The 72089-nt window shown below is 38.0% G+C and overlaps 1 non-coding gene across 1 annotated transcript; it reads left to right on the top strand.

Annotated features, from left to right (window-relative positions):
- The first annotated feature begins 45480 nt into the window (after window positions 1-45480).
- Window positions 45481-45587, top strand: LOC141616583 (small nucleolar RNA R71). The gene has a single exon (XR_012530920.1). It is a non-coding gene; the product is annotated as a small nucleolar RNA R71 (small nucleolar RNA).
- The last annotated feature ends 26502 nt before the right edge of the window (window positions 45588-72089 follow it).

Here is a 72089-nt window from a genome sequence, read left to right as displayed (position 1 = left end):
CCTGAGCAGCGGTAAAGCGCCATTAGGCAACATAGACCTACTAAGAATCTCTTCAAAAGTAAGTTTTTCTCGTTGACGGACCCCTCGTCTTCGTCTTCTTTTTTGGACGTGATTCTTTATCTCCATTTTTACCCATATTGTGGACCTGAATCAAATTAAAAAAATATTAGTATGAATTAATGGCAGTAGCATTGGAGATTCAAATAACAGCCTCATACATAAATGGCAGTAGCATTGGAGATTCAAATAACAGCCTAATAAAAAAATTAAGAAAAAGAACATAAAGATAAACGGGTCATCAATTAGTAAAAGACGATGAATAACAAAAAGAAATGCAGTCTACTTGTATGCTTGTATTTTCCAAGTGGTAGTCTTTTGAATTAGTCGATTCATTAATATGAATAATGACATTTTATCACACACAAAAAAAAAAATTGCGAGCCGAAATGTGTGAAATATTAGCGGATAGCATTACTTCATATAAAAAATCTCAGTTCAAATGACTATATAACATCAGCAGCGCAAATGACATAATGACATAATCGTCTACAAACTAGTTCAAAAATTAGCGAAGGATGTTATCTATTATTTGGAGTTATCAAACCATAATCCTTCGTCATGGTCATCTCGCACAAAGACTTCATCACGTAGTACTTGCACAGGTTTTCAAAGCCTGCCTATAGGGATGAAAAATGGAATGAATAATGAAATACACTACCTTGAAAGTAGTATTATGAATGAGCATCTCGCAAAGTAGTACAAGGAGCAGATTTTAGATTTTCAGAAAAGTAAAGGGAAAACAAGCAAGTAAAATAGTATTTTACCTTTTCTCATGGAATTCTTTGATCCAATAAGTGCAGCAATCTAGAATATTCACGTAACAAAGAAGGAAATCAGAAGAATTAATCACCCATTATGTGCTAACTATCAAATGCTTATTGTCGATTTTCATTTACTGTTAGTGAAAGATTCAACAGCCACCAAATTCCTATGAAACCATATAAAACTAAAAAAAAAAAAAACAAGGTGTAATGACTCCATTGGATGAAGAAATTTGTTTAATTAAGCTTGTCAAACTTTACTAATGAATGAAAGAACAAACCAGCAACATAAATTTATTTGCTTAAGAGTAACATGATAAGATATTGAACATTATTGATGAAAATAGAATTTTTTCCTTTAAGCCTGACTTGAGTGGTACATAAATTTCCAATAACATTAAACAAAATACATTAATATGATCAAAGGGTGAGAAAATTACCACTTCATGAACTTTTACATTTGTTAAAGTGACAACGTGGTAAAATCAAAATAGAGTAGCAAATTACTTAGATTACAACCAATAGGATGTACACTAATCTAATTTCTAGGCATGAAGCTGTAACAAACAACAAGTAAAAACAAAATTAAGAATAAGATTCAAAGTTGAAGAATAGAGTAAACGCACTTCTTACAGATAAAACCAAAAAAATTACATGAATTGGTAACACAATAGCTTGGGATTATTAGCAAATTAAAAGGGTTGATAATAAAGGGGGTTCAATCGCTGATTACCTTTTAAATAAAATGACAGTTGTTTCCAAAAGGCTCTAAAGTCATGAACAGCGGAAAAGGAGGAAGGCGATATACTAAACCAACTCTTAACTTGACAAAGCTCCAAAGTTAAAAGGAAGAAAAAAGATGATAACTTAGGCATAGATTTGTTGCTAGGGAAAAGGCAATAAACAATATCACGTCAAACACTCGGGAATTGTAAATAATCTGCTCACCCATAGCTCATCGCATGCCCAGTAATATTGCAAGTACTTTCCACACGGACCACTAAATGCTTCTTCCCCGAAATCCAGCAGCATCGGAATGTCCTCCCGCACATGCAAATCTCCCTGCAAACCAATTGATTTAAGATACCAGTCTATTTAATATAAAAAAAATATGTATGCTTAACTACTGTCTTAGAATGACAGGAGAAAAAGGCATGCCGAAAAAAGCGACAAACTCTCAAGTAACAGATGCCAACTTTGTTCTTGAGATATTAATAACGTCGACAAAGCTTAGCAAGCAACTGTTGAAAGAGGGAAAATTGATAAACAAACACCGGTGAATTATACACGGATCCGTAAGTTTTAGTGTATCAACGAAACCTTAATTAATCTTCAAGAACAATACTTTAATTAATCATCACTCTGTCACTCACAACACTTGAAATCTTTAATTAATCAACAAATTCACTATAATTTCGTAAATTATCAAAAACTTGAAATTAGAGGAATCAAAACACACAAACCCTAAATTGAGAAATTAGGGAAAAGTGGAAAACTCAAAAATGAGAAAGGAACCCTAAATTGAGAAATTTCGTTTGACATTGCGAGTGAGGCCTTTTTTGTGCTCGAGATATTATTTATGAACTAAAGTGATACGGAGCAGAAAATATTTAGAACGCCTAAAATACTACAAGAATTTCGTTTCAGTAAATTTTTGCGTTTTATATTCTGAAGTATGAAATCAAGGTAAGAATTTCGTTTCAGTAATTTTTTCTTCTCAAGGCACATTGATACCCGTCGTTGTGAGTACCAAAGATAAAATTTATAGTCCAACTACAACTATAGACAGTGGTAGCAGGGTCGAACCACAGGGAGGCGAATATAATTAATAATTGTCTAATTTTAGTCCTAAGGTAACAGTGTGTGGGGGTTTGCTTTGATTTGGTCTATAGCTAAGGCAATAAAAGTAAAAGTAAACTAAAGAAATGTATTAAATGAAATATAAATAAGGGTACTAGGATGGTCGGTTTACTATAGTTTCGGCGGCAGCATACTAAGTAGGTCTAAATCAAACACATGAGGCGGAAAAACAAGAGGTCTTCTCGGTCCACTCTTAACAAGTAGCATCTTTCGATCTCGCTACGGGTCCCTAATATCACTAATACTGACTCTCGTCCTGAAAAGCGACTAAAAATCTAAACGATACCTATCTTTCGATCTCAGCATAGTTTAGTCATTTTAATTGGTAGTCTAATAACCTTCCCTATCTTTCGATCTAATGGGTCAGTCAATTACTAAGCATTCAACTAGTCGCATGCATTCGATTTGTCGAATTTAGCAGTAAAAACAATTAAAACGAAACAAAACCTCACGAGGCCAGTAGATCGACCAAGTTGGACGGTCGATCGACCATGGCGCGATTCAGAGTTACCTAATTCTAATGCCGCCTACACTATAATTCCCCTACATCCTAGCACGATGAAATTAGCTACTCATACTAGGAATGATAACAACAATAAAATTGACTAATAAATCTACTGAATTCATGCTCGAAACGATTAAACAAATAAATAACATAAAACGATAATATTGGCTTTGGAAACTAACTAGCAATTTCTATACTATGAACGAAATACCGAATGAAATTGTAGAGAAAGGATCCAGAACCGAATGCATAAAAAAAGTAAATTGTATTGGAGATCAGATAAACATAAAACCCTAAATTACTGATGATAGAACTAATAAAATCTGAATGTCTTCCGCCTAATATCAAGTTACGTTATATAGGAATATAACGCAACTCTTTATTCCAAAACCTAATGTACAATGGGCTTCCTTTTCCACGATCTTTTAATTCACGTCTGAATTACGGCTTAGTCGATCGACCATGCAAGGCAGTCGATCGACTGGACTCCAGTGTACAGTAGCTCCTGTAAGTCGTGGGCTGGTCGATCGACTAAGGGTAGCGGTCGATCGACTGAAGTAGCTGATACTTGACTTCTAAGTTCTCGGGCATTTGTCTTTCGGGCCTCGGAATGCGCACCAAGCTCGTTCCTTGAGTAAATACTTCACGTCAAATGCAATGCAAGATACTCGGGGACGGATTTGGCTTAAAAATCTACTCATTTCCGCATAAATCTTCAAAATTACATGAAAATACGAACGTAGACGAAATGGGGCAAATAGTAGCATAAAACTACACAATTGAGCTCTGAAATGCGTGTAAAATGGGGTATTAAACATCATATTTAGGACACGCATCAAACTTCTTCAAACCAAAGCCTTGCTTGTCCCAAAGCAAGAACTAGACTCGATCCTAAAAACCTAATGGAACGAGTTCAATCTCAGAGCGAAATGCAAACTGAAGAGCCTAAACCTATTTAATGCAACTAACAATCAATTAGCAATATGAATCATGCAAACGAGTTATGTAGTCATCAAAAACTGCTGAATTGTCAACTGTAGAGACTTATCAAATTGGACTCTCACTGGTCGCTCAAATCACTCAAATAAGCACAGGGTGAATATATGTGAAAGATAGAAAGAATTTATTTAGTTAGTGACACTCACCTAACTACGACCTATAAGAACATGCCTGCAATATATTATGAAAATAATCTCTACAACCGTACATATGCATTCCAACCGAACAGATGACCATGACACATGCCGAGGTATATATGGGATATGTGAGGTAATGGGCAGGAAAGGCAAAACATTTATGGGAATGTGGGGGTACAGGTGATCAAGCTAGTACCGTAACAAAACCATATGACAATATCCACTTCTTGCTCAAACTTCAATCTACACGGTGCTATAGCAAGCACAAAACTCACAATCTCCGAAATAATCAACTCCCCATAAGATACAAATGAAACATGGGAGCAAAAATCGCCATTTAATAAAGACTTTGAATCATGCAAATTGATTTCTTTTCTTCTTCTCGGGTAGCGGCCGATCGAACAGAATTGGCATGCGATCGACTGCTTGAACAGTACAACACTCTCTTTTCTTTTTCGGATCATTTTTCTTTTCTCTTTTTTTTTTCTTTTCTTCGTTCTTTTCTTTCTTTCCTTTCTTTCAACTTCCCAACTTCATCTCAAAATGAGCATATGCCACCAAAAACGAAGTAACAACCCCAAGAACGTAAACTACTAGCTTGACAAAGGCAGGCTAAGTGTAGGATGTAGTAGTGGGACAAAAAGGCTATTTTTGGCAGTGTGGAGCTTATGGGTAAAATAAGAAAATGGGACCTCTACCACATGTGTCAACTAACCACAGACCGAATGCACACAGGTATTAAGCAGATTAAGTTCATATTTATGCAAATTTATGAAACATATCTCATAAGGAGTAACTACTCACAATCCTAGATAATCTGGTCATGAATGACACCAGTTATAAGCTCTAATAACTCAGAAAATATAAGTAGTTTGCCAAAAATCTAAGTCAAGTCTCAAGTTCAGCAAAATAATTTAACGAAAACTCGTAGACTATGCACATGATTCTACTAATAACATGTCAATCAGCAAGGCTTAGGCAAAAACAGATGCAAATGCAATGTCATCATTGAAATACTACCGTTCCGACTCAACCTATATGCTAAAATAAACGTGCATTCTTTTGAATTTTGTTGAAATTTTTAATTTTTTTTTGAAATTTTGTATATATAAGGGAAATAAAACGATGCAAGACAAAATGTAAACGTGAATGCAAGCAAATGAAATGCAACGCAAAACCCTTCCCCAAACCAAATTGCACAATGTCCCCATTGTGAAAAATCATGTAATGAAGAAAAGGAAAACTGGAATTTGCGAAAAAATTAAGTAAACAAGACATGAAGTGAAGACAAGGAGAGTCACAAGACTTTAAGCGCAACAAAAGGAAACCTCCCCAAACCAGCGCGAGCTAGGAGGTTTCGGTAGCTAGCAGTGCTACCAATAAGTACCTGAAAAGACAACATATACCACGCATAAAACCAAGAAAGCAATGTGGAAACGGTAATTGTGTGCAAAAGATAAAGAAATGGAAGAAAGCAGGATTATGTCGGAAAATAAAGAGGAGGAAAGACACCCTCAATTCCGCAAAACGACCAAACTTAGCAGAGGAAAGGTCGTGAACAGGTACAGCAGCAACAATGGTCGATCGACCATAGCAAGCAGTCGATCGACTGGAATGAACAGGAACAGAAGCTCCTGGAAGTCGCACCTCAGTCGATCGACCAGGGTAGACGGTCGATCGACTGGAAACATTGCTGTAATTTTCTGATTTCCTCGAATTAGCTCGAGAACCTGAGCTAATATGGTCTTCAAACCTGCAAATGCACATAATACCGCGCCCAAAATTGCGCAAAACCCAAAGCAATAGTCTAAAGTGTTTAAAAATCCCAAACAAACTTAAAAGAGCGAAGTCTCGCGCACACGAAAAACGGTAAAAAGTCTTAAAAAGCAATAAAATGTTTAGTTCTTGAAAAAGTCTTAATCAACTAATAGTTGATCAAGAACAGCCACGGAATGGCCCACTTTGCTGGCTTCTGGCTACAAGAGGTAGCCTCAAAAGTGCTCATCTTCTCAGCGGCACTCTTCTCAATTCCAACATCCGTCAAGCTCAACGGATCAACATGTCGGATATCTTCCCACTCAATGACCTCCTCTGACTCGTCGGAATCCAAATATAACTCCGTTGCTTTGACTGGCTCATCCTCGGGCTCCTCATCAGTGCCATAGCTAAGGCATCCTAGATCACCTCTTTGAACGATCGGCTCCTTCACAGCTGGAGCAACATGTGGCTCTTCCTTCCCCAAACCAGCTCCTGCAATATCTAAAACAGAAGAGTCCTCCTCCACTTTGCTCCCAATCTCTGGCGGAGGTGTCACAACAGGAGTAGGAATAGAGACAGGCATATCAGGAAGTATAAAATAAGATTTCCTTTCAGAAACCGTATTACAAGTTACGGGCCACATGGGGTCTTTCTTCCTAGCCGTCTGGGCAAAGACAATGGAATGCTTGCCTACCTTAAAGGTCAAAGTACCCGAACCAACATCAATAACTGCACCAGCAGTGTGCAGGAATGGTCTACCTAGTATGATAGGTATGTGGGCATCTTCGGGCATATCGAGCACAACGAAGTCAACAGGGAAGAAAAACTTCCCTATTTGCACGGGAATGTCCTCTAAGACTCCTATTGGCTGGACCGCAGAGCGATCAGCCATCTGTACTGTCATGTTGGTCACTGCAAACCTAGTCAATTTGAGCTTCCTAGCAAGACTCAAGGGCATTACACTAATACTGGCTCCTAGGTCACATAAGGCTTTCTCAATAGGAAAGGTGCCAATATTACATGGGACTGAAAAACTACCCGGGTCTTCTAGTTTAAGGGGTGCAGTATGGGTCAAATAAGAGCATGACTCCTCAGTGAGTGCGACAGTGTGCACAGTTTCAAGTGACTTCTTTTTAGATAAAAGTTGTTTCATGAATTTCATATAAGCAGGCACTTGATTTACTAACTCGAGAAAAGGAACTTGTACATTTAAGCTACGGATAACATTTTCAAATTTATTAAATGATACATAATCCTTCGTCGGCACTAATCTCTCCGGATAGGGGGCTGAAAGTAGCAACTTAGCCCTCTCCTCTAAATCTCTCATGCCGGCATCGGTGGATTTGGGCTGAAAATCCACCACCTTCTCTTTGTTGTAGCTTGACCCTTCGTCAGACCGTCTCAAATGTGAACCATTAATCGACAAAGGGTCGTATTTCGGAACCGGAACGGACCCATCAGCAGTCGGGTCTGTCCTCAATATTTTCGGGGCGGTCGTACCCCGAAATAAGTGGTCCCTCAAGTTATTAGGCATTGGAGGACGAAAAGAATCACTATCAGCAGCACTGTTAGTCGATCGACCAGGTTGGTCAGTCGATCGACTAACCTCAACAGGAATAGTAGCTTCTGGTTGTCGCGGACCAGTCGATCGACTGGGTATATCAGTCGATCGACTTACATACCTGCTGATCGTCTTTTTCTTGTTCTTGTTCGTCATAGCCTTCTCTTTGCTTGGTTCCGCCTCATCCTTTTCAGTGACGTCCTCAACCATAATGGGCCCATCAAGGGTAGACCCACTCCTCAAGGTAATGGCATTAAGGGTCTCCTTTTGATCAGTTTGAGTCGGCAAATGTCCCGGAGCTCGAGTTGTATTCTTGCTAGCCAATTGGGCAATTTGGTTCTCCAACATTTTCATCCCGGCCTCTCAAGCCTGGGATTCCTTCAGCAACAAATTCTTCAACTTATTGAAATCAGAACCTTGGGCTTGTTGCTGCTGCTGTGGGACATACGGAGGCTTTTGGAGCTGTTGTTGCTTATGAGGGGGCACATAGTTCTGCTGCTGCTTCTGCTGCTGTGGAGGTTGAGTCGGATTCAAGACATTTTGGCTACTCCACCTCAAGTTTGGGTGGACATTCGGCTCATAGTATGTGTTTGTCTGCCTATAATGTTGAAAGGCTGCACAAGACTCAAAGGGACTAGGACAATTGTCTGAAACATGTCTCTCAGCTCCACATCTTTTACAGACGAAAGGACCGTCTGAAACAGCATTTACATGGTAAATCCCCCCTTTTGAAACTCCTCCCAACTCGTACTTGTCAAATCTCGCCGTGAGAGCTTCTAATGCAGCTACCGAAGGAGATTAAGCAGCTCTCCTTTGATTTCCTCTGGAATTCCCATACTCGGCTTTGTGGGTGGCCAAGTCATCAATAATCTTCCACCCCTTAGTCTCCCCCGTGTTCTCCTGGAATCTGCCATTTGTTGTTGCGTCCAGGATAGCCCTTTGATCGTCATAGAGCCCGTTATAGAACTGATTGCATAGGCTCCACTTCTCAAACCCATGATGTGGAATGGTCCGCACCAGCTTCTTGAAACGGACCCATGCCTCATGAAATTTCTAATCAGGACCCTGTTTAAAGTTCGTGATTTGAGCTCTAATAGCATTCATCTTCGAGGCAGAAAAGTACTTCTTGTAGAATGCCAAGGCCAAAGAATTCCAGTCGATGATCCCATTAGTAGCTCGGTCCAGGTCTCTGTACCACTCCCTTGCAGCATCGCGGAGTGAGAATATAAACATAGTCTCCATTATCTGCTCCTGGGTCACACCGGTCGGCGGGGGTATAGAGCAGCAATAATCGATAAATATCTCCATATGCTTGGCTGCATCTTCATTTGCAGCACCCCCGAATTGGTTTCTCTCAACCAAGTTGATATAAGAAGGCTTCGGTTCGAATTTCCTATCAGCTCCCGGTAATTCGAACCCCTTATATAGATTTGCAACTGTCGGCTCTGAGTGGCTGGCTATACTCGCTTCTTCGGCCATGACTGGAAATTCTGGAGATGTGACTGTCTCAGCTGAAGAAGTGGAAATGGATGATGAAGGTGGATCATCCTCGTATAGCTCGTTCTCGTAGTAACTAGACAGAGTACTCAGCTCTTCCTCTGTCGGCAATATCCTAGATGATCGTCTCAACTCACGCAAGGTCTTCTCAATCTCAGGATTAAAAGGTACTAATTCACCACCCTGTGACCTGCGCATAAGAAGAAACTACAAAAAGAATATGAGAATCATTTAAGGAACGAATGTCCCTTAAACTAAAAAAAACCAGACTAAAATAAAACAACTAAAAATTAGAACAATTGGCTCCCCGGCAACGGCGCCAAAATTTGATACCCGTCGTTGTGAGTACCAAAGATAAAATTTATAGTCCAACTACAACTATAGACAGTGGTAGCAAGGTCGAACCACAGGGAGGCGAATGTAATTATTAATTGTCTAATTTTAGTCCTAAGGTAACAGTGTGTGGGGGTTTCTTTGATTTGGTTTATAGGTAAGGCAATAAAAGTAAAAGTAAACTAAAGAAATGTATTAAATCAAATATAAAGAAGGGTACTAGGATGGTCGGTTTACTATAGTTTCGGCGACAGCATACTAAGTAGGTCTAAATCAAACACATGAGGCGGGAAAACAAGAGGTCTTCTCGGTCCACTCTTAACAAGTAGCATCTTTCGATCTCGCTACGGGTCCCTAATATCACTAATACTGACTCTCGTCCTGAAAAGCGACTAAAAATTTAAACGATACCTATCTTTCGATCTCAGCATAGTTTAATCATTTTAATTGGTAGTCTAATAACCTTCCCTATCTTTCGATCTAATGGGTCAGTCAATTACTAAGCATTCAACTAGTCGCATGCATTCGATTTGTCGAATTTAGCAGTAAAGACAATTCAAACGAAACAAAACCTCACGAGGCCAGTCGATCGACCAGGTTGGACGGTCGATCGACCATGGCGCGATTCAGAGTTACCTAATTCTAATGCCGCCTACACTATAATTCCCCTACATCCTAGCACGATGAAATTAGCTACTCATACTAGGAATGATAACAACAATAAAATTGACTAATAAATCTACTGAATTCATGCTCGAAACGATGAAACAAATAAATAACATAAAACGATAATATTGGCTTTGGAAACTAACTAGCAATTTCTATACTATGAACGAAATATATAAGCAATAAAACTGAATAAGAACAGAAGGAATACCGAATGAAATTGCAGAGAAAGGATCCAGAACCGAATGCAAAAAAAAAGTAAATTGTATTGGAGATCAGATAAACGTAAAACCCTAAATTACTGATGATAGAACTAATAAAATCTGAATGTCATCCGCCTAATATCAAGTTACGTTATATAGGAATATAACGCAACTCTTTATTCCAAAACCTAATGTACAAATGGCTTCCTTTTCCTCGATCTTTTAATTCACGTCTGAATTACGGCTTAGTCGATCGACCATGCAAGGCAATCGATCGACTGGACTGCAGTGTACAGTAGCTCCTGTAAGTCGTGGGCTGGTCGATCGACTAAGGGTAGCGGTCGATCGACTGAAGTAGCTGATACTTGACTTCTAAGTTCTCGTGGATTTGTCTTTCGGGCCTCGGAATGCGCACCAAGCTCGTTCGTTGAGTAAATACTTCACGTCAAATGCAATGCAAGATACTGGGGGACGGATTTGTCTTAAATCTACTCATTTCCGCATAAATCTGCAAAATTACATGAAAATACGAAAGTAGACGAAATGGGGCAAATAGTAGCATAAAACTACACAATTGAGCTCTGAAATGAGTGTAAAATGGGGTATAAAACATCATATTTAGGACACGCATCACACATTAAAAAAAATAATAATAATCTCAACACAACACAATCAAATTATTGATCACAAATTCACAATAACAATTATCTCGTCATATTCTGAAGCATATGTCAATTGCTGAAACTACTCCAACCAACCAAACAATGTCAAGCTAGCATAAGACTGTCTCACAGTTTAAAAATCACATAAATAAACGAAATTCAAATCTGAAAAAACCTATACACGCCACCACGTAACGAATTTTGTACTAAGTGATCAGTCTAACAGCCTGATGATGTCAATTAAGGATCCAATTCCAATTTATTTAAGCATGTAGATAATAATAGCTAGTTTTTACCACATAAAGAAGACAATCAATTATAGCTAAACTCAATGAACAACAAAATAAAAAGACGTAAGACGGACAATAGCGAGCATACCCGACGGCGATACAAACGATCGAACAATTATCAAAGATGATAAAAACATGAAATAGGGCAGCATGATGTTGGTATTAAGGGGCAGCGAAGAAGGGTGGCGATAGCAGAACGACGGCGGCTTATTGATTCCCGATGGCAGCAACGTATGAAACACGGCACCGCAAAAGCGCGTTGGTGGCTGGTGCTAGGGTGCGACGACAGCAACACGGCCGTGGTGGTGGTGCGATGACTGCGCAACACGATGGTGGTGGGGTTTGGAAATGTGAGGAAGATTAAGAGTTTTGATGTAATTTGGGAATGAGGGTTTTGAGCATTGGAAATTATCTATGAAGCGTAATAGTGCGAAGTATCGAGAGTTTTTGTTTTGTTTTGTTTTTTTTTTAATTATCATTTATATTGGTTCACATTAAAACTGATGTAAAAACTTATTGTCAAATAAGTCAGTTATATAAAGCAATTGATGTATTTGATGAAATACGTCAGTTTTTAGTAAAACCGACGTATTATATACGTCAGCTGTGTCTACAAACCGACGCAAAAAGCTTCACTATAGGGCGAAAGTGGGTTCTCGCCAAAACTAAGTACTTTTTGTGTTAGTTTTTGTAGAACCGACGTAAATTGATTGACGCAATAGGTGTTTTTTCTACTAGTGGATTGTAAGATATACACTAACTCGATCCCATCACAACAATAAGTGCATGCATCTAATTGAGAACATGTTTGTATGATCTACTCCCATGAATCCCCTATGAACCCATGATATCCTAGCACTTTTAGTCATTTGTTTACATCCTTCCTTTTGTTGCTTGTTTACTTTCCATTGCTTTTATTAGATTAGAATCATCATCCCATCTAAATTTTGATAACCCCAAGCACAACTACAATTAGATTGAACAATTTGAGTACCCCCATCCCGTGGATCGACCTCGACTTTATTGCTATGCTAGTAGTTGGGTATAAATGTGTTTGATGGCGGACAACGACCCGCTCCATCAAAATGGCGTCGTTGCCGGGGACGGTGTTATGTATTTGAATCGTTATTTTGTCTAGTTTTAGTTGTGCTTTTTCTTGAGGAGCCTTGGTTCCTTGGGAATTTCTTTTCTTGTCCTTTAACCTTAACAAACTTGTTCCTCAAGGTTCGTTCTTACCGTTTTTGCGTAGTTTCCTTGGTTGTAGTTGTCTCCTTGTCTTGGCTATGATGATGGCTCAAGACTTGACATATGGAGTATGTGGTGGATCTTTTGAGTATGACTATGGGTATGGGTAGTTTGAGGAGCAAGTCAACACAAACCTCCCTTACAAATCATACAATGAAAATCCTAACTACTACTCCAAAATTTCCCACCAAAACCTCCACATCCAATATCCACAACAACTACCCTACCAATACGTAGTTTACAATGAATTCCAAATACCACAATAAAACCACTCTTACACCCACCTACAACAAGAAGATGAACATGAATTTGACATTCAAAGAATGGTTCTCCAAATGATGGAAAATCAACAAAATTTCTTCAAACAAGTGCTAGAGGAGAGCCAAAAGAGGGACAATGTTCTTCAAAGCATTGTTACCCATGGTGAGAAGTTGGCAATTCAAATTGCCCAAATGAAGGAAGCCCAAGTAACTACTCCTCACCATTCCTTAGACATTGATCATGAATGCAAGTTTGAAGGAGTTACTTTTGATGAGAAGTGGGAGGAGCCAATCTCCTTGAGCTCTTGTGAGTATTAAAGTGTGGTATTTGATGAAGAAGATATGAGGTTGAGTAAGCCAAATACTCTTAGCCTTGGTGAGTATGAGGGTGTGTCATTTGATGTGGACATTAAGGTGTTGGAGAAACAGTTAATGAAGAGGAGTGAAGCCCCTATCTATGATTCATATGAAGATAGCGATGATAACAAGCCTATGGAAGAAGCTTATGCGGAATATGTGTCTTGCAAGGACTTATGGAATGAAGAAGAGGAATCGAGTTGTGAGATTGCCTCACTTGAGGAGCCCATCCTTGAGAAGTTTGAGGTATGCTTCCATGAAGAAGATGAATGCCTCTTTCCTATTGACCATGAAGACCTTTTCGCACCCACTATGGAACCTATGATTGTTGGAGATGATATGGTAGACCTTCTCCAAAATGTCAAATTGTTATAAAATAGGTACTTGGTGGAGAAGCACAAGAAAAAAAATCTATGAACGAGCTCACTTGTTGAGACATGGCACCCACAATCTCAATTCCTAAACTACCCCGTCATCAATGCTATGAGAACTCTCCTTCTATTCTTGAAGGATTGATAAATCCTAATGCTATCATCATCACCATACTTGAGGGGGACGGGAGAGAATGGAAGCCTCCCGATGATAATTCTAAGTTTGCTAGTTACAAGAGTCGAGAAGGCCATCATGACAAAGCAAAGGAGAAAGGAAAAATTTTTTGGCCATACTCTATCTTGAAATGGTTCAAAACCTACTCATGCTTACTTGAGGACCATTGACAAGCTTTTGATCAACTATTGAGAGCATTGAGCTCCATGGATAAAGGAATTTGCCATTTGACTTAGTTTGGTGGAGTCCTATCTCAAACCACCATTTGTAATATACTTTCATTTAGTGAAATATTGCATGCATTCATCGCATGAGAGATAAAAAGGAGGGGTCTCATATTTTGATTAAGCTTTTTGAAGGAAATTGATGAAAATGGAAAGGTAACAAATGTAAAGAAATGAAGAAGATGGAGAATTTGGGCTTGTGAACATTTTTCTTATCATTAAAAAGGGTGTTGGGTTAATTCTTGCATCAATCCGTGGGGTCCGAGCTCAACTCGCGCGTGTGGAAGACCAAAGAAAGAAAAAAAATCTTCCTGCCTGATAATCCGAGCAGATTCTGGAGAAAACGCGCGTCCCAAAGCTTCAACCCGAGCGGGTCAGAATCAACTCGAGCGGGTTGAGGCTAAACCCGAGCGGGTTATTTTCAACTCGAGCGGGTTGACCCTGAAATTCATCTTTTTCTCTCATTTGGCTCTTGTCATTGTTATGTATGCCTCCTATCTACCATTTTCATCCCTTACAATGATTGTAAGAACCCTTTCTTTCCCCATCTCTCATGTATAGTTACATTTATGTTGTTGTCTCATGATTAAACCCCTTTCTTTCTACATTGGCAATAGTGTTTAAAATCGGTTTGGGGAGGTTAAACCATGAAGCGACATATATATATCATATAGTATAGGCTTGCACTTGTATTATATTTCATATTGCATTTACATTAGTTAGTTCATATAGTATAATTTGCATTGTAATATATCTCACATGATTCATATAGTTAGTTACATATAGACTAGAATTCATGCATAGTCACTAATGACCATACCTATACTTTTCTACACTAGAAATAGTGCTTAAATCGGTTTGAGGAGGTTTGATCATAGGTGACCATAGTTTACTAGAAAACATGCATCATCTAGTGTAGTATAGATTGCATTCATTTGTTATATATGCCATATAGAAATGCATTTAGTTAGAGCATGCATTCATTCATATCATATCATTGCATTTGTACTTCAATTTCCATAAAACTTTAAAAAAACCAAAACATGTATTTATTTTTCATTCCTACTCCTACATGTACATCTGAGGACAATGTCCAAAATAAAGTGGGGGATGGGAATTTATATTCCAAAACACATAAAAATTGAAAATTTTCGAAAAATCCCAAAAATATGTTATTTAATTTCATAAAAACAAAATCCATAAAAATCTGAAAATTCAAAAAACAAAAATATATTCCTTAATTTAGTAGTGTAGAATTATATATACTTGTATTTTTGTCCTCTTCTCACATAGATACAACACTACATTTGAGGCATTGTCTGGGGAAAATGAAGACCGTTAGGTATGATCGCTCTAATCCCTATTTCCCTTCCATTTCTTTTCATTATTCATATGAGAAGGATGGGCTTACATGTCAAGGAGGATATGGTGTATTTTGTTGTTGCGGTTTGTGTATCTATGTGTTGTTAAGAGTTGCATTTAGTTTATTGATCGGTCCGTTTCGTGTTCACAATTAAATAGATGTGGTCGTTGGGTCACGTCCGAATCAAAACACAATTTATAGCTTCATAAACAACTCTACAATTAGTAAAGAGGCAAGTAAAGGTCGGATCCCAAGGGATGGGTATTGAAATGAGATTTCTATTGCAACTAGTGGTGTCTTAGGGGTGTCACAAATTGGGTTGATGTAGCAGGTCACTAAACTAAAATAGCAATGGAAATAAACAAGCAAGATGAATTAAAAGGGTTGTAAACAATTGATAAAAAGCACTAGGGTGTCATGGGGTCATAGGGGATTCATGGGAATCGATCATACAAAAATGTTCTCAAATTATAAGCAAGCAATTATTGTTGTGATGGATTGAGTTTGGTTATATCTTACAACCCAAGGAAAGTTTGGGTCCCGGAGCCGAATCGATTAGATTGTACAACACCTACAAGTCGACTTAGTCTTCCCTACTCAACAACATGCATGGTCTAATGAGACTCGAGTTGGGTTATGTCTTACAAGTCTCATTGAAAAGATAGGAGATGGTGGTAAATGCAAGGATTCATAAGCTTAGCATTTCATCAAACATAACATGTGCATGAGTTGAGATCAAAACAAGCAAGCAAATAAACCATGAAATCATATTAAATTAAGCATGAATCATTCCCCATGTTGGTTTCCCCTAATCACCCATTAACCCTAGCTAGGTCACTACTCACTCATTATCATGTTGATCATGCTAGCAAGGTTGTCAATCATACCAACAAAAGGAAACATGATGAATAAATGAAAGTAATTAACAATAATTAAAGAGGGATTAAGAGAATTATACCTACTAATGATTCCAATAATAAAGCAAAGATAAAAGAAGTACTTGATGCTTGATTGAGAGGTTGTCAATCTCCCAATAATAACCCAAATAATCTTCAATTACCCAAAATAAAGGATGAACAAAAGAGAGATTAAGGAAATAAAACTTGTATTAGAACTTAATTAATTGTTGATTACAATACTAAAGAGAGATTTGATTGATATTAACTACTCTAATTATTGATAAGAAGAACATGCTCTTCTAATTAGACTAATGGGGTATTTATAGTGGAAATTAGAGGGATGCATTAGGGGTAACTAAGGGCTAAACTAGTAATTACACTTTTTAGATTGAGCAGGGAGGAGCCGGTATTTTTCGAAGGAAGGGCTTCTTTCTTTGTAGCTTGGAGAAGACGAAATTGCGCTGTACAGGAATCCGTTCGTTTTGGAGTCGGGACGGGCGGATTCTGGCGGTGGAACACGGGCGGTTTTGGAGGAATCCGGACAGATTCTGGTGATGGCAAACCCGAGCGTCTTGGGATGAAACAGCACGGATTGTGCATGTGGAGGACGGCCGGATTGTAGACAATCCGCACGGATTGTTCCTCAGCAACATTTCTTCTTCTTTTTTTCCCTTTTCTTCATAAATTAGTTGGGGATTTCCTTGGGGAGTCAAGGATCCTTTCTCAACATTGCTCATCTACTATAATATGTACAAAGGCCTTCTAATCTTGTCTCTCCTTGATGCTTGGTCATTGAATTCGATCAATTTAGTCTCGTTTTGCCATGAAAATGCAAGATTTGCACTCCTTTCCTACCAAGGGATCAAAATCTCAAAGAATATGCAAAACAAAGAACTAAAGACAATAAATGACCCAAATATGCACTAAAAAGCATGGGAACAAGGCTAATTCGGGGACTAAATATGCGCTAATTATGGTCACATCAAATATCCCCAAACCGAACCTTTTCTCGTCCCGAGTAAAGAGGTGACAAAGACTAGGACCATTATTTAAACTAACCTAATAACATATCCGATATGAGACAATTAGCGGGTTTCACTCCGCCTCTTCAACTCACAACAAGACAACCATGAGGTAGGATGCCTTCTTGCAAGGCAAGGTGGGTCTTGCCAAAATGGTGACACACCAAACATTAAGCACACAAAATCAAATAATGGATGCATCTACAAAAGGAATAGCCACTTCCTTATCAAGTGGCGGAGGCAACTAAGAGAGAACAAATTTAAGAGCATGTAATCCTTCACAAATACTAGTTCAACAAATTACTAAGGCTAAGAGGATGGCACTAAATCACCTCCAAATGGTGTTAAACTAGACTACTTTCGTCCTCAATTTCCAAATGCTTTCGTCAAGAGCGATCGGATGGTGGTGGAATGATGATCCCTATGATGCTAGTAGCATATGACATGACAAGTCTCGAATTCTCTACAAAAGTAAAGGTCATGGATCGTCCCAAGCTCGACAACGTGGTTTGACAAAAGGCTTTTTGGGAATGAAATGCTCAAATCTTTATACACAACGGTGGATGTGACTAGTATTCAAAATTGTCCTCATTTCACTTTCACATTTCAAAAATTTAAGATGGGGTTTGTCCCTTCCGGGCTAGTGTCCTTTGCTTTCGCCAATCGCTTATTAGGCAACCGGTTAACCTCTAGACAATAGCTTTTCGGGGTGATAGTCACTCTGTCTCTGGGCGGCCGAATTCACAACCGTGTGGGGGCCCAATTCAATGGATCCCGCTCCAAAGCACATCGAAGTGGTACGCCTCCATCAAAATAATTAAATTTCTCAACATTCAACAATTCATAACTTTTGAGGTTTCTTTGGCATTAAATTACTTCCACATGACAAAATTCTTTGAAATGAGCACTTCAAGCTTATTGATAGAAAATATTTTTGGGTTGCCTTACCACAAGGTCAATCAAGGTCACCTAGACAAGTTAACCAAGTCCACATCGCATCACGGGGTTGGAATAGGTGACTCACATGCAAACCCTTGACTAGGCTTTGGGTCATGGGTCAAAAAACACTAGTATGACACTATCTAGGGTGTTTTACAACCATTCTAGTAGGCAAAGTCTTAAGTTGAAAAAGTATTTGTAATGGCTTAGTTGCTCTTGTCAAAGTTCTCAATTAGGCACTTTTCAAAACTTTTTTCTAAATGCAACTACATGCAATGATGCAACTAATATAAACATCCTAATGCAAGTGATTCTATCAACTAATATGACATATAAACTAAATGCAAGTCCTAAATTCACATTGTTATACCGCATCAATCAAAATAAAGCCACATAGTCATTAACATTAAGAGGAAAAACGAGATTGGAAAGATCATACCATGCGGTCTTCATGATCCTCATGTCTCGGATGTGGCGTAGTCAATCAATGTGAACAAGGATAGAACAAACACAATGTACAATATATACAATATAACTACACTACAAAAGGAATAAACATGTTTTTGGGTTTTTCAATTTTTCAAATTTTTATGTATTTTTGAAATTTTTCAATATTTTTTGAATAAGAGTTAAGTTAGAATTCCCCATCCCCACACTAATATGGGCATTGTCCTCAATGGCCAAAATGGTGGGAAATTATGCAAACATGATGCATGATTTCTACACTAGATGCAATCTACACTAATCTACACTACATGATGCATGGTTTTTGTTTATGACGGAGAGGATAATTTAGATTACCTCCCGTTGTGTATGCATTAACTTCCCCAAACCGAGTTAGACACTATTGCTAATGTCCAGGGATGGGTGTAGTTCATGCACACACTATGCAATGCATGAAACTAATTTGTCATTTTGGATTTTAAAAGTGGGAACAATAAAATGAGAACACCTCAAAAAGTACCGAGGTGTGAGTCCTCAATGGTGCTAGGACTACTCCAACAATGATCAAGAAAAATAAAGTACAAGTTAACAAGAGACAAACTTCTTTTCATGAAACTTTGAAAAATAAAGAGGAGAGATGAGAAAACTTCACTTAAACTTAGGTGGGTGCCTCTTGCCCGCTCCACCTAGTTATGAAGTAGTCTTCTAGATATCAGCATCATCTCCCTCTACATCGCTATCCCATATCTCCTTTGAAGCATCACTCAAACTTGGGTCCATGAATTCGTCTTCTTCACTTTCAAGCTCCACCGTGTCTCCTCCACAAGAATTGTTGCTTCCCTCCTCTTGTCTCCCATTTTCTCCTTCATTAGCTCTCTCCGAATTGGGGAAGAGCAAATCTAATTGAGCTCATGAGGGAAATGCTCCTTCCTCACTAATCCGTCCTCTTCGAACCATCTCGTGATATTGAGGGTAGAGAGCATAGTAAGTGTCCACGGAGGTTTCGTATTGACGGTAGTGTAAATCTTGTAAGATTCCCGTGACAAAGTCGTCACGGGGGAGGATGAAGGGATTTGGATGGTTGTATGGTTGGTAAGGAAATGGGTAGGGAGGCACTTTGATATTCTCATCTTGAGTTTGTTGTTCTTGTTGTTGTGGTGGTGGATTTTGAGGTGGTGGTGCTTGCCTTGGTTGGGTTGGATTTGGAGGGTTGAGGTAGCATGGGATTGGAGACAAATGTCCTCTTCTCGGAGAAATTCGTGGTAAGCCATTCATTGGAAGAAAAATCGGATCACATCCTTTCGTTATCCACTTGATGCGCTTGTCAACCCCCTCAAGGGTTATCCAATGATGTTGAATGAGAAGAAGATCTTCATTTATCTTCGTGTTTCCCAAAAGAGGAGTATACTAATTATTCTCATTAAATCTTGGGTTGAAATGCTTCGCAAGCCTAGTAATGAGTCCTCTATTCACAATGTGTTTCATTCCATCATCGTCACCATTCCTAAACTTTGCCCATTTCTCGACTAGCACTAGAGGTGGTACACACTTCTTCCTTGAATATTGAGGTAGGATTCCATAAACACAAGGTCTAATTGGTTCACGATCGCCGGATCTCGGCGAGCAAAGAGAGTGCCCAAGAGGAATCGATAAGTAAGTCTCAAGATCGGATTTTGAATATGAAAAGCGAGACATTTCTTGTTGTGTACGAAATCCTGGCCGGTCATGGCCCTCCACAAAGGCTCAACACTGTATTTCTTTGGCTTCGATGTTCGGGTAGGCGAAACATCGAGTCCGAACACATTTGCGAATTCTACAAGGGTCATCATCCTTGAAACATTTTCTAGCCTAAACTCTATGTAAATTGTTTTGTTCAAGGTTGTAATCTTCAAAAAGCTCAGAAACTCAAGCACAAGAGATCGATAAGTTGGTTCATGCATGTGAAAAAGGGTAGAGAGACCAAATACTTCAAAGAGAGCTTCTACTTGGTGATAAATTCCAAGTTTCCTCAAGGTATCATGACATAAAAACTTAGTGGGAAGAATGTTCTTACTTAGAAGCCGGTGGAAGACTAATCTTTGCACATCATTGACAAATTCCACATTTGAGAAGTCATCAAGCCTTGTGAGATCTACAATCTCTTCATGCTCCCTTCTTAATGTGTTGACATGGGAGGTGGAAGAACTTCCCCTCATCCTTGGTCTTCTCCCATTCCTAAAAGAGGATCTCCTTGGTGCCATTCCTTGATTATAGAGTTGAATTCTTTGGATTTATGAAGGAATAAAGATGCTCCTTGTTGATTGAGTGTTGCCTTTGGAAACCCTAGAAAATTGGGGCTTTTTGATTTTGTGGGTTAAGAGAGTGATTTGGATATGTATGGGAGTCATAAGGAGGTGGGTTTTATAATGCAAGTGGAAGGAGTAGTGATGTGTCACCAAATGTGTGGTGGGGTGTAATTTAATTAGGAAAAGTCGGGTCAAAACACCGTGGGAGGATGAGCGGATTCGAGCAGAAGACGCTCGGATTCGTGCTTTTCGGGATGGGCGGATTCGGGGTAATACGCCCGGATTCTGTCACAGCTGAATTTCAAAAAGTTGACGCCTAAAAGACGGGCGTCCCGAGCATGAGACGCTCGGATTCTTTTTCGTCGGGACGGGCGTTTTTTTTGGAAGACGGACGGATTCCTTTACAGCAATTTTCCTTGAAATGCACAGGTAGAAAGACGGGCGTCTTTCTGCTAAGCAGGCCGCTTTCTTCAGGACGGGCGTTTTACCTTCTGGGACGCTCGGATTCCCCTTTAGTCCAAAAATCTTCAAATTCTCAGCGTAACAGGACGGACGGATTCTCTTTAGAACGCCCGGATTCCAGCAAGACGACCGGATTCCAGGGAACACGCACGTGTTCAGGCTGTGAATTCATCCTTTGACTTTCTCTCCTCGGTTAGATGCGTCCCCACACTTGAAAATTGGTTCCTTCCTTCATTCAAAATTCATTAGTAACCCTCCCTCACTTACGCTCATGAAAAGAGTTCATGCTAATTATTAAAAGAAATGCAATAAAACAATAAATACAAGTTAGAGGGTTAGTATATTTACAAGTGGTGGTTTAGGGAGGACTCCACCAAACTCTCCCTTTTATAGTTCTTTCAAGGATTAGAAGGCCCGAGGTAGGTGACCTCGACCTCTCCAATAAACGCTCCTTCATAGTATGGCTTCAATCTTTGACCATTAACCTTAAACTTGCTTCCATCTTCCGCCTTGAGTTCGAAATCTCCATATTTTCCAACTTCGGTTATCACATAGGGACCCATCCATCTAGAGTTCAATTTTCCCGGAAAAAGTCGGTAGCGGGAATTGAATAGAAGGACTTTGTCTCCTTTGTGCAAGGCCTTTTGTCTAATTCTCTTATCATGAAGCAATTTCGTCCTTTCTTTGTAAATCTTTGCATTCTCATAGGATTGTAGTCGGAATTTCTCCAACTCTTGAATTTGAATCATCCTCTTTTGACCGCTCAATTTGAGATCAAGATTAAGTGCTCGGATTGCCCAATAAGCTTTGTACTCCAATTCGATTGGCAAATGACATGCTTTTCCATAGACAAGCTTATAAGGGGAGGCTCCTATGGGAGTCTTATAGGCCGTCCTATAAGCCCAAAGAGCATCATCAAGCTTTGTGCTCCAATCTTTCCGAGTCTTGTTCACAACTATCTTAAGGATTTGCTTGATCTCTATATTTGAAATCTTAACTTGACCGCTTGTTTGAGGATGATATCCCAAGCCGGTTCTATGTTGAACACCATATTTGGTCAAAAGAGATGCAAGTTTCTTCTCATGGAATTGCGTTCCTCCATCACTAATGATTGCTCTAGGAACTCCAAATCTTGGGAAGATTATCTTTTTGAAGAGCTTGGTGACCGTTTTTGCATCATCATTTGGAGTGGCAATTGCCTCCACCCACTTTGAGACGTAGTCTACGGCCACAAGGATGTACTTATTCCCATTTGATGTCACAAAGGGCCCTTGGTAGTCGATTCCCCAAACATCGAAGATCTCCACCTCTAGAATGCCCCTTTGTGGCATTTCGTACCTCCAAGAGATATTCCCCGTTCTTTGACAAGCATCGCAATGAATGATGAATTCTCTTGTGTCTTGAAACATTGTAGGCCAATAGAAGCCCGATTGAAGAATTTTTGCAACGGTCCTCCTTGCTCCATGGTGCCCACCGTAGGGTGATGAATGACAACCTTCCAAAATTCCTTGGATTTCCCATTGAGGGATGCATCTCCGGTAGAGCCCATCACTACACTCCTTGTAGAGGTTTGGGTCATCTCAAAAGTACCTCTTCACTTCGAATAGGAATCTCTTCCTTTGGTTGTGGTTCAAATTTGGAGGGAGTACCTTTCCAACAATATAATTGGCATAATCGGCAAACCATGGGGTGATGTGCCTTTCAAGTTGTGTTTAAATAGCCATCAAAATATCGTCGGGAAATGAGTTATTGATCGGGGTTTCTCCATTTTCATCATGAAACCGGATCCTTGACAAATGATCCGCCACTACATTCTCGGCTCCTTTCTTGTCTCTTATTTCCAAGTCAAATTCTTGAAGAAGCAAAATCCTTCTCAACAATCTTGGTTTTGCCTCCTTCTTTATCAAGAGATGTCGGAGAGCACGGTTATCCGAAAATACAAACACCTTGGATCCAAGCAAGTAGGAACGGAATTTATCCAAAGCATAGACAATGGCAAGAAGCTCCTTCTCGGTTCTATCATAATTCACTTGGGAAGGGTCGAGAGTCTTGCTTATGTAGTAGATGGTGTGAAGAGCTCTCCCTACCCGTTGGCCAAGAACCGCTCCAACGGCGTAGTTGCTAGCATCACACATAATCTCGAAAGGTAATTCCCAATTTGGAGGTTGGATGATCGGTGCCGAGATTAGTGCTTCCTTGATTCTATTAAAGGCTTCAACACACTCATCAGTGAATTGGAATTGGGCATCCTTAAGAAAAAGTTGAGTGAGGGGTTTCGCTATTTTTGAAAAATCCTTTATGAAACGGCGATAAAAACCCGCGTGACCGTGAAAACTTCTCACCCCTCTAACATTCACGGGAGGTGGGAGTTTCTCTATCACCTCAACTTTAGCTTTATCGACCTCGATGCCCTTTTCCGAAATCAAATGACCCAAAACAATTCCTTCATTGACCATGAAGTGACACTTTTCCCAATTTAAAACAAGACTAACATCTTCACATTTTTGCAATACAAGAGAAAGATTATGCAAACATGAGTCAAAGTCCATTCCATAAACACTAAAATCATCCATAAAAACTTCCATTATGATCTCTAAGTAATCGGAGAAGACACTCATCATGCATCTTTGGAAAGTGGCGGGGGCATTACATAAACCAAAAGGCATCCTCCTATATGCCAAAGTACCATAAGGGCATGTGAAGGTGGTCTTATGTTAGTCATCCGGGTGTATGGGGATTTGGAAGAATCCCGAATACCCGTCAAGGTAACAAAAGAATTTGTTGGAGGCTAACCTCTCAAGCATTTGGTCAATGAATGGGAGGGGGAAATGATCCTTTCTTGTTGCGGAGTTTAATTTTCGATAGTCAATGCACATACGCCAACCGGTGATCATTCTTGTGGGTATTAGTTCATTCTTTTCATTTGTCACTACCGTGGTACCTCCTTTCTTAGGTACCACTTGGACGGGGCTAACCCACAAAGAATCTGATATGGGATATATGATTCCCGCATCAAGTAATTTCATGACTTCTCCTTTGACAACTTCTTGCATGTGGGGGTTCAATCTCCTTTGGGGTTGAATGGTAGGTCTATGGTCTTCCTCTAGATGAATTCTATGCATGCAAAAGTTGGGACTTATCCCCTTAAGGTCATCTAGACTATAACCTATAGCCTTTTCATGTTGTTTCAACACATCAAGCAATTTTCCCAATTGGTCATCATCAAGTCTATTATTAACAATCAGGGTTTGGTCTTTAATTTGATTCATCAAGGTAAGCATATTTCAAATTTGGGGGAAGGGGTTTTAAAGTAGGAGTTTGTACCTCACTTTCCTCCTTTGGAGTTTCATTGAGAATTTGCTCCATCTCCATTAGACATTCCATTCTCATAGCATACTCAACTTCATTTTCATCAACCTCATCATATTCAAATTCCATGATGGGTTCCTCTTGCTCTTGAGCTTGTAAAATATCTTCTAGGATGGATTGCTCATCTTCTATGGGTTGACATGCTTCCACAAGGATGTTATGTACTAGTACGGATTGTGCATGAGTAAGTTCTTTGTTAGCTAGAGCGGCCTCAAAAAGATCCACCTCCAATTCCCAATACATATTTTTAGCCTCACTTGCTTCCAAGGCTTCCAATGCTTGCATGGGATCTTTGAAGAAAGGTATACTTAAGTGGTCCTCTACAAAACAATCTATAAAGTCCATCCTGCAAAATATCGAACAACTTGAAAACAATTAGAACAAACCTTGAGGAGTTTTACTTCCCCAAGGCGAAGAAAGACACAACTAATAAAAGAAAATCTAAATCAAGTAAACACCGTCCCCGGCAACGGAGCCATTTTTTGATCGGTCCGTTTCGTGTTCACAATTAAATAGATGTGGTCGTTGGGTCACGTCCGAATCAAAACACAATTTATAGCTTCACAAACAACTCTACAATTAGTAAAGAGGCAAGTAAAGGTCGGATCCCAAGGGACGGGTATTGAAATGAGATTTCTATTGCAACTAGTGGTGTCTTAGGGGTGTCACAAATTGGGTTGATGTAGAAGGTCACTAAACTAAAATAGCAATGGAAATAAACAAGCAAGATGAATTAAAAGGGTTGTAAACAATTGATAAAAAGCACTAGGGTGTCATGGGGTCATAGAGGATTCATGGGAATTGATCATACAAACATGTTCTCAAATTATAAGCAAGCAATTATTGTTGTGATGGATTGAGTTGGGTTATATCTTACAACCCTAGGAAAGTTTGGGTCCCGGAGCCGAATCGATTACATTGTACAACACCTACAAGTCGACTTAGTCTTCCCTACTCAACAACATGCATGGTCTAATGAGACTCGAGTTGGGCTATGTCTTACAAGTCTCATTGAAAAGATAGGAGATGGTGGTAAATGCAAGGATTCATAGGCTTAGCATTTCATCAAACATAACATGTGCATGAGTTGAGATCAAAACAAGCAAGCAAATAAACCATGAAAGCATATTAAATTAAGCATGAATCATTCCCCATGTTGGTTTCCCCTAATCACCCATTAACCCTAGCTAGGTCACTACTCACTCATTATCATGTTGATCATGCTAGCAAGGTTGTCAATCATACCAACAAAAGGAAACATGATGAATAAATGAAAGTAATTAACAATAATTAAAGAGGGATTAAGAGAATTATACCTACAAATGATTCCAATAATAAAGGAAAGATAAAAGAAGTACTTGATGCTTGATTGAGAGGTTGTCAACCTCCCAATAATAACCCAAATAATCTTCAATTACCCAAAATAAAGGATGAACAAAAGAGAGATTAAGGAAATAAAACTTGTATTAGAACTTGATTAATTGTTGATTACAATACTAAAGAGAGATTTGATTGATATTAACTACTCTAATTATTGATAAGAAGAACATGCTCTTCTAATTAGACTAATGGGGTATTTATAGTAGAAATTAGGGGGATGCATTAGGGTTAGCTAAGGGCTAAACTAGTGATTACACTTTTTAGACTGAGCAGGGAGGAGCCGGTATTTTTCGAAGGAAGGGCTTCTTTCTTTGTAGCTTGGAGAAGACGAAATTGCGCTGTACAGGAATCCATGCGTTTTGGAGTCGGGACGGGCGGATTCTGGCGGTGGAACACGGGCGGTTTTGGAGGAATCCGGACGGATTCTGGTGATGGCAAACCCGAGCGTCTTGGGATGAAACCGCACGGATTGTGCATGTGGAGGACTGCCGGATTGTAGACAATCCGCACGGATTGTTCCTCAGCAACATTTCTTCTTCTTTTCTTCCCTTTTCTTCATAAATTCCATGGGGATTTCCTTGGGGACTCAAGGATCCTTTCTCAACATTGCTCATCTACTATAATATATACAAAGACCTTCTAATCTTGTCTCTCCTTGATGCTTGGTCATTGAATTCGATCAATTTAGTCTCGTTTTGCCATGAAAATGCAAGATTTGCACTCCTTTCCTACCAAGGGATCAAAATCTCAAAGAATATGCAAAACAAAGAACTAAAGACAATAAATGACCCAAATATGCACTAAAAAGCATGGGAACAAGGCTAATTCGGGGGCTAAATATGCGCTAATTATGGTCACATCATTTATATGGCATAATAGTTGATAGAAGCATATGCATTAGAGTTGTATATATGTTAGTTGCATCATGGCATGTAGTTGCATGGTTAGAAAATTTTGTGAAAATGCCTATTTGGGAATCTTGACAAGTGTGTATAAGGCCCTTGTAGATAATTTTTCTCCTTCAGACTTTGTTTGCTAGAATACCCTCAACACACCCTAAGATGTGTCATACTATTATCTTTTGACCCCATGGACTAAGGCCTAGTCAAGTGTACCTTGTGGTGTGATAACTCCTTGGCTACCGTTTATTCCAAGGTGAACTTTGAAGCCATGCAACCGTTATTATACTTCTATCATCATATTTTGTCAACAAAAAGGGAATGGGCACAAAATAATCAAATTGAGTTCAAGTACCAAAATCAAAAGCAAAAAGTTTGCAAATTGCATCAAAGAAAAGGGGAGTACAAAAATAAACTCCTATGTTTCAATAAAAGTACCCTTGCTACAAAATGGGGTTACTTTGAAAATGTTCAAAAAGAATGCAAAATTGAAATGAATGGCTAAGTATCAAAATGCCAAACATAAAAAAATGGCAAGAATTATCCTTCAAATGACAAATGCCACAAGAAATTGGGGGGAAAAACAAATCAAAAAGCAAACTAAAAATGTGAAACTCAAAGCATATTGATCCCTTTCATCCATTGATCTTATTTTGTTGCATGGTGGAAAGGGGACGATCCTTCTTCTTGTCTGGGCAAGAAGGGGAATTCTGCGATCCTACAGTGTTTCTAACACCATAGGGAGTCTACTCTTGACAAAAGCATTTAGCGATTGAGGACAAAAGTACCCTAGTTTTACACAACTTGGAGGTGATTTGTTTGTATCCTTTTAGACTTAGTAGCTTGGAGAAATGATATCGATGATGGAGTGTGTAACCTTAAATTACTTCCCCTATAGATGATTTCTGCCACTTAGATGAGGAAATTGGCTATTCTTTTGCAGATGCATCCATTACTTGTTTTGTGTGGTTAATGATTGGATGTATCGCCATTTTGGCAAGCCCCACCATGCCTTGCAAGAAGGCATCTTACCTCATAGATGTTTTGTTGTGAGTTGAAGGGACGGAGTGAGACCCGCTAATTATCTCACGTCGGTTATATTATTAGGATAGTTTAAATAAAGGTCTAGTTCTAGTCACCTCTTTACTCGGGACGAGTAAAGGTTCGGGTTGGGGATGTTTGATGTGACTCTTAATTGCGCACATTTAGTCCCTTAATTGAACCTATTTTGCATACTATTATAACATTTCATGGCCATTTTATCCGTCAAAACCTTTCTATTTTACTTTCCTAGTGCATTTTATATGTCTTATAGGAAAGGAGATAATGAGGCGGAATTCCTATCTCTCGCGCATATTCGGAAGCTTGTTGACGATCTTGGATGGACTAAGTATGAAGAGGAGGCAAGAATGATGACCAAGGAAGTAGGAATAAAGAGTATATAGAAGCATCAAGGCTTAAAAACAAGAAAAAGGGAAACAACAGCTCAACCCGCGCGGGTCAAGCTCAAGTAGAGCGAGATACAGCTTAACCCGCTCGAGACAATATCAACCCGCTCGGGTTGAGGCTCAGGTTGCTCTTTTTTCATTCGGGACGAGCGGATTGTTTGACAGAATGCTTTTCTTTGCTACGTGATCCGCGCATGTCCCTCGGGAGTTGTAATTCCCTAATCAACACTTAGCATTGTTATTTACTAATCTACCCTTGCTTAACCTAATGATGTACCACTATATATACTCCATTTGTAATAATCAAGGGATTAAGTTCTCTTATTAGATTAGATTAAGCTTTTTTAGATTAGATAAAACTTTCATTAGGAGTAGATTAGAATAGATTAATCTCAACCATTCCACAAACACACTACGCCAAATCGGACGATCAATAAGGAGCGTATCACAACGGTTTAATGCATTTAATAACGACACTTCGATTACCGTTTTCAAAATATTGGCGGTGTTGGGGCTGGTGTCCTTTACAGTTAGTGCAAGGACTTATAAATATCTAAAAGGATCAAAGGGTATACTTTTGTATCATAATCAGTTGGTCCACGTTTATCAATAACGGTTGGCTTGCTAGATAAGTTTGACGTTATTGTCATACAGATGGCGGTGATCAACTGGTCCCTAAAAGTCACACCTATAGGATACGTTTGAGAGATGTGACGGTATGAAAATACAGTCATGTAGATGCCAAATTTGACTAACTTGGTTAGTCCGAGTTATTTGACTAGTAATTAGTCAAAAATGTGATGTTGAGATATTTTATTTAATACGGATTAAATAATAACGGCTAAGGCGAATTAAGCAATTAATTCGTAAAATTGAATATAAACGATTTATATTTGATTAACGTATATTGAATAAATTAATTATACAATATTGTCTTTGTCGGACATGTATTAACATTTCAACTAATCCGCGTTATTAGTTAATGTTTTATTACCGATAACCGATGACAATTTATAATTAGAAAACCCGTCAGCTACGTTTTAGCAATTTGCGAACCGGACCATGAGCTAAAACTAAAAGGAAGTGGAAGCCCACTTCCCAAGGGGCTCACGGTTTGGCCGGTTGAGAGAGAACAAAAGAGAGGTTCTCCTCTCTTTTGTAACCTAATTGATTTCACACAAAATTTAGGGTCACTACTACAAATTAGCACTTGGGCCACGGCTAAATTCGTGGCGCAAGTGCTAAATTTCCGTGGCTATATCATTTTGCCACGGGAATACCTTCCGTGGCGCAAGTGGCCGTGGCAAAGACATAGCCACGGGAAAAACAAGAACGTGGCTATTATTGAATTTTTGGCCACGGATTCTCTCGTGGCTAATAACTCCCGTGGCCAAAGAAATTTCCCGTGGCGAAAAAATAATTCCCGTGGCAAACAATATATATGAAAATTAAATAAATAAAACGTAAAATAATTTATTTATTTTTCACAATTCGTATTTTTTCATATACGGAACCATGACAATCAAGGTAATTGTTTCGCTAGTTAACTTGATTTATTTGAACGTTATTTGGTTTCGCCGGTCATGCATTTGTGAGCATCGGAGAGGCTTCCCAGGAGGTCACCCATCCCAACACTAATCTCACCTGAGCACGCTTAACTGTGGAGTTCTTTTGATGTGCCACCGAAATTAAATGTTAACTTTGTTGATATAATTAGCACTTTGAATCCTTTTAACTTTATTTTTTTTTCAAATCTTACCTTTAGTACTATTTAATTACATAAATGTTACATGATTTACAAATTTTTTGCGGGAAAAACATTATTTTGGCCGAAAGAATTAAATTTTCGATAGTAACCTCCTGACTAATGATTTTAACGTCATTTTTTTGCGAAGTCGCAAACCATTTTCTCCAAAAAGTAAACGTAATTGTGTTTTCCTAACATTTTTTTATTTCTTTTGTTTATCGACATTCTTATTTTCATTTCTCATGTACTCATTTTTTCATATATTTTTCTATGCAAATTATATTGTATAACCGTCGTACCTGATGTGACCATTTTTTGGTAAAGTAATGACCGCTTTTTATAACTAAAGGTCTTTTTTCCCCAAAGTGATCAGTATTAACAAAAAAGTAGTCACTTTTTTACCCAAAAAACAAGAAAAAGACTATTGTACAAAAGAATCGCTTATTTTCCTAAACCGATTTCTCTTTTTTATCGTTTACCCTTTCTTTTCTCAAAATTTCACATTATTTGGAAATGTGAGTGTAAATTATTATAATTTCTATATTTCTCTCTATAATGCGCTTATTTTCAATGAAAAAAATTTGGAAATTTTGTTTCTCAAATGAGTTAAATTTTACGTAAATTGTTCATGGTACCCTCGAATTTTGACAGATTACATAAGGTGTCCTTTTTTTAAGTTTTTACATATGGTACCCCTATATTTAGCTTTTTCAGTCCCAGAATACTCGTTGACAAACTTCCGTCATAACGCCGGTACCCATATGCATTGTGACGCCTTTTTTTGTTATCTAATGCACTATCAATTCATCATCAAATACCTAAATCCTTATTTTGTCTAATAAAATAACATTTAGTACCTAAATAATATAACAATAACAATAACAACATAACATACTTAATTATTCATCAAATTACTTATAAGAGTAGCGGCGTTATGACGAATTTTCGCCAAAGGGTATTCTAGTAATGAAAAAGGTAAACACAAGGACACCATATGTAGAAACATAAAATAAGGGGTGTCATGTCTAATCAGCAAAGTTCAAGGGTACCACGGGAAATTTAAAGTAAATTTTATATCAAATTCAAAATTTTCTAAAAATATCCTACAAATAATTGGAAATCAAATTTTGAATGAAATAGTTTAACAATATATTCATTTTACATTTCTCTAACATAGATGGAAATAAGGTTTTTATTCAATTTGATATGTTATATCTTTAAATGTGATACGATCATTTAAGATTGTTATTCAAGATTATAAAGTTTAATTTTAAAAAAGAAAAAGAAATTCACGACTTTAATAAACAAAATTATATATTAAAACAATTTTTTTAAATTATTATTGTTTTAAAAAACCTACCAAACATAAATGTGATTTGTAAAAAAATCAAAAAATTTAGGCGATCAAATTCTTTGCTTGCATATAAGTTTATAAAATTTTAAAATTTCTTATTAAAGTACATAAAACAATAAAAATATTAATTAAATTAATCAAAGTGGTTCTCAAAATTTATATTTAAATGTATTTTCATATTATTATATTTGATTAAATTTCATTCAGATTTAAGTCAAAAAAGATTACTGCCACGGGTGTTTGTTAGTTCGTGGCTAACAAAATATTTGCCACGGAACAATTCGTGACTAAATAAACTTTCGCCACGGGTGTGACATAGCCCGTGGCTAAAATAATTATTTGCCACGGGTGTAGCCTAATTCGTGGCGAAAGTGACTTTTTGCCACGGGAAAAATTATCCCGTGGCATAAATTTTTTTCCAAAATAATGAATAAGTTTTTCCCGTGGCTAAGCAAACATTAGCCATGAATTATAAATTCCCGTGGCATAATTCGTGGCGCAAGTGACAATTTGTTGTAGTGGGTTTTGAGAAAATTGCCTCTCAAAATTCGGATCTCACATCCAACGAAAACTCACAAAACAATCCTCTCGATATTGCAAGGCAATTTGAGGATTGATTCTAGCACAAGGGCATTTCTCAGACGATCTTGGGTGCATCATTTAGGAGGAGATCTACTTTGATCTCTCATTGCCAATTTGCACTAGGACCGAAGGTTAATTCGTAATCTTTATCGTCTCATTGTTGTTTTTCGTTTATGACTATAAATTGCATATAAAATTTGCGTTATAATCCTATAATTAAAGGGTTTTATACGGATATTACCCTTCAAGTGGTATCAGAGCAAGGCCACGTAAATTTTTTATGTGTTTTTCATCAAACGAATTTGAAACAATTTTTTTTGCTTCGAAATCCGTGCGGCAGCAGCCTGTTTTGCTCTCGGCAGGAATTTTTTTTTAATGTTGCGTTTTTGTCTTGAGAACCGTGTCAAGTTTACACGGTATTGGTTGTTGTTTTGTCTTGTTTTCATTTTGATCTTTGCATATTGTTTTGTAATCGATATTCATCGCAATATGTTAAAGATCTATCAAAATGTTTGCATAAAATTTCGTGCGGCACTAATTTTTTTTTTGTCTCGGCCAAAAAATTTTGGAAAACCGCGTGGTCTTGATGTTCACGGCCTGTTTTTCCTGTTTTTTTTGCATTGATTTGCGTGCCACACATTTTTGTTAGATCGTTCGATCTCTTGTTTTCAATCATTTTTACATGTTGTAATTGTAATCGATAAATATTGCAATATGTTAAAGATGTATCAATTGTAGTTTGAATTCTATACGGATTAGATTAAATTGCAATTGGGTTTTATCAAATCGTTTGTTTTGATCTTTGTTGCTCACGTTTTGAGCCGTTTTTTTTTTGTTATTGTTGCTCTCGGTTTCAGCAACTTTTATAAAAAAAAAAAAAAAAAAAATTTCGTGGTACTGTTCACGTAATCAGACGTGAAGAAACAAAAATTTTAAGTTTTTTTTCCGGCCAAATCTAGTGTACAATACGAATTTTGTGCATTTCGCTTGATAGTGAAACGGTTCACTCACGTGCCATTTAGTTACTTTAAAACGATTTAAAGTAACGGATTATCATGAATTAAAATTAAGTTGATGAAGCGGTTTTGTCACATAATTTTAATTATCTTTGGTGGTTTGGATAATTTAACATAATTACGGAATTATGTCACGAATAAATTTAATTTAGTTGATGCATTTTATTTATCGTTCTTGTTTATTTTGAATGCTTTTAATTACGTATTTATTTATTTTTGCAAACGGTTGTAACTTAGTGTGGCCTTAGTAGAACGTGTTACCGTAATGATGGAACACGGTCTTGGTTGTATTTTGAGATCTCGTATCTCCCTTTTTATTTCTTTTAATTACAGTTTTTATTTAGAATGTAAATAGGTTTATATTTTGTAAATTTTAATTGTAATTTTGAGAAGACTAAAGAAGGACATCGGATGCTCACTCCCGCTGCATGGACAAAGATGGAACATCAAGACAAGCTTTTCGGGTCCAACGGTGGATTCCAAAGTTGTATTATGTTCTTTTTACTAGGATAGGCCACACTAGGAATTTTATTTACGTATCGCATTCATTTATTTATTTTATCGTAACGATAGTATGCATCATATTCCGCCTAAAAACCAAACCACCTAATAATTGCATGAAAACTGACTCATATAGAGGTCACGCGTTAGTTTTCTATGACATTCGTATGTCACACGATTTAGGCCATCATCTAAATTAATTCATTCACGCAGTTGCTAGTTATTCGTTCACTTAAAATGAATTGAAACTTAGTTGATGGGATCTTCCTCGTATAAACAAAAATTGAGAACGGTCTTTATAGGTCAAACTCCAATGAATCCCTTCTTCGTCGGTAGGCATAATATGACCCCTTCTACGTCGGGTAAGTTGGAACCGATTGACTTATTTTATCTCAACACTATGGTCACTCGTACGATCCTGTGATCATGGTGGACTATAGATAGGATTTACGGAAATCTATCGACCAAGAGTTTTTACGGAAGAACTAGCTAAACAGTTGGCTTATCAATTTACGGAAATTGAGTCTTGGGATCACTTGTATTATTCTTGAGGGAGATCAATTATACAAGTGCAATGAGTCTACACGATTAAAATGAATTTTAATAGACTAAAATCACCTCGATGAGTTGCTTATTTCGTTTTTGTTTTTCTTTCTTTTTCAGCGTAGATCACGTTTTTAAACTGCTAATAACATAATGGCTGGCATCCTCGATGACCCAATGCCAAGTGCCACATTGGACCGTGAGTCCTGGCTTCGGATCTTCATGAATCAGATGAATCAGTGTACTAGACTGAAGAATGATGGATCAAACTTCGCGGACTGGGAGGCGGCATTACGGAATGCTGCCACTGCTGACGGGAAGCTCAAGTATCTGATTGAGCCCCTCCCGCCAGCCCCAGGTCCCACGGCTCGAGTTAACGAGGTCTCCACGTATAGCGACTTCGTCATGGAAGCGGGTGCGATTAAAAACGTACTCATTTTTGCAATGGAATCCAATTTGCAGAAACGCTTCATAGCCCAAGGTGCAAACAAGATTTTCACCACGCTCACCAAGGAATTCTCGAAAGCACCGAGAATCGTGACCTATGAGCATACCACTCGCTTCTTTGATGCGAGACTCCAGAAGGGCCAACCGGTTAGCCCACACATTCTCAGCATGATTGAGAATGTCGAGAAACTGGAGAAGCTTGATTGTAAAATCAGCGAGAACATCGTGATTGACCGCATGCTTCATTCACTCCACGATGGTTTTGCGCAATTTAGAGCGAATTACTATATGAATGATTTGAAGAAAAGTCCCCATGAACTGCACTCCCTTCTCGTATGCACCGAGAAGGACATAAAGTTCAGTGGGAGCTTGAAACAGGATGTTCTCGTTGTGACAAACAAGGGGAAGGGTAAGGGCAAAGCTCAGGCAAACCTAGCGAGAGGTAAACCGAAGTTCAAGAAGTCGAGGTCCAGGTAAGAGTGGGCTGGTGAGTCGAGCACCTCATCGGGCGCGACAAAGAGCAAGAATGAAAACATGGAATGCCATCATTGCCACAAGACTGGGCATTGGAGGCGTACATGTCCTGTTTATCATGAGGACTTAAAGGCGGGTCGCGTTAAACCTGTTGGTATGTCTTCATCCTCTTCTACTTTTATTCATATGATTGAGATTAACCATGCAAGTTACGGAACTTGGGTACTTGATATTGGTTGTGGTTCTCATCTGTGTAATCATGTGCGGGGGCTCCGAAACATCGAACCCCTCGTAAAGGGTGAGGTGGACTGCGTGTCGGGAATGGAGCACGAGTGGCTGCCGTCTCAAGGGGAACATATGTGATCCGACTTCCTAAGCGGATTTGAGTTATTTTTATATAAGCGCTATTATGTACCAGTCTTTGAAAAACATTATTTCGGTTTCGCACTTGACAAACTTGGTTTTTCATTTATAATAGAGAATAATACTTGCATTTTCTCTTTACACGATATGATTTATGGCAAGGCAGTCTCCATGAACGGAATTTATGTTTTAGATCAGACCACCGAAATATTACACGTAATGAATAAAAAGTTAAAGGTTGGTGACAAAGATCAAACGTATCTATGGCACTGCCGTATGGGACACATTAATGAGAAACGCGTAAAACAGCTCATAAAGAATGGAGCTATCTCGGCCTTTGATTTTCAATCATTTGGCACGTGTGAATCATGTCTCATCGGTAAGATGACTCGAATTTCCTTCAAAGGTGTTGGAAGCGCACTGCTGACCTATTAGGACTCATACACACGGATGTATGTGGTCCTATGTCAATCACCGCACGAGAAGGCTATAGGTATTTCATCACTTTCACGGACGATTTAAGTAGATATGGCTATGTCTACTTAATGAAGCACAAAAGTGAATCCTTTGAGAAATTCAAAGAATACCAGAATAGGGTACAGAACCTATTAGGTAGAAAGATTAAAACACTACGTTCAGATCGTGGTGGCGAGTATCTTTCTCACGAGTTTGATCAACACCTAAAGGATTGTGGGATTGCCCTACGATTAACTCCACTGGAACACCTCAATTGAATGGTGTGTCCGAACGGAGAAATCGAACACTACTTGATATGGTTCGATCCATGATGAGTCACACCGTGTTGCCCGACTCATTGTGGGGTTATGCTCTTCGTCATTTGCTCTAATACTTAATCAAGTCCGTCTAAAGTCTGTTGACAAGACTCCATATGAACTATGGAAGGGAACGGTCCCTAACTTGTCCTTTATACGGGTTTGGGGCTGCGAGGCTTATGTCAAGTGGAGACACGAGGATAAGCTCGGCCCGCGATCGGTCAAGACATACTTTATAGGTTATCCTAAAGGAACACTTGGTCATTACTTTTATTCGCCAACCGAACAACGTGTTTTTGTTGCGGCTAGTGCGACATTCTTAGAGAAGGAATTTCTCGAGAATGCAAAGAGTGATAGAACCTTCGACCTGTCGGAGATTCCAGAACCAAATACCGAGCAACCATTGGAGGAACCAATTCCTTCAATCCCGGCTGCGGTGAATATTCCTGAGGAACCTAGGAGGTCGGGAAGAGTCTCTATTCCTCCAGACAGATACATTGGTATGGTCGAGGAACATGACATAGATGATGTTCTACTCTTAACGAGTAGTGAACCCGCAACCTATAAAGGTGCCATGACTAGTTCCGACTCAAAGCTATGGCTTGAGGCCATGCAATCCGAGATGGACTCTATGTATGAGAACAACGTATGGGATCTTGTTGACTTACCTGCTAAGGTTCGTCCCCTTCAATGCAAATGGCTTTACAAGATAAAGCATTCTGTGGAAAGTTGATCGAGGCCATTTCGTGTTCACAATTAAGCATATGTGGTCGTTGGTCAATGGTCGATACAAAACACAATTTATACTTCACAAACAACTCTACAATTAGTAAAGAGGCAAGTAAAGGTCGGATCCCAAGGGACGGGTATTGAAATGAGAATTCTATTGTAACTTGTAGTGTCTAGGGGGTGTCACAAATTGGGTTGATGTAGAAGGTTACTAAACTAAAATAGCAATGAAAATGAACTAGCAAGATGAATAAAATAAGGGGTGTAAACAATTGATTAAAGGCACTAGGGTGTTATGGGTTCATAGGGGAATCATGGGATATGATCATACAAACATGTTCTCAAATTATAAGCAAGCAATTATTGTTGTGATGGATTGAGTTGGGTTATATCTTACAATCCTAGGAAAGTTTGGGTCCCGGAGCCGAATCGATTAGATTGTACAACACCTACAAGTCGACTTAATCTTTCCTACTCAACACATGCATGGTCTAACAAGACTCGAGTTGGGTTATGTCTTACAAGTCAAATTGAAAGGATAGAAGATGATAGTAAATGCAAGGATTCATAGGCTTAGCATTTCATCAAATATAACATGTGCATGTATTAAGCTCAAAACAAGCAAGCAAATAAGATATGAAAGCATATTGATTTAAGCATGAATCATCCCCCATGTTGGTTTCCCCTAATCACCCATTAAACCCTAGTTAAGAGACTACTCACTCATTATCATGTTGATCATGCTAGAAAGGTTGTCAATCATACTAACATAATGAAACATGATGAATAAATGAAAGTAATTAACAATAATTAAAAAGGAATTAAGAGATTATACCTACTAATGATTCCAATAATAAAGCAAGAATAATAGAAGTACTTGAATCCTAGATTGAGAGGTTGTCAATCTCCCAATAATAACCCAAATAATCTTCAATTACCCAAAATAAAGGAAGAACAAGAGAGAGATTAAAGAACTAAAACTTGGATTAAAACTTGATTAATACTTGATTACAATATTGAAGAGAGATTTGATTGATATTAACTACACTAATTTTTGATAAGAAGAACATGCTCCTCTAATTAGACTAATGGGGTATTTATAGTGAAAATTAGGGAGGATGCATTAGGGTTAACTAAGGGCTAAACTAGTAATTACACTTTTAAGTTGAGCAAGGAGACTCCGGTATTTCTCGAGAGAAGGGCTTCTCTTTTCATAGCTTGAAGAATGAAAATCGTCTTTATCATCTTGAAATCCGTGCGGATTAGAGCGGGACGGCCGGATCTGGGCTGAGGAATCCGAGCGGATTCAGGAGAGGGACGCTCGGATTTGTCTTTGGGGAATCCGAGCGGATTCCAAGGTGGGACGCTCGGATTGGGCTGGACGGACGGGCGGATTTGGTACAATCCGTTCGGATTGTAGTTCAGCGTCAATTCTTCTTCTTTTCTTCCCTTTTCTTCATAAATTCCTTGGGGATTTCCTCGGGGACTCAAGGATCCTTTTCTCAACATTGTTCTTCTACTATGATATGTACAAAGGCCTTCTAGTCTTGTCTCTTCTTGATGCTTGGTCATTGAATGCAATCAATTTAGCCTCGTTTTGCCATGAAAATGCAAGATTCTTACTCGTTTCCTACCAAGGGATCAAAATCTCAAAGAATATGCAAAACAAAGAACTAAAGATAAGAAATGACCCAAATAGGCACTAAAAAGCATGGAAACAATGGTAATTCGGGGGCTAAATATGCGCCAATTATGGTCACATCAAATATCCCCAAACCGAACCTTTGCTCGTCCCGAGTAAAGAGGTGACAAAGACTAGGACCAATACTAACCTAACCTAATAATAATAGCCGATATGAGACAATTAGCGGGTCTCACTCCGCCCCTTCAACTCACAACAAGACAACCATGAGGTAGGATGCCTTCTTGCAAGGCAAGGTGGGTCTTGCCAAAATGGCGACACATCCAAACATTAAAGCACATAAAATCACATAATGGATGCATCTACAAAAAGAATAGCCACTTTCCTCATCTAAGTGGCGGAAATTATCTACAAGGGAAGCAATTCAAGGGTACACAATCCTTCATAGATGCAATTTGTTCAAACTACTAGGCCTAGAAGGATACCAATAAATCACCTCCAAAAGGTGTCAAGCTAGGGTACCTTTGTCCTCAATCGTTAAATGCTTTTATCAAGAGTAGACTCCATATGGTGTTAGAAACACTGGAGGATCGCGGAATTCCCCTTCTTGCCTAGACAAGAAGAAGGGTCGTCCCCTCTCTACCATGCACAAAAATGGATACGATGGATAAAGGGATCAATAGATATTTGAGTTTCACTTTTGGGAGTTTGCTTTTGTTTTTGTTTTTCCCCCCAATTTCTTGTGGCATTTGACATTTGAGAACACTTTCTTGCCATTTCTTTTTGATTTTTGGCATTTCAACACTTGACAACTTTTTGCATTTCTTTTTGAACATTTTCAAAGTCACCCCAATTAGTAACGAGGGTGCCTTGTATTTGAAGCTTAGGAGTTCTATTTTTGCTCCTCTTTTCATTTGATGCATTTTTGCAAACTTTCTTTCACTTTTCATTTCTTTGAACTCAAATTGATTTCTTTTTGTGCCCATTCCCTTTGATGACAAAAATGTGGTAGAACATGGATGAATGATGGAAGTATGCATGGTTTCAAGGGTCACCTTGGAATAAACGGTAGCCAAGGAGTTATCACACCACAAGGTACTCTTGACTAGGCCTTAAACCATGGGTCAAAGGATACTAGCATGACACATCCTAGGGTAATTTACAAGTATTCTAACAAGCAAAGTCTTAAGAATAAAAAGCATCTACTAGGGCCTATATACACTTGTCAAGCTTCCCAAATAGACGGTTTCGCAAAATTTTTCTAACATGCAAACTACATGCCATGATGCAACTAGCATATACACATCCTAATGCAAATGATTCTACCAACTAATATGACATATAATCTAAATGTAAGTCCTAAGTTCACATTGTTTTACCGCATCAATCAAAATAAAGCCACATAGTCATTAACATAAAGAGGAAAAAGGAGATTGGAAAGATCATACCATGCGGTCTTCAATATCCTCATGTCTCGGATGTGGCGTAGTCAATCAAAGTGAACAAGGATAAAACAAACACAATATATACAAGACAATATATACAAAGGAAATGAACTTGTTTTTGGTTTTTCAATTTTTTTCAATTTTTTTTTTTGATTTTTGAAATTTTTCAATTTTTATGGTTTTTGAATAAAAGTTAAGTGTTAGAATTCCCATCCCCACACTAATATGGGCATTGTCCTCAATGGCCAAAATGATGGAAATTATGCAAAAATGATGCATGATTTCTATACTAAATGCAATTCTACACTAAGCTATACTACATGATGCATGGTTTTTGTTATGACGGAGAGGATAATTTAGATTACCTCCCGTTGTGTATGCATTAACTTCCCCAAACCAAATAAGACACTATTGCTAATGTCAAAGCATTGGGGTAGTTCATGCACACACTATGCTATGCATGAAACTAGATTGTCATTTTGGATTTTACAAAAATGGGAACAATAAAGTAAGAACACCTCAATGGTACCGAGGTGTGAGTCCTTTGATGTTGCTAGGACTAAACTAACAATGATCAAAATGAAATAAAATACAAAGAGATATAGACAAACCATGGGAGTGTAGGAGTCTCCAAGACTAGTCTTCCATCATGCTATCATCATCATCACTTCCCTCATGAGAAGTGGTCACATTGCCACTTTTCTTGGCACTTTCTTCATCACTTTCTTCATTATCTTGCTCATCATCATCTTCACCATCTCTTTCTCCATCTCCACTTGCTTCTTCCTCAATATTATCATCAATCTCTTCACCATTTCCAACAACCTCATTGTCTTCCATCACGTCCCTAGATGCACCCGGAAACAAGGCTTCTTTATCCGCCCAACTAGGCAAAGGACAAGATGGATCAAGGAGTCCTTGCCTAGCTAAATGTAAGAGGGGAGGATATTGAGCCAAATATGCATTCTTCCGATCTTCATAAGCTTGCTTGTGCATTGCTTGCATAAGAAGAGTGACATAGTCTTTCCCAATTTCAACTCCTTGCGGTTTGAACTCTTCATACACAAAGGGGTAAGGCGGTATAACAATGGAAGAGGGGGGGGGGGGTTTCATGATCACCCTTTTGTTGTTGAATGATGTACTCGGCTTCTTCGGATAAGGGAAGTAAATAGTTGGTCCGGTGGACACTTAGACGACAAATCTTCGCGGGTAAAGTGAATGATCGAGCCTCACTAGTAAGCCACCCATACTTGGTGTCAAGGGGATTGTGAGCAACCCACTTGAACTTGTTAATCATGATAGACATATCAATAAGATGGCCACCTTCCTTAGCCTTGTACTTGCTATCCTTATTGAAATTAGGATCAAAGTGCTTGGCGAGGACCATGACTAGGCCGCCATTAACAATAACGGTTGTACCCTTCTTCCCACTATCAACATGGAGCCATCTATCAACCAATAGCCTCAAAGAATTGTAAGGCTTGGTATGAATTCTTCCAATATTCAAAGCCGATTCAAGGAGAATAAAATCAAGTCTTGTGAAATGATTGGTGTCTTTCCTAGCAATTATGGTATTTCCCACAACTTTGTGCCATACTCTTATGCCCGGATGATGGACCAAAAGAGCACGACAAGCATGAAAATCATCAAATTTCTTCCCGGAGATTGCCTCCCAAAGAGGCTCGGGGTCATACTTCCCATATTGCTTATGATATTTCTTTTCATCGCTAAGACCCAAAATTTCTCCCAATTCCGAAAAGGTAATGCGTCTACTAGTGTTAGCTAGACGAAACTCAAGATTTTCCCTATTCTCAACTTTTGTCACTTTTAAAGAACTTAAGAATTCCAAGACAAGGGAGGGGTATGTTACTTCCTTTGTTTCAAACAATTTCTTCAAACCCATGGCATTGAAAAAGGCTTTTGTTTGTTCAAGAACACCCAATTTCTCCAAAGCATCTTTACATATGAATTTGGTGGATTGAATTGATTTCATAGCAAACTTGGCAAATGTCTTTCTATGGGTATCGGAAATAAAAGTTACCTCCGGATAATGCAAGAGTTGATCGATTACCGGAGTAGAAGGTGATGCTCTCATAGAAGTTTGTTGTTGTTGTTGCACTTCCAAGTTTGGTGTTGATACCACCATTGCCAAATCTTTCTTTGTTTGGAGAGCTTTTTGCCTTAGAGAGAGAGCCTTTGCCTTTGGTGCCTTTGTTGCCTTTGTTGCACCCTTTGTCCTTGCCATTTGATGAACTAACCAAGAAAAGAATCAAAAATCTTCAATTTGTAGAATGCCCAAATCGATTTGAAGGTGAAAGGCTTTGCCTTTATGAAATCAAAAATCGACTCAAAGGTTGAAGAATTTGTTCTTGGTTTTGATTGTTATTGAAGATGGAGTGATTGATTTGTTATTTGAAGGATGGTTTGATTTGATTTTGGTGGATTTTGTTGAGGGTTTTTGTTTTTGTGATGGAGAGGATGAGGGTTTTGATGTTTAGGGTAGTGTTTATGAATGAATGAATGAATGAATGAAGGTGGGGTGGGTTATAAAGAAGTCGACAATTTCAAAACGCAGGGACAATCCGTGCGGATTGGGCGCAATCCGTGCGGATTCTGCAGCTTCAAAATTTTCAAAATCCCGCCTAGAGACGGGCGGATTCTGGGGAATCCGCTCGGATTCTGTGGAATCCGCTCGGATTCTTTTTGAGGGACGGGCGGATTTTGTGCAGGACGGACGGATTTCAGTCCAGAGATTTTTCTTTGTTTTCTTCAGCTTCAAGACGGGCGTCTTGTATAAAAGACGGACGGATTCTGTGAGACGGGCGTCTTTCCAGAAATCCGCTCGGATTCTTTAACAGTCAAGAAATTTGCAATTTCAGCTCAGCCCAGGACGGGCGTCTTCTCAGCAGGACGCTCGGATTTGCTGCAGACGGGTGGATTCTCAGGAATCCGCTCGGATTCTTCTCTGTTGTACACGGATTCATTCCAATCGTGCACAAACGCAATCCCTTATCATTCTTTCTTTCTTTCTTTCAAATCTTGTGTTCTTCATTGTGGGGGCACTTACCAAGGCATGAATAGCCTAGGCAATTGCCATCCCCACACTAAGGCAAAGCACTACACATCATTTGAAATCGTTAGTCCCTCCCTCACTTCTCTCTTTTCATGACAATTATTTTGATCAAAGTAAATAAAAATCCAAAAATGACAAAAATGCAATACAAGAATTGAAATGTAAGTTAGGGAGTTAGAAATATTTACAAGTGGTGGTTTAGGGAGGACTCCACCAAACTCTCATTCTTGATGAGATGTCAAGGGGGCATGTCCAAGGTGTTGTTGATGTTGCTCAACACCTTGAAGAAGTAATCAAAAGCTTGTTCATTGTTATGGTAAAGGTCCTCAATAGACCGTGCCCCTTGTTGTTGATCATGATCGATGGCATGCCCAATGTAGGGATTTAAGATCCCTTCAAATTCGTCGTCCCAAAGACCACAAACTTCATTGAGTTGATCATTGAAAATCTCTTGCTTAGATGGAGACAATTCTCCCAATTTCTTCTCTTGGCTAATGAGGCCATCTTCTTCTTCCTTGGTTGATTTTGATGAGCTTTGCAAGCTCTCCTTGTCACAATTCACTTGCTCTTTGAATGGAGCATCTTCAACTTTCTTCCTCCATTGGAGTTCCGATTTCTTCCTTTCATCTTTCCGGCTATAATGATCAATCATGAAACATGGCCCATGCAAACGAGGAGCTCTCATGGTCTTGTCAAGATTAAAAGTTATGCTTTCATCTCCCACTTCTAGAGTGAGCTCTCCATGTTTCACATCAATCACCGCACCCGCGGTGTGTAGGAAAGGTCTTCCTAAGATGATTGGAATGTTGGAATCTTCCTCCATATCAACAATGACAAAGTCTACCGGGATGAAAAACTTCCCAATTCGTACGGGGACATCTTCCCATATCCCTAATGGTGTCTTCGTCGATCTATCGGCCATTTGAAGTGTGATATTGGTGCATTTAAGCTCTCCCATTCCCAACCTTTTACTTACCGAGTATGGCATGACACTCACACTAGCCCCTAGATCACATAAGGCTTTGTTGATCGTTGTGTCGCCAATGGTACACGGTATTGAGAAGCTTCCCGGATCCTTTAACTTTGGAGGTGAACTCCCTTGAAGTATTGCACTACTCACCTTAGTGAAGGCGATAGTTTCAAGTTTCCGGATCGACTTCTTCTTTGTGAGGATATCTTTCATGTACTTTGCATAGGCCGGTACGTGATTGATTAAGTCCGTGAAAGGAATTGAGACTTCTAAGTTCTTCACAATTTCCATGAACTTTCCAAGTTGATCATCAAATTTGGGCTTGGCTTGACGACTTGGAAAAGGAAGTCTAATCACAATGGGCTCCTTCTCTTTGGCTTTGTCTTCATTTTTCTTTGAACTTTCTTCTTTTGATGATTCCCCTTCTTTGGGGCTTTGCACAACAACTTCATTTTCACTAGCTTTCACAACTTCATCCTCAACTTGCTTCTTGATTGCCTCATATCTTGTACCACTTCTCAAGTGAATGGCACTAACCGTTTCATGTCTAGGGGGATTACTTTGAGGTGGTAATTGCCCCTTTTGTCTTTGTGAGCTTGAAGATGCTAGTTGAGTCAATTGTGTTTCCAACATCTTGGTGTGAGCTAGAATGTTGTTGATGGTGGTGTCCTTTGCTTGGCTATCTTTTTGCATTTGAGTGAAAAATTCTTGTTGATTCTTTTGCATTTGGAGGACCGCTTTTTGGACATCAAAACCTTGGTCATTTTGGTGATTGTATGGATTTTGATTTTGGTAACCTTGGTTTTGATTGTAAAAGGGTCTTTGATTTTGATTTCTCATGGGTGGTGGAGTGTATGTTGTTTGAGGGTTTTGAACATTTTGGCTTTTGTATGAGAGATTTGGATGGAACTTGGTGTTTTCATTGTATAAATTTGAATAAGGGGTACCACTTTTGTAAGCTTGGAAAGCATTAACTTGTTCGGTTGTTCCCCTACACTCACTTGGGTCATGACCCAAAGTTCCACAATTCTCACATATCCCACTTGGGATTGATGAGGATGCCGTCATGGCATTGACATGATGCTTTGATGTTTTTGAGTTTTCCTCAAGTCTAGCCATAGCTTGTTCAAACTTCAAGTTGATTGTGTCAATGTGAGCACTAAGTTGAGCACCCAATTGAGTAACGGAGTCCACTTCATGCTTTCCTCCTCTAGTAGCCTTGCGAGGCCTACTATATTGTGAATTATGGACCGCCATTTCCTCAATTTTGTTCCATGTTTGATTGTCATCAACTTCGGTGAACATTCCATTTGATCCCATATTGAGAATGTTCCTTGAATCTTCATATTAACCATTCCAAAATTGTTGCACTAAAAACCATTCGCTAAGTCCATGGTGAGGACATGAGCGACAAATACCTTTGAACCGCTCCCAAGCTTCATACAAAGATTCTTCATCCCTTTGCTTAAAACCCGTAATTTGAGCCCTTAGCATGTTAGTCTTTTCCGGTGGGTAGAATTTTTTGTAGAAAGCTAGAGCTAACTTCTTCCAAGAATCTATTCCAAGGGTGGCCTTATCAAGGCCCTTCAACCATTGCTTTGCGGTGCCGATTAACGAAAAAGGAAATAAGACCCATCTTATTTGGTCTTGAGTCACGCCCGTTTGAGAGATAGCATCACAATAATCGCAAAAGGTTTCCATATGAGAATGAGAGTCCTCACTAGGCATTCCCCCGAATTGGCTCCTCTCAACTAGTTGGATGAAGGCGGACTTGGCAATAAAATTACCGGTGAGATGTTGCGGTGTAGGAGTACCATTTGGTAGATTCTCCTCGGTGGGTATAGAGTGTGACGAGAATTTAGGCATTGTAGGTGGATTTTGTGTGGTATTGTTTAATGGGTTCTCTTCTCCTTCTATTGCGAAAGGATTGACAAACTCACTAGTGGGTTGAACAACTTCACCAATACCTCCCAAATTCCTCCTAACAAGTCTCCTATTATTCGTCAAGGTTCTTTCGATTTCACGGTCAAAAGGTAACAAATCTCTTTGTAACCTTCTAGACATGCAAAATATCAAACAACTCGAAAACAATTAGAACAAGCCTTGAGGAGTTTACTTCCCCAAGGTGAAAAAGACACAACTAATAACAATAAAAGAAATCTAAATCAATTAAACACCCTCCCTGGCAACGGCGCCATTTTTGATCGAGGCCATTTCGTGTTCACAATTAAGCATATGTGGTCGTTGGTCAATGTTCGATACAAAACACAATTTATACTTCACAAACAACTCTACAATTAGTAAAGAGGCAAGTAAAGGTCGGATCCCAAGGGACGGGTATTGAAATGAGAATTCTATTGTAACTAGTAGTGTCTAGGGGGTGTCACAAATTGGGTTGATGTAGAAGGTTACTAAACTAAAATAGCAATGAAAATGAACTAGCAAGATGAATAAAATAAGGGGTGTAAACAATTGATTAAAGGCACTAGGGTGTTATGGGTTCATAGGGGAATCATGGGATATGATCATACAAACATGTTCTCAAATTATAAGCAAGCAATTATTGTTGTGATGGATTGAGTTGGGTTATATCTTACAATCCTAGGAAAGTTTGGGTCCCGGAGCCGAATCGATTAGATTGTACAACACCTACAAGTCGACTTAATCTTTCCTACTCAACACATGCATGGTCTAACAAGACTCGAGTTGGGTTATGTCTTACAAGTCAAGTTGAAAGGATAGAAGATGATAGTAAATGCAAGGATTCATAGGCTTAGCATTTCATCAAATATAACATGTGCATGTATTAAGCTCAAAACAAGCAAGCAAATAAGATATGAAAGCATATTGATTTAAGCATGAATCATCCCCCATGTTGGTTTCCCCTAATCACCCATTAAACCCTAGTTAAGAGACTACTCACTCATTATCATGTTGATCATGCTAGAAAGGTTGTCAATCATACTAACATAATGAAACATGATGAATAAATGAAAGTAATTAACAATAATTAAAAAGGGATTAAGAGATTATACCTACTAATGATTCCAATAATAAAGCAAGAATAATAGAAGTACTTGAATCCTAGATTGAGAGGTTGTCAATCTCCCAATAATAACCCAAATAATCTTCAATTACCCAAAATAAAGGAAGAACAAGAGAGAGATTAAAGAACTAAAACTTGGATTAAAACTTGATTAATACTTGATTACAATATTGAAGAGAGATTTGATTGATATTAACTACACTAATTATTGATAAGAAGAACATGCTCCTCTAATTAGATTAATGGGGTATTTATAGTGAAAATTAGGGAGGATGCATTAGGGTTAACTAAGGGCTAAACTAGTAATTACACTTTTAAGTTGAGCAAGGAGACTCCGGTATTTCTCGAGAGAAGGGCTTCTCTTTTCATAGCTTGAAGAATGAAAATCGTCTTGCATCTTGAAATCCGTGCGGATTAGAGTCGGGACGGCCGGATCTGGGCTGAGGAATCCGAGCGGATTCAGGAGAGGGACGCTCGGATTATGCTGGGGGAATCCGAGCGGATTCCAAGGTGGGACGCTCGGATTGGGCTGGACGGACGGGCGGATTTGGTACAATCCGTTCGGATTGTAGTTCAGCGTCAATTCTTCTTCTTTTCTTCCCTTTTCTTCATAAATTCCTTGGGGATTTCCTCGGGGACTCAAGGATCCTTTTCTCAACGTTGTTCTTCTACTATGATATGTACAAAGGCCTTCTAGTTTTGTCTCTTCTTGATGCTTGGTCATTGAATACAATCAATTTAGCCTCGTTTTGCCATGAAAATGCAAGATTCTTACTCCTTTCCTACCAAGGGATCAAAATCTCAAAGAATATGCAAAACAAAGAACTAAAGATAAGAAATGACCCAAATAGGCACTAAAAAGCATGGAAACAATGGTAATTCGGGGGCTAAATATGCGCCAATTATGGTCACATCAAAGGTCAACAAGATATCTATAAAGCACGACTAGTTGCTAAAGGTTTCACCCAAGTGCCAGGTTTGCACTACGATGAAATTTTTGCACCCGTAGTCATGCTGCGTTCCATTCGGATTATCTTAGCGATTGCCGCTTTTCATGACTATGAAATTTGGCAAATGGATGTGAAAACCGCCTTCTTAAACGGTTTTTTGGAGGAAGAGTTGTACATGGTACAACCCGAAGGTTTCATCGATCCAGAACATCCTAAGAAAGTGTGCAAGCTTAAGCGTTCCATTTATGGACTTAAGCAAGCATCTGGGAGTTGGAATCATCGCTTCGACCAAGTGATTAAAGAAAATGGATTTACTCGATCGGTCGAGGAACCATGTCTTTATATCAAGTCGAGTGGGAGCAAGATTGTCTTCCTAATATTGTATGTCGATGACATACTCCTGATTGGGAATGACATACCTCTCTTAACTTCGGTGAAAGTATGGTTGAAAAACCATTTCCAGATGAAAGATCTGGGAGAGGCACAAAGAATTCTAGGCATCCGTATCTATCGAGATAGATCACGACGGATGTTATCTCTCAGTCAGGAGTCGTACATAGACAAAGTCCTAGAGAGATTCAGCATGACTAACTCCAAGAAGGGGTTTCTTCCTATGGCTCCAGGGGTGCATTTGAGCAAGTCTCGGTCACCGAGACACAGGAAGAGAAAGAGCGCATGACACGGATTCCTTATGCCTCGGCTATAGGATCAATCATGTATGCCATGATATGCACACGTCCGGACGTGGCATATGCATTGAGTATGACAAGTCGATTCCAACAGCATCCAGGTGAATCACATTGGATGGCTGTCAAGAACATTCTTAAGTACCTACGGAGGACTAAAGATTGGGCATTGACTTATGGAGGCGAACAAAAGCTATGCGCAACCGGTTACGCAGATGCTAGCTTCCAAACGGATCGTGATGACTCGAAATCTCAGTCTGGATTCGTTTTTACTCTTAATGGCGCTGCAGTCAGCTGGAAGAGTTCCAAACAAAGTTACAAAGCAGATTCTACGACCGAGTCCGAGTACTATGCCGCGTGCGAAGCTACAAAGGAAGCGATATGGATGCGTCAATTCTTACATGGACTATCTGTAGTGCCTAGTTCGAATGACCCGATCACTATCTATTGCGACAATAGAGGTGCCATCTTCCAAGCTAAGGAGCCAAAGTCTAGCAACAAGTCTAGACATGTACAACGGAAAGCTCATCTAATCCGAGATTACGTGGAGCAAAAGGAAGTAGTGATAGAAAAGATTGCTCTGAGATGATAACATAGCAGATCCTCTCACTAAACCATTACGACAAGATAAGCATGAAGGGCATGTTAATTCCATGGGAATTAAACGTGTTCCTAAGTTGTAGTACTCTTTTATGGATTAGATTCATTCTCTTTTGTACTCTATACGACATCATCGTTTTGATATTTTATACATATTTTGTTTTTCATGTGGATTTGTACGACAAATTTTGAACACCACAAAGTGAACTGAACAAACATTATATTTTTGGTCCTTAATTGCCCACGTGAGCTGATAACTCAAGGTAATTATTTTGTGACGTTGGTTGATGGTGGGTTCAACGAGCCATAAGTCAACAGGTTGACTGACCAATCAGAGAAGCGTGTTATACGGTTATCACGTAGGACACAATTGTGACATCAACGTGGAGTCCTAAATGTTTTACAACATTCGGTGCCCGGTCATGGATAGGACCTCCATGGTGATCCTAAGAGTCGATTCTTTTGACTATCGACTGTCTCTTGAGACTAAGACAGATTTTGGGTGACATTGGTTTCTTTCTCACGGTCATCCGTAACAGGGGGCCAAGTAGATTGTTTATGGGTCATTTCATGCTGTGCTTAGATCGGAAGGAGTTCGAGTTGAAGGAAATATTCAGCCTTTATCAGGTACTCGATATTTCTCAGGGCCACTCGAGGAGTCAGAATCGAAATGCATGGCCATGCTCGAATACGTATTCGTTTTATCAGTTAAGTTACTCTCTAGTCGGGGAAACCACTCTAGATACAGATCGATTGTAAAATACGACCTTTGCGGATCCGGATCTGCAAATTGTTTTACATTGAGTGGGAGAAATTTTAAATGAATATGAGAATCGGTTATCTCACATACACTTGTACGGACAAGTGGGAGTTTGTTGGAGGTGGTGTCCTCCAGTTAGTGCGGATAACGTCATTGCACATACACTTGTACGGACAAGTGGGAGCTTGTTGGGGATGGTGTCCTTTACAGTTAGTGCAAGGACTTATAAATCTCTAAAAGGATCAAAGGGTATACTTTTGTATCATAATCAGTTGGTCCACGTTTATCAATAACGGTTGGCTTGCTAGATAAGTTTGACGTTATTGTCATACAGATGGCGGTGATCAACTGGTCCCTAAAAGTCACACCTATAGGATACGTTTGAGAGATGTGACGGTATGAAAATACAGTCATGTAGATGCCAAATTTGACTAACCAGTTAGTCCGAGTTATTTGACTAGTAATTAGTCAAAAATGTGATGTTGAGATATTTTATTTAATACGGATTAAATAATAACGGCTAAGGCGAATTAAGCAATTAATTCGTAAAATTGAATATAAACGATTTATATTTGATTAACGTATATTGAATAAATTAATTATACAATATTGTCTTTGTCGGACATGTATTAACATTTCAACTAATCCGCGTTATTAGTTAATGTTTTATTACCGATAACCGATGACAATTTATAATTAGAAAACCCGTCAGCTACGTTTTAGCAATTTGCGAACCGGACCATGAGCTAAAACTAAAAGGAAGTGGAAGCCCACTTCCCAAGGGGCTCACGGTTTGGCCGGTTGAGAGAGAACAAAAGAGAGGTTCTCCTCTCTTTTGTAACCTAATTGATTTCACACAAAATTTTAGGGTTTTGAGAAAATTGCCTCTCAAAATTCGGATCTCACATCAAACGAAAACTCACAAAACAATCCTCTCGATATTGCAAGGAAATTAGAGGATTCATTCTAGCACAAGGGCATTTCTCAGACGATCTTGGGTGCATCATTTAGGAGGAGATCTACTTTGATCTCTCATTGCCAATTTGCACTAGGACCGAAGGTTAATTCGTAATCTTTATCGTCTCATTGTTGTTTTTCGTTTATGACTATAAATTGCATATAAAATTTGCGTTATAATCCTATAATTAAAGGGTTTTATACGGATATTACCCTTCAGGCGGAAACCTAGACCGCGCTAATAAGAATAACAGTTTTCGTCGTAAACCGTTCTTATTATAATGTGACAACGGTTGTATAACAAACCGTTATCAAAAAAGTTTAACGGTTTCCATAAACTCGTTATATAATCACCCTTATCAACGGTTGTTAGACAACCGTTAGCAGTTTAAGAAAACGGTGTTTCGAAAACCGTTACGAAATTAAGACTAGCAACGATTTTTGGTACCCGTTGTTATGTTTGAAGGAAATGTAGATTCATATACATACTTAACATACTCATATATGTCTAAATAATTTGTCATAAAATTAAATGTGGATTTTATGCATGCAAACGATATAAAAATAAGATAAGAAAACATTTTCTCACCATAAAGATTTCGGTCATAATGGGCACTAACAAGATCTCCTTCTTGTTAGTTCTTGAGCTTTCCATTAATGGATGAACATTCTTGACTTCAAATTAGAAGCCCTCCAATTAGTAGCACCCAAGACAATCCCTTAATCCCACAAATAAACATGTACTAGATGTTTGTATTGTAGTTTACCTTAAAATCTATTACTAATACTCATATACTACTTCTAGTAATCTTAGTAATTTATATGAACAATTTAGATTAAAATCTCATCCTTTTTGATGAAGATAGAAGAGAGAGAAGAGAGGAAATTCTACATGAACATCTTGCATGTATTATGAATGGTAGTGTATAGAAAAATAAATCAACCAACACTAACAAAAGGAGGGAGTGTCACGGTTGGAATTGGCCAACATTGGCATCATTTCTTTTTCTTTTACTCTTCTCAAAATAGTAGGTGTGTAAGAGGTGTAAGACTAGTAGTAGGTAGGCATCATTATGTTTGTTTTATCAAATAAAATAAAACAACCAAAACCCACTAACACACCCACATTTTCGGTCCATTACTTAAAATGGACTACCATTTTATTTTGTCAATTTGTCATTTGTCACACAATATGTCACATGTAGTATGATACATGTTATTAATCAATTTAATGCATATTTATCACATAAATATCATTTCATGAATTAATTAAATTACATACAACAAATTGACAAGTGATACTTGATCACATAAATAAAATGGGTCATATAGTTATAATTCACAACTTCTTGTAATTATAATTAACCATTCATTCTTATCTTTATTGTTTCTCAAACAATAAATAATTTTAGCAACAAAGCATTTTATTACTAAAATTAAATCTTATTTAATCCCATTACAATAAGATATCAATATTCTCTTTCTCACAAATCGAATTGTTCAATTTTAAGGAATTAATTAATCAGACGGTATACAACTAATTAACCTTTTTTTAATTAAGGGAATCGTCCTTTAGGTGTGACCTCAAGGGATCAACTGATCACCACCGTCGCACGACAAGTAATGTCAAACTCTAGCCACCAATCATTACCGATATGTGTGGACCAGTTGACTATATATATGTAATGTATCATCCCTTCCGTATTCTTGAAATGAGATTTAATAATGATATTTAAATCATGTGATCGCACTATTGTTGAGGACACATTTCCCAACAATCTCCCACTTGTCCTCGACAAGTGTGCGTCACCAATTCTCTTGTCCTATTACTATCTCCCACTCAATGCAAGGTGTCTTTCGGGTCGTACTTGCAAGTGATCATATCGAGAGTGGTTTCCTCGATCTGGAGAATAACTGATTGACCGGATTTATCCACTCTGGATACCTTCCGAGCGTGGCCACGCATTTCCAGTTCATTACTCCTCGAGTGGCCCTGAGATATTGTTTTAACCCTGACAAGGGGATGGACAATTCTTATCGCACTCATTCCCTTCGACTAGCCACACCATCATAACCCAAAATATGCCCATTTGACCCCATTTACGAAGGTCGTAGTAACACAAATCAAAGTTAATCTGAAACTGTGCCATCTTAGGTGAATAGTCTTTAGTCAAAAGAATCGACTCATTAGAATACTATAGCAGCTCTCGCCACGACCAGGCTATATAAATTTGCCAGAACTCTATAAGCGGTCTTTGCCCGACAAAGTGTTCCTATGATGCCTATGTGATCGATTAGTCATCTCACATGACTCTATGGCACTTGAACTTGCCATCAATCGCATCACACTCTAGTCACTTCGAGACGTCACCTCATACAAGTGACTATGGGCGAATACAATGCTAATCCGTGTTCACTTTAACGGGGTTCAATGTTGTCTTTACAACCCGTTTGGATGTAACAAAGCATAATAAAAGAGTTTTAAAGTAAAACTCGAACGACAAATGTGATTATCACATATGAATAGTCAATGCCTGATTACTATTTCATGTTCTATAATCTAATTTGATCTTGTATGTAGTTGTTCATTTCAATTCAATTGAAATGACATGACTCATCATGTTTAGCCTTTGAGAAGGCTTTGGTTAGTAGGTTTTATCAATTTCTTTTACCTTACTCAACCCTACTACATATTCGTTTTCCTTTGTAATGTATACATTTGCATCACAACACTTTCTGAGTACGTGTCGAGATCCAATCAAGACATAAGCCCTCTTAGCCTAAGAATAGCTCCCACTGTTTTCACAGTGTGCGGGACTCATCCTCTTGCACATCTCATGATTGCAAGTGTACTCAATTTCCGTTATATATATCTCTCATTGTTCTTTATTGCCTAGAACGATTCTAGAAAATCTACTTCTTATCATAGCCACAATGGTATCTTAACCATCCTAATGTGTTTTGATTATGGTTTTGTCGGAAACCATGCGCAACCTCAATTGTCAATTGTCACTTGTGTAACACCCTTACACAAAATTGCATCATAAACACTTTGCTTTACTTCCTTAATGCTTCTGCAAGCACTTAAGGGTAATCTTTATATACTAGGTAAAGATTACTTAAATTCGATTTTGAAAACAATTCATCATACTCAAAGTATATGAAGTGTTATACATCATTACTCATTTAATTGATCCGGCAGCGGAAGCAAATGGAATCAATTAAGTACGTTCAATTTAATTGAACTAGTCATGAATCTTATCAACATAATACTTCTTACTCGACGCTAATATCATGTGGATTTATCTTCATAAATCCGGATATTCAAGATGTATTATAATACTCCAAAAGTCTTAAATCATTCTTGATGATCAATATGTCATCCACATATCGGACTAATTAAAATTTCCGTAACTCCCACTAAACTCCATGTATAAACACAACTTCTCGACTTATCGAGAAATGTTTTATCACATGATCCAAAATGTTGATTCCAACTCATTGATGTCCTACTTAAGACCCTCTCTTAAGTTTCACATTATCTTAGGATTGCAAGAATCTAATAAACTCATGACATGTATTGAATACATTCCTTCTATTGAAGAAGTGGGTTTTAGATTCACTCGCTATGTATTTCATAACCTCATAATGAAACACAATCCCTAAGAAGATCCAAATAGACTTAAGCATTTCAATTAGTGCAAAACCCTTTGCGACCAATCTTGCTTTGAAATCTCTCTTTATTAGTGCAAAACCCTTTGCAACTAATCAAGCCTTGAAATTTCGGATTTTCATGGCTCTAAGCCTTATATTGAGTTGTGACTTAAACACTCTTATGTAAGTCATATGTTTATTACTTTCTAGAAGTAATCAATTTGAATCAAACGATTTCTTTGTAAGTTATAAGCTCTTTACTTTCTTTAAAAGCGACTGAATTCATCATTTTTAACAAGTGACGAATTTAACCTCCTAGGTTTAAAAGAAACAACTTCTTACACAAAACGTCTCATGTAGTCAAGAAAGACCAGTTTCTTGCGACATAACATTCTTTGTGGCTTTCTTTGTGGCTCTTGAATAATTTCTCCCACTCTGTCTTCTAGAAATAAACTTGTATTTTTAGAAAGACGACTTCACGAGCCGCAAAACCCGTCGTACTCGTGTTAATTGAAGAGGGAAAAATGAGCATTTGTTTCTTTGTGAAAACTTACAACCATGGTACCCTTACCATTTCATATCTCATATGATTCGATTTAGTGGAAAAATAATTTAGACAAAAATGATAAAATCCCCAAAAGGATCAAGTAACTCAAAGTAACTTGATTGAAATCCAAACCATATCGAATAGCGTTTGATTTCTTATCTAATCACACATTATTCCATAATGCGTGCTAAGAGAGATAAACTTGTGATACTATATCACATTTCCTTTGGTTTATATCAAAGTCTTCACTTTGATAATCCCATCACGACTAAATCGTGATTCCTTGAACTCTTTGAAATTCTTCAAAGAATTCTCCTTTTACCTTATTAAGTGAACATATTAGCGTCAACTTAAATCGTTGGTAAAAGAAAATGATCAACCTATTTTGGATCGATGGTATACAACCTCGATTTCCTTTTCATCCAAAAGGCATGAGACATCTTGCTTTGAATACAAGATACGCATATACCATTAACAATCTAATGGTTTCAAGAGTACTCGATAACTCTTTGCGTTCATCATTCCAAAATTTTAAGGTTTAATCTTGGGTTACCAATTTGAGTCTTGTATCATCTTCATGATATATCGTTCTAGTTTGGTTTAGAATATTATCACCTTGATAATGGGCTAGCCATATATCAAATCGTGGTGTAAAGGGGCACAAAAGTGAAACCTCTTTTGTATCATAACAAGTTTGTATTCTAATTTAGAGTTTATGTACTTAATAGTCACAATTAAGCATAACTCCAAACCCAAAACTAGATTTAGTACACAATGACTCTATCTCTCAACTTCATTGTTGCTAGTCGTCATATTCTATTCATCCTATGTATCCAACACAATGATGAAAACCTCCACTGGTTTCTAATATTGACGAAGTAGTATTAGCAAAATTTTATGTTTAATCAAATAAACATTTAAAGAAGAAGGTCCCATTAGATGTCCCACAACTAACTTGTTGATTCTTCAATAATTTGGGTTAGTTTCCTTTTTCGTGTCCAACATTTAAGACAATGGAAACTATATCGGTCGGGATTGATAGGTTTAGTATCGTCATTCTCAACAACTTTACCTTTAACATTACCTTGTATCAATTCCATTATTATCTTTACTTCTTGAACCTCGTTCTCATCTTAACGGTTTAAGAGAATGCTCCCACTCATTTCAATGAGTCTTTGCTTTGAGAAGCAAAATTGAATTTATGAAGATTACTCTTCATTTGTTCGTTTTAGTCTTAAAAACTTTCATTGAAGTGGTTGCGTTATTTTGGTCAATTACGAATTCTTGACAAAACTAATTACCAAAACAATTTTATCGCTTCGATGTACTTAATGCATTTAAGTACATGGAAAAACAATCCATTGCAAGTAGATGTGTTAGTCAAGAATCAAAAACCTGTTTGATAATGAATAACTTTAATCTATACTCTTTACAAGAGATCCTTAGCAATGGTTCATTTGAGGTTTTAGAAGCAAACTCATATTTGTCTTTAGTTACGATATTTTAATGGAGATTTGAAACAAAAAACGAAATGATATCGTATATGAAATGTGGTAAAGAAATAGAACAATATGATAACGGAATAGTGGAAAACAAAACATTTATCGTTATATTAATACTTGTAAATAACAAGTAAAGCATTTACATAGTGACCTCTACCCAACTATGATAAATGATTCCAAGATCCAAATTCATATCAACTTGGGCACGGTAGGGCCGATTCATCCCTTATCAATATAACTCGGTGGATTAACTCTTTAATCGATTCTACTTTTAGAACTCTTGGTCGATAAAATTACATTAACATTTATCTTTAGCCCAAAACACATTCGACAAGGGCACGGTAGGGCCGATACATCCCTTATCAAAAACTTTTGTTGAGTTCAATCCAAATTTCGAATAAATGTGTCCATGATCCAAATCCATATCAACTTGGGCACGGTAGGGCCGATACATCCCTTATCAACATGAATTCGGTGGATTAACATTCATCACCCACTTCCCCTACGTAACAAGGTTTGTACCCGGTAGGGCCGAGTGCACTCCCTCGCGAAATAGGTTTTCATGGTTTCTACTATTTGGTAAGGCTATATCTCAATTGATTGTTTTAGCGAGAGGTCATGTCAATTTATTATCTATCACGTTTTAAGTGAACTAAAGCGGTGAACTACGATAATTCGAATTGACACGGTCGATAAACTCGATAAAATGACAATGCATGTTTAGTTATGGCGATTTAGCAATGCATGTGACATAAAATAAAATGCAAGCATAAAATAAATAAATCCTAGTATGGCCTTTCCTAAAATAGAAAAACTCTTTAACTATTACATATTCGGAAACCAACTCCATTGGTCCCTTGAACTTCGGTTGTGGCACGCATCTCGAGGTAACACCGTCTTTATGTATCGCCATTCTTGAAGAAATCCGTCTTTAGGAACTCCGGAATGAATAAAATTACATAATAAATTACATAATTCCTATTATACATTTGTAACTAAAATAAAATAAATCTATTAAATTACAAAACGGTGATACGAGATCACAATAAAAATTACAACCGAATCGATACTCCCATACATTTCGGGAAATACCAATTAAAATCTAAGGCCATACTAAGTAAAATTACATAATTCAAAATTACATAAATTTAAAATTAAAATTATGACAATCATAAAGAAAAATGCAGCATTATAATATGTATGAACATGCTCAATTTTATGCTAAATCGCCTTTTAAATTGCCAATATCGTATATTACTCGGTTTTTACGGATTTGCGTGATCTCAACATTTTACAATCACAAGAATACATAAACTCATATTTATGCATAAGTTAATTACCCTAACCCTCTTAGGACTCAAAATTTAGTCTTCACTAATAATTTGACCATAATTAACCAATATTTTATTAAATTGTTCATAAATGGTCCAAAATTACAAAAATAAGCTATTAAACTTCAAATAAATCACAAAATTTCAAATAAATTAAAAATTTGAAATTTAAACTCATGAACATTCTGGAAAATTCCAAGACACTCATAATGTTCAAAATCTTAGGTTAAAAATTTGAAATTTTAGGAAAAACAATGTTGCGGTTTATCGATATTTAATAAAATAATCATAAAAACATGGAAAAATTATTTTCATTAACTTTTCAATTTAAGATCTGAAAAATATAATAAAATGCAACATTAGACGTTTTTCCTAAGTCATAGATTATATTTTATTAATTTTCATTAATAATGTCACTATTTATGCCATTTTTCTTCAAAAATTCATAAATCATGCTAAAAGACTTCTTTATAGCCAATTATTTTACACACATCTTGTAAAATTGCATGTGACAACATATAAAATTTCTATGACCAGATTCGAAACTTAACTCATATTAACCTATTTTTCACTTTAAATCCGAATTAAAAATGAAAAATCCATTTTTCGAGCATAAAAACTCATAAAATTATGAAAATTTCCAGATCATCTAAAAATAATATATGTAACAACATATCCAAAAACCAAGTGAAAATTCGAAGTATAGCTAATTTTCGACCAAAAATGACATTTTTACTCATAAAATCACATTTAAATGTCATTATTATTAAATATGAACAATAAAAATCCGAAAAATTAACCAAAAAATCCCAAAACACTTTAGGACCAGAAATATTGACATGCATGTAATGATTTCGTGATATATCATAATAACACAAATTTTACAAGTTTTATTTTGTTATTCTTATAACTCGGAAAAACTTTTAACCAATTTGCATGCAAACAACCGTGGCTCATGATACCGATTGAAGGAAATGTAGATTCATATACATACTTAACATACTCATATATGTCTAAATAATTTGTCATAAAATTAAATGTGGATTTTATGCATGCAAACGATATAAAAATAAGATAAGAAAACATTTTCTCACCATAAAGATTTCGGTCATAATGGGCACTAACAAGATCTCCTTCTTGTTAGTTCTTGAGCTTTCCATTAATGGATGAACATTCTTGACTTCAAATTAGAAGCCCTCCAATTAGTAGCACCCAAGACAATCCCTTAATCCCACAAATAAACATGTACTAGATGTTTGTATTGTAGTTTACCTTAAAATCTATTACTAATACTCATATACTACTTCTAGTAATCTTAGTAATTTATATGAACAATTTAGATTAAAATCTCATCCTTTTTGATGAAGATAGAAGAGAGAGAAGAGAGGAAATTCTACATGAACATCTTGCATGTATTATGAATGGTAGTGTATAGAAAAATAAATCAACCAACACTAACAAAAGGAGGGAGTGTCACGGTTGGAATTGGCCAACATTGGCATCATTTCTTTTTCTTTTACTCTTCTCAAAATAGTAGGTGTGTAAGAGGTGTAAGACTAGTAGTAGGTAGGCATCATTATGTTTGTTTTATCAAATAAAATAAAACAACCAAAACCCACTAACACACCCACATTTTCGGTCCATTACTTAAAATGGACTACCATTTTATTTTGTCAATTTGTCATTTGTCACACAATATGTCACATGTAGTATGATACATGTTATTAATCAATTTAATGCATATTTATCACATAAATATCATTTCATGAATTAATTAAATTACATACAACAAATTGACAAGTGATACTTGATCACATAAATAAAATGGGTCATATAGTTATAATTCACAACTTCTTGTAATTATAATTAACCATTCATTCTTATCTTTATTGTTTCTCAAACAATAAATAATTTTAGCAACAAAGCATTTTATTACTAAAATTAAATCTTATTTAATCCCATTACAATAAGATATCAATATTCTCTTTCTCACAAATCGAATTGTTCAATTTTAAGGAATTAATTAATCTGTATCGGTATACAACTAATTAACCTTTTTTTAATTAAGGGAATCGTCCTTTAGGTGTGACCTCAAGGGATCAACTGATCACCACCGTCGCACGACAGTAATGTCAAACTCTAGCCAGCCAATCATTACCGATATGTGTGGACCAGTTGACTATATATATGTAATGTATCATCCCTTCCGTATTCTTGAAATGAGATTTAATAATGATATTTAAATCATGTGATCGCACTATTGTTGAGGACACATTTCCCAACAATGTTATAGCTAAGGGTTTCTTGAAACCGTTATCATTTGATATTATGATATAACGGTTCCTCTGTAACCGTTGTCATTTATCATTTACGGGTGAAAAATAACCGTTATATACTTTTTTCAATGTAAAATATTCAACCGATGCATGTATGATAAATAATGAACCGTTGCATGCATTGTTTTGTTTGACCATTATTTACTATCCCTCCATTATTATATCCACACATGCATACATATTTTCCTATTAATATATCACTTATAATGTGATCAATTAACCATATTCACCAATTCAACGTTCAATTAATCATAGCAGCCTATAATTTAATTAAAAATATTACACTTCGATCAGCATGTCGTCGTCGTCTTCTACACCCGCCGAATCACAATCACATACGCGCTATGTCCATCATATTACGTGTATTATACAGAACCTTCCAATCAAATATGATAACAGTGGTAAGCTTTTTCGAGAAGTTTTACTTGGATGAGAGATATGCTTCGTCAAGGTGGTTATACGAACATTAAAAAGGTCCACCCAGCTTGGAATAAAGTTCATGATTTTCTTGGTTACGCAATGATCAAGTTTGAAGGTTTTGGGAAGAAGCTGGAATCTTTCCGTCAAGCGAGAAAACTCCAGGCAAGATACGAGGATCATGATGCTGGGAAGAAAAGTTATTATACGGATGATATGTTACAAGCGCAATATTTATGGATTGCAACCGATTGTGACATTAATCTATTAAGAACATATCGGCACTATATTGACAATGTGCCTCGTTCATGGGAGGCAGAGCAAGTGCCTCTTAATAATCCACATATTGAATTCCCAATATTTATCGCAATCGCAGGGGAATTACAAGATGATTATGTTAATTAATTATTATTATTATTCTAATTAATGGTTTTAAAACCGCGCGTCTTTTAATTTCTTGTAATGTATGTGTTTTTCTTGAATAATATATGCGTGGTAGTGTATTTTATTGTCTAATTATTTATTACAAATTACGTAGGTTTAATTTAAAATATTTGTTCATAAGTCGACTTTTACATTAAATTAACACAAAATCTCATTATAGACGGCACATATCCGTCTATAACTAAAGACGGGCCAAATACAATACCATATTCCTAATAGGACAAGCAACAAGTGGGGTGGTGGGGGCCAAAAATGTTACCATTTGAAGTTATTTGACCCGTCTTTAGTTATAGACGGATATATCCGTCTATAGCAAGACTAGCATTCATTAATCATATCACAATATTTCATTCCCATTACACAAATATTTAATCCCCAATGCTGACGGGACAATTTCGGATCCTAAATATGACCCAGCGTCAGTCAATGGCTCATTTTTTACGCCGGCTGAGGCGGGTACAAGCTATAATAAAGATAAGGTAGTGGATTTCCAATCTAAGTCCAAGGATGCCGGTACGAGAGATGTTGAGGAGAGGGCAAAGCTACTTTTGACAGCCCCTTATCCAGAGAGATTAGTGCCGACCAAGGATCAGGTATCATTCAATAAATTTAAAGATGTTATTCGCAGTTTGAATGTGCAAGTACCTTTTCTTGAGTTAGTTAATCAAGTGCCCGCTTATATGAAATTTATGAAGCAATTGTTGACAAAAAAGCGGTCACTTGAACCTGTGCAGTCGGTAGCTTTCACTGAAGAGTCTACCTCTTATTTGATTCACACTGCTCCACATAAGCTAGCTGACCCTGGTAGCTTTTCTGTTCCTTGTAATATTGGTACCTTCTCAATTGAGAAGGCATTATGTGATCTAGTAGCTAGCATTAGTGTCACGCCATTGAGTCTAGCTTGGAAGTTGGGTCTGACCAAGTTTGCAGTTACTAATATGACTGTACAGATGGTTGATCGTTCTACAGTTCAGCCAGTAGGGGTCTTAGAGGATATTCCTGTGCAAATAGGAAAGTTCTTTTTCCCTATTGACTTCATTTTCCTAGATATACCCGAGGATGCTCACATTCCTATCATTTTGGGTAGACCATTTCTGCACACTGCCGGCGCAGTTATTGATGTTGGACTAAGGACACTTACCTTTAAGGTGGGCAAGCAGTCTACTGTTTTTGCCCAAGCTGCTAGGAAGAAAGATGTTATGTGGCCCGTTACTTGCAATGCCATTAAATCTTATGTTGTGATTCCTGCTTTAGTACCTGTACCTATTCCTGCTATGACACCTCCGCCCCAGATTGGGAGCAACAAGGAGGGAAATTCTGCTGTATTGGATGTTTCAGGAACTGGTTTGGGGAAAGAAGAGTTGCTTGTTGCTCCAGCTGTGACAGAGCCCATTGTCCATAGAGGCGGTTTGGGATGTCTGAGTTACGGGACTGATGAGGAGGCCGAGGAGAAAAAGCTAGTCAAAGTTTTGGAGTTTGACTTGGTGTTTGATGAGCCAGATGATGCTCATGTATGGGAAGATGCTAGAGCCGATGATCCGCTGAGCGTCCTAAACTACGGAGTAGAGTGGAGTCATGCTGAGAAGATGGGCACCGTGGAGGGCACTTCATGCAGCCAGAAACCATGGTCGGAGCTATTCCGCAGTCTTCGCGGATGAACTATTTATTTTCTTGAGTTTTAGACAATTTATTGCGTTTTATGACTATTTACTGCTTTGGTTTACGCGAGACTTCGCTTTATTTGGTTTGCATAGGATTTTATAAGACTATAGACTGCTACTTTTGGGTTTGCGCAATTTTGGGCATTGTATTTATGTGCAATTGCAGGTTATTAGACCAACTTAACTCCAATTCATTGAGTTAATTCGAAGAAAACGAAGTCTGCGTAAGGTGAAGCAGTTAATTCGAAGAAAACGAGTTCTGTTCCAGTTCCTTTGGTCGATCGACTACACCCATTGGTCGATCGACCGCCTCTACTGTTGTTCCTGTTGTGGCGATCATTCCCTGCTGTGTTTGGTCATTTTGTGGATCGTGAATGGGAGTTTTAGGGAGTTTTTCTCTCTATCTTTTTCCTCTCACATTCATTTATCGCTTTCTTCTGTTTTATTTCTTTGCGCATTTTTACCGCTCCCTCTTTTTATTCTCGGATAATGCGTGGTATTTTGTCTTTTCAGGTACTTATTGGTAGCACTGCTGGCTACTGAAACCTCCTAGCTCACGCTGGTTTGGGGAGGTTTCCTTTTGCGCTTAAAATCTTGTGAGTTTCCGAGTTCCTTTTCATGTCTTATTTAGTTATTTATCGCAAAAATCCCATTTCCCTTTTGTTTCTTTTATATGATTTTGCACAATGGGGACATTGTGTGATTTGGTTTGGGGAAGGGTTTTGCATCGCATTTGCATTGTTTTTATTACACGTTTATTGCATTTCTGCTTGCATTGTATTTATTTCCTGTATATACAAAATTCAAATTCAAAAACAAATTTTTTTGAAAAAATCTCAAAACTTCAAAAATTTCACGTTTATTTTAGCATGTAGGTCGAGTCGGAACGGTAGTGTTTCAATGATGACATTGCATTTTCAGTTGTGTATGCCTAAGCCGTGCTTAATTGACATGCTATTAGTAGAATCACGTATGCATACCTACGAGTTTTTGTTAAATTACTTCCTGAATTGGAAATTTGACTTTGAGTTTTGGCAAACTACTTCATTTTCTGAGTCTTAGAGCTTTATAACTGGTGTCATCCATGACCAGTTTATTTAGGATGAGAGTAGTTACTCCTTATGAGGCATGTTTCATAAATTTGCATAAACATGAACTTGATCTGCTTAGTATCTGTATGCATTCGTGTTTGTGGTTTGTTGACACATGTGGTAGAGGTATCCCCTTTATTCCGTTTTACCCATGAGCCTCTCATAGCCAAATTGCCTATTTTGTCCCAATTAGTTACAATCTATATTCTATCCTACCCTAGCCGAGCTAGTAAAGGCAGCAATTTTGGGAATGTGTTGTTTGCGGTTTGGTTATTAATTCTCATTATGAAATGTTGGGTGAAAGAATGAAGGAGGAAAAAGAATTGAAAAAGGAAAAGAAAAAGAAGAGAAAAAAGAATAATGAAAACAAAGAATTATGAAACGAAAAAAAAAGTCATATACGGAAAAGTGGAATAATATTATGCTGTGATTTTTGCTCCCTTATTATATTTGTATCCTATGTTGAGTCGACGATATTTTGGTGATTAGTGAGTTGTGTGCATCCAATTGGCACTGTTTTGTATTGATTTATTTTTGAGTTTGAAATTGGGATGTTCCTAAATTTGGTGTTTAGTAGTTTCTAGCTTGGCTTTTAACTCCTCTTATCCAAATTCATCTTAGCCCCTTCTTACCCATTACCTCACAATCCCATATTTATCTCGGCATGTGTCATGGTCTTTAATGGTTGGAATGCATATGTACGGCTGTAGAGATCATTTTCATGTTAGACTGCAAGCATGTTCTTATAGGTCGTAGTTAGGTGAGAGTCATTATAAAATTACTTCTTTCTATCGTATATATATATATATATATATATATATATATATATATATATATATATATATATATATATATATATATATATATATATATATATATATATATATATATTATTCACCGTGCTTTTGTGCGATTTGAGCGGCCCGTCAGAGTCCAATTTGATAAGTCTTTATAGTTGATAATTCAGCAGTTTTTAACAACTTCATAACTCGTTTGCATGATTTATATTGCTATTTGATTGTTAGTGTTGTTGCATTAAATTGGTTTAGGCTATTCGGTTTGCATTTCTCTCTGAATGAAACCGTTCCATTAGGTCCTAAGATCGAGTCTAGTTCTTGCTTGGGGACAAGCAAGGGTTTAGTTTTGAGAAGTTTGATGCGTGTCTATAATATGATGTTTTACATCATTATTTCCACGCATTTTATGTCCATCATTGGTAGCTTATTCTACTATTTGCCCCATTTCGTCCACTTCCGCCTTTTTTGTATAATATTGCAGAAATGTGAAGAATTCAGCGGAAAGCGAGCCGAATCCGTCCCTAAGTGCTTGGCATAGGATTTTATATGAAGATTTGACTCAGGAAATGAACTCGGTGTGCGTAGCAAGGCCTGAAAGATAGATTTGCGAGAGTTTCAGAAGCGGATTACCAGCTAACTTGGTCTATAGACTGACCTACATGGTCTATAGACTGTCAGAATGCTGAACAGATGACTGCAGGAAGAGCAGTCAGTCGATCAACTGAGGTCCATGGTCGATCGACCACATGAGCTGACATGCAAGTTTTATTTTAAGTCAGAAGCTTCTGATATTCTCGACCTTTAGTTGATCGACTGGTTGATATGGTCGATCGACCACTTATGCAATTTGACGAGAATTTAGAAATTTTAACTTAAGCCCATTTGTACTTAGGTTCGGAGAAGGGTTTTACGTGACACTTCTATATAACGTAACTCCTTTCTACTGCTTTACATATATGGATTTTGGGAGAGATTCAGATTCATATACCTAGTTTGTTCTACAGTTTTCATTAGTTTTTCAATAAAGTTCTTCTTTTGCATCCGGATTCGTTTTCTTGCCTTCTTTATTTCTGGTAATTCTTGTTCTAAATTTGAGTTTGCTTTTATTCCTTCTTTATAGATTAGAATTGATTAGTTAAAATCCCTAACACCTAATTCTTTCTTTTATGCGGTTTTATTGTTCATTTAATTTAGTTATGAATTCTGTTGTTTTCATCTTTAGTTTCGTTATCGTTATTAATTCCAGTATGAGTAGCTAAATCTCCCACGCTAAGATGTGAGGGGATCCGTACCGTAGATGGCGTAGTTTAGGTAACCTTGATTCGGGTAATGGTCGATCGACTGACATAGCTGGTCGATCGACTGGCCTCCTGTTAGATTAGCACTATTTCAGTTTACTAATTGCAATATTTGACAAAATCGAATGCATGCGACTAGTTAAATGCCTAGTATTTGACCAACCCACAAGATCGAGAGATAGAGGAGGGAAAATAGATTAATAAATTGAGACGACTAAATTGCTTAGATCAAAAGATAAGTTATTTAGGTTTTAGGAATCACTATTCAGGGCGAGAGCTAGTTTTAGTGAGACTTAGGGACTAGTAGCATAGGCCGAAAGGAGATACTAGTTAACTCGGACCGAGAGCACCTGTTATTTGCCCATCTTACATGATTATTTCAGACTTACCTAGGATTACCGCCATTGCAGCTACAGTGAACCGATCGTCTTAGCCTTCTTTTAATCATTGTTTACATTTCTTTCATTATTTGCTTATTTATCTTATCTTATTAGACTTAAACCAATCCAAAACCACCTACCTCCCTGCGGATCGACCCTTTTACCACTAGCTTCTGTTAGGTCTAATAGGTTTTATAAATTTTATTTTTGGTGCACTCAACGACAGCGCATCAATACACATACGAATAGTACAACGAGAAAATTGCTGAACGGTTGATGATGCCCGAAAGCCTATGGTTTGCCCTATACAATGAGAATCAACATGTATAGTAGTTTATTTTAATGAATCACGATTATATTCATTTATTAACACACGCTTACATGCATGTATATGAACTAAAAGTTCAATTTTCAATATTTCATAGCAAGCATTCGCTGCTAACGGTAATCAGTGTGAAAAAAGGCATAGTGTACTGGATTGACTCTTGCGGACATTCTCCCACTTATAAATTTGTGAAGATGATGACTGAGTAAGTTTACAACCTTACATTATAATGTCAATTGTTATTGTATGATCTTTGAAGACTAGGATCCTTTTAATGTCCCATCAGTATTACGGAGCCAAATGCTAATTATAATTTCCTGTATATATTTATGAATTAGGGTGTTTCAAATAATGGGAGCATCAATTCCAACTTTTGTCAGGATAAAAGTAAGTGTATTCTTAATAATTACTCCTATCATTTAATTTATGTTTATGCGAGAGGTTGATCTAGTTTAGCTTATTTGGATGTAGTATCTGGCTACAAATACCCCTGAATATTCTACTTTGGTTCGTTTTATGTAAATTGCAGGAATAAACCAAAGAGGAGCTAAATCGAGCCTTAATTCGTCCCATTTGCATGCATTTATGGAGAACGAGGAGCCGGAGCTTGGAAATCTAACACTTGGAAGACGCGTGGGCTGGTTTCGGAAGGTGTTTCAATGTCTAACGTGCCTAAATAGCTCGATCGACTACTTTTCTAGTCGATCGAATGCTTTATATATTGAAGGTTACTCGATCGAGCAGTTCTTGTATACAAAAGAGAAGACATCACAAGGAGTTACTCGATCGAGTGGTTTATTTCCACTCGATCGAGAGGTTTGATGCTTAGTTGCTCGATCGAGTGGTTTATTTCCACTCGATCGAGTGGTTTATCCTGTTATAGACTTTTTCCGCCTAGTTTCGTATGGGCTTTTGTAATTAGTCCATAGGTTAGGTTTAGGAGAGGATTTTCGTATGTTAAAAGAACACTAGACTGTGTAACTCCTCTCATTCACTTTTACTCTATCACTGACTACTGTTTCTTGGATTTTTACTCTCTTCTACTCTCTTGCTACTCTCTTGCTACTCGAATTCGGATTTGTATTGGTATTATTCTTCTTCTTTAATTCCCTAATCATATTTACTCTTATTTTGCTATCTTTCTTCTATTATTTCATCATTACTCCGTTCCAATCATTATTAGTTTTGCTATCATGTTTAATTCTCTTTATTTATATGTTGTTGTTGTTGATTCAATGATGATGCGTAGCTAATTCCCTTTTGCTAAGACTAAAGGGGATCCATGATTATGAAAGGATAGTAATCGATTTATTAGGTTAATGCTGGTGTAGTTCTTTCTTGTTAACTGCTGCATTTATCTGTATCTGTTTAATTGAGTCGACGTAATTAGGCATTTATATCATAGTGAACCTTGACCTGGACCGAAAGGTTGGAAAGGGCGAGACTAGTAGCGAACAATAGGGCATTATAGTTAGGGCGAAAGCTAAGCTATTTATGCTTTAGGGCGAATTGAGACCGAAAGGAGATATTCACTACTCCTTAGACCATACTTGCATTGACCTGAGACCTAGATTACTTGACCGAATGATCATGGTGAACCGTCTGTCTTAGCTGCTTTCTCTATCTACTTGATTCCTTTTCTCTGCTTTATTCTCTTTCTTACTCTCTTTAGTTTTAGAACAACACAATTAAAACCCCCAATTTGGTTACCGAGACGAACTTAGACAAAGCTGACATTTTCCCATCTCCCTGTGGAGATCGACCCGACTTCCCTAGCTATATTAGTTAAAGCCAGTTGGTTATTTTTGATAGGTATACGATTGCCCTGTCAAATTTTGGCGCCGTTGCCGGGGAGGTGGCGTAATTTTGTTTCTTTATTTAAGTTTGTTTCTCATCTCAAGGAATTTATTCCTTGAGACTGATCTCGTTTCTGCAAAGTTTTTGATTAGTTTTGCAGATTATTTGTTTGCTTTGTAAAGTCTATTTGCCGAAATGCCTAATATAGCCAACCATTCAGAGCCTAATGTGGATTCGCTTCCAAAAGGTTTCCTATTACCCATTACTGATCCGGGAAACTTTGGAATCCACCCATCTTACTTACAGCTGGTAGAGAGAAATCTCTTTAAGGGGGTACCTGAAGAAGATCCTTGCAGGCATATAGAGCTGTTTACAGAGTATTGCTCTACCATTCCTCTTTCTGCTGGGGTGACACAGGACAAAGTTAAGGGAGCCCTCTTTCCCTTTTCTTTAGCTGATGATGCCCGGGAATGGTTGAGAGATCTAGATAGGGAGGCAGCCGGTGTAACTGACTGGAGTTCCCTTGCTTTGGCCTTTTACAAGCGATATTTCCCACCGCAGCGCACCAATACCTTGAGAGCTCGGATTAGTTCTGTTGATCAACTACCTACTGAAAACTTGGATGGGGCTTGGACTAGATTTAAGAAGCCTGTCCGCTCTGTGCCTCATCACGGGTTCAAACGTTGGTTCCTTTGTACTCTGTTTTACAACGGATTATATCGGAGCCTGAGAGCTATTCTTGATAGTATAGCTAAGGGGAGATTCACGAAGAATGTTGAAGATGACCAAGGGTGGCGTCTCATTGAGGAGATGGCTATTCATGTCTCTGAATATGGAAATCCCCGAGGTAGTGAGCAAGTTAATGAGTTGGCAGCAGCTGCAGTGGAAGGTCCTAGCAAAAGTCTAGGTAATGTGGAGATTACAGAAGCTATAGGCGAGAGTGCACAAGTTTGTTCGATTACTGAGCATGTGGAGCTATGTGGTAGATGTGGCATGGAAGGGCATGACCCTATTGAGTGCCTGACAATTATAGAGCGCGTCCTTGCTTATCAGAAATACAAGCAAGGAGTTCCTTTTTCTCAACTGTATGAAGAAATGAAGAATGTTTATACTCTTTCTACGCCAGCACCACAACCGGTTTCTCCTTCTCCAAATGAGGAAATTGCCGAACTGAAATCCTTGATCTTAACCATAACACAACAGTTTGGTGAGAAGTGCAATAGGAAAGAAACTGTCATAGCGGAATTGAGAGAACAAGTCGCGTAGTTAACACTCGCGAAAGACCAAGCCAACCTTCTGCCGACATGCAAACCAGTTAGTGCAGCGAATCTCCAAGTTGGCCTTACTCATGAGGGGCCAAATGTACCAGAAGACGGGGTTTTGATAGCTGAAGATACCTCGGAAGATGATATGGATGAGTTTTTGGACGAAATCCTTGCTGCGTGTGGTCCAGATACTCGATCGAGTGAAAAATCTACTCGATCGAGTGAAATAATTCTTCCTATCACTCGATCGAGTGATAATTATGGTCGATCGAGAAGTGCACAAATTGCTGATGGTCGATCGAGTGATATTCTTACTCGATCGAGTAACTTTGCGGCAGAAATCACTCGATCGAGTGATAAAAATGCTCGACCGAGTAAAGCTGAAAAAGAGATCACTCGATCGAGTGATAATTATGGTCGATCGAGCATTTCCCAACATGAAAGTACTCGATCGAGTGGGGAAAGTACTCGATCGAGTACCAGAAGCAGCGGATATCCTATTTTACTATCTAATTCCGCTACCGTGTCATCTCTCCCTGCTGTGGAGACGTCACGCACTGATAAAGGTAAAGAGAAAATCGTGGGTCCACTAATTGCTACCAGAGTGCCTTTCCCAGGTCGCCTGAAGGACGCAGAGATCGAGCGACAATACGGTAGGTTTGTGGACGTTGTGAAGAACCTCCAGGTAACCGTCCCTTTTACCGAACTTGTTACCCAGGTACCTACTTACGCTAAATTTATGAAAGATATTATGACGCGTAAGAGAGAGCTATGTGAATTTGAGACAGTTTCATTTATGGAAGAGTCTAGTAATTTGTTTTTAAACAAGGCTCCACCTAAAATGAAAGACCCGGATAGCTTCTCTATTACCTGCATTATAGGCAATGTGGTTATTGATAAGGCTCTTTGTGACTTAGGAGCCAGTGTCAGTGTCATGCCCCTATCTGTCTGCAAGAAATTGAATATGAGTCATCTCAAAGTGACTAACATTACCCTACAGATGGCTGATAGATATGTTAGGAGCCTTTATGTGTCTTAGAGGACGTGCCTGTGAAAATAGGCAAGCTCTTTATTCCAGTGGATTTCATTGTTTTAGATATAGCTGAGGACACCCGGACCCAAATTATTTTAAGAGGACCATTCCTTTGTACAGCTGGGGCCGTTATTGATGTCAAACAAGGGCGTTTGACTCTTGCAGTAGGGGATGACGCGATCACTTTCAGTCTGCCTAGCACTTTGGCTCGGCCAATGATAGAGGATACTTCTTATTCGGTTGATATTATTGACGAGTCTATTTATGACGTCTGGTCGGGTTCTTTCATGAAGGACCCACTAGAAGCTCTTATGCTTTTTGATGAGTGTGCAGATAGCCCAGATGACGATGACGCTGTGTTGGATTTGCTTATAGATGATTTAGATGAGCGTGTACTCACCGACGCTGAGGGAGAGCAAGTGGAACAGATGATTAGCACTCTTTGCTCCATTAAGGTAAAGGTACCAGAGCGTAAGCCTCTCCCTTCTCATCTAAAATATGTTTTCTTAGACGATACTGAGCAATATCCAGTCATTGTTAGTGCTAAGCTTGATAATGATCAGCTGACATCCTTGTTAGCTGTGCTTAAGAAAAACAGGAAAGCACTGGGTTATTCATTGGACGATATCAAGGGGATTAGTCCCGATATTTGTATGCACAGGATAGAGCTGGAGGAAGATCACAAACCTTGCAGACATGGTCAACGCCGGCTAAATCACAAGATGCAAGATGTTGTGATGGCTGAGGTAATGAAGCTGCTCGACGCAGGTATTATTTATTCTGTTGGTCATTCCAAATGGGTGAGTCCAGTACAGGTGGTCCCGAAGAAAGGAGGGACAACTGTGGTTAAGAATGATAAGAATGTGTTAATACCTACTCGAGTAGTGACTGGTTGGCGGATGTGTATAGATTACAGACAGCTTAATGCCGCCACCAAGAAAGATCACTTTCCCCTTCCTTTTATTGATCAAATGGTATAAAGGTTAGCTTCTCATAAGTTTTTCTGCTATTTAGACGGGTATTCAGGGTTCTTTCAGATCCCTATCCACCCAGACGATCAAGCTAAGACTACATTTACTTGTCCTCAGGGCGTGTTTGCTTATCGCAGGATGCCTTTTG

This window comes from Silene latifolia, chromosome 11 (genome assembly GCF_048544455.1).
Source record: "Silene latifolia isolate original U9 population chromosome 11, ASM4854445v1, whole genome shotgun sequence".
Classification (NCBI taxonomy): Eukaryota; Viridiplantae; Streptophyta; class Magnoliopsida; order Caryophyllales; family Caryophyllaceae; genus Silene; species Silene latifolia.
Note: the sequence above shows the minus strand (reverse complement) of the source record. Positions and strands in the feature narration are given on the sequence as shown.